Genomic DNA, 72,089 nt, shown 5'->3' with positions numbered 1-72,089 from the left:
AGATAACAAACTTCCTTTCAAAAATCAAGATGTCCCTGAGCTCTGTGAGAAATTTCATATCCAACACCACTTTTCCACCCCCTATTACCCACAAGGCAATGGTTAGGCTGAAGCATCAAGCAAAAACATATTAAGAATCCTTAAAAAGATAGTCAATGATGTTGTCTGTGATTGGCACGTTGATTAAATCCAGCACTATGAGCGTATTGAACTAGCATTTGAACCCCTACAAGTGCAACTCACTACTCACTAGTCTATGGAGCATAAGCCATCATGCCTATTGAGGTTGAGATACCATCTCTATGGGTTTCCTTGCATAATCTGATAGATGATGAAGCATATTGGGTCCCACCTTTAGGACTTGGAACTACTTGATGAAAGGTGACAAGCTGCATACAACCACCTCAAGGCCTATCAACAACGCATGAGCATGAGCTACAATCATTGGGTTAAACCACATACATTTGAGGAAGGTGGTCTTGTTCTCAGAGATAATCCTCATAACCAACCAAATAGAGAACATCAGGGCAAGTTTGAATCCAACTAGCTGGGTCCATATGTTATTACTATTGTATTCGGGTCTGGGGCATATCAGTTGGCAACTTCAGAAGGTAAACCACTACCAGATCTTATTAACAACATGTACCTCAAACAGTTTCATACATGAGCTATACTGAGCATCAGGGTCCACCATATACCAGGAAAATACCAAAAACATTGAGAGAAATGTCTTGAGGAAAATGCAAAAAAAAAAAAAGAAAATAGTAAAGAAAAATCATGCATCCAAACAGTGAAAACCACTTTGGCGGTGCCTTGGGTAAGTGCGGTGGTGAAAACTTGGTAAATAGGTACCATTCATAAAATGCTATGGATCCATTGTCTTTCAAACTCGTTGTGACCAAATCCATTGCATCCATTCACCTATCATTCAAACCATGGCTTGTTATTGATCTCCAATTATGGTTATCACTTCATCTATCATGCATCTCGGTTTCATAGCAATATCTAACTAGGGGCAATACTCTTAACCTATTGATGGAAGTGGATTCTACATTGTGTGTGATTCATTAAGTTCCTTATTTCAAAAATATCTTGAAAATAATACCAAAAAACATTCACAAAAACCATAAAAGCATCACAAAAACACATAAAAACCAAAAACATGATAAAACATCAAAAATCAATAAAAAAAATTACAACATATAAATATTATTTGTACATACACATCACAACAGACACCATACTAACATTTTGATCTATTCAAAAGATGATCACTTATCAAATAAACAAACCAATCCAAACATTTACACACAACTATCTTCACAAGGATGCATCCTTCCTTATGAAACAACGACATGGTAACATTTTCTTTGACAAGAAAATTATGTTTAAGTTGCTAAGTACTTGGGTGATTTGTTATGTCTTTATTTTTTATTCATATTAGGTTCCTACGCTATTCTAGGATATCCAAAAATGATTAGAATAGCCGGGATGGTGCCTGATATCTTTTTCTTTGTTTATTGTCTACGGATTGTTCCAATGAAGTTCTGGGGCATGTACTAATGGTGTCTACATGGGAAGTTCACTAAGTTATGTGTTCCTATCCAAAATATAGTCATAGGTCACTATGGCTTACTGACTACAACGTATACCTTCACCATTTGCACACGAACCAGAATGGAGGGTAATTTTATGTCTATGATGCTTTCTTAGAGGTGAAATTCTCAAACTTGGTTCCTGCTACCTTGACCAAGAAGGATACTACCATGCTCGATGATGAAAATAAAGCACTGTGAATAATCTATGGATTATCATTTCATCTCATCTGTATATATTGAATTCTATTGCATTTCATCCATCCATAAATTCATATAGTTGCATATCATTCATACATAGTAATGAAAATGCATACTCTCTTTTGTTGATCCTCTTCCATAGGAATGAGTCCTAGGTCCTCCATACCTTCTATCTAACATTGAATCACCCCCCTCCCCCTCCTCATCTTGATAATCAACATCACATACCTTGCATTGTCTCCCATGAACCCAATCAAGCCTCATTCATCACTGTCCATCTCTAACATGAGGGGCTATGTTTCCCATCCTAAGTCATAGTATAACCCAAGCAAGTTACCCTATCTACATAGGTACATCGACTCACGCACAACCTAGACTATCCATAGATGCTTTGATCAAGTATCTTCAGGTCTCAACAGGTAATCGATCATGGTAATCCTAGACTACAACAAGCATTTATCACAATGACCTTAGTCTCAACAGGGATGCTATGATTCAACACAACCAACCTACAATGTAAACACTATCAATTGATCAACCAATCAAACACAATTAAAATAGATAATTACATCAATTGTCTAAGTCTCATCAAGTCATTTTGATTCACTTACTCAGACTTTATCCTGTCGAAGCGAACAACTGACATCAACTGTCATGCTTTGACTCAATTGAGGCAATTAAATTGATTGCACTGGATTGTCTAACCAATTTTGATCAATTGTATAGCATCAATCCAAAGCACACACTACGTTTGCACGATATTTCTTGCATGACCTAAGGGTACTCATTGGCTTGCCCTTTCTTCGTATTCACTCCGTTTTCTCCCATTCTTTTTCTATTATTATTAAAATTATTCATTTCTACCTCCCTTCCACTTCTTTCTCTTTTTCGAGAGATCACCCAATTTTTCAAAAAAAATTGGCCCATCTATCGAGGGGGCATACCACCCACTAAATTAACATTTATGGGGCATATTTCTTTACACTTATTTTTCTTTCTCTGAAATGACACGATAAACCACACCGTCTCAAAGAGCGGCAAATGTAGTCACATAAATCTGTCCACTTAATTAAATGAATATTTACTATTTATTTGATTATTTAACCATCAGTCATCAGTTAATTAAATTAATATTTAATTAATCCATTCTAAAACTATTCTCCTATTAATTAAATAAATTATTCAATTTATTTAAATTAATTCATTAAAGCCACAGTTCAATCAATTAAATGAATAAAACATATTTATTTAATTTAACCCCCTTTCCTCCTTTAAATAAATAAATAAATATTTATTTAAATCCCTAAACTACCCCCCCACTTCCATTCTCCTACAAATGAAAGTTGCACCTATTTGATTGAAATGAATGAATTTTATTTTAATTAAAATCCTATTTTCTCTCACCCACAAAACCCACTTGCTCTTCTAACCACCTTCTAGACACTTCTAACCACCTTCTAGACTCATCTAACTACTTCTAATTAGCCTAATCCATCTCCTAAATATTGTCACATTCATAAGAAACTTGAAGTCACTTCTCAAAGCCTCCAAATTCTTTGAAAAGCATTCAATGCTTTGTGTCTTCAACAATTTAACCTTCAAAGTCTTCCAAACCACTTATGGCTCTTACATAACCATTAAGGGTTAACTCAAGTCATCCACATGGTTAGAGACTTTCCCTCTAACTTAACCCCCATCTACCTCATGTGCCTCTTCAAGTATTGATTTATTTGACCATGGTTATCCCCACTAACTCTTGCACAAGAGTTTATCCATTGGATAAAAGCATTACCCTTGGATAAAAGCTTTATCCATTAACACAAGCTTAACCAGACCCTCCCAGGGTAACCCTCAAGTCATCTCAAGCATTTAATGCTTCTTCCCTCTCCTCTCAAGCCATCTCATGATGAAATTTGTAATCCTAGGATTGGGTTGAAAACCCTCACATGGATCATAAACCCATCAATCCTGACCCTTGTTGAGATTACTCAATCTCAACCATCCATTTCTCTATTTTTCCTATAAATAGAGCCCATTTCCTTTATATACAGATCTAGAAATATTGTATGCATCTAATTTATAGTGAAATTTGAGAGAGAATTTTAGGAGCATCTAATCTAAATTGTTATTTTGGTTAAAATCAATATAGATTAATTAGGTATTTTCTCATATCTAGCTTGCTTGCATTTGCATAGTCTTTTAAATCATTTTCATAAATCTTGAATCTCCATAAGACTTCCATATTAGTGCAAACAGTTGAGGGATACACTCATGTGGAAGTTGGAGAGGAGATGAACAAGGGAGGAATGGCTATGAGCATGTGGGCAAGCATTTGGGAGTGTTTTGTTTCTTTTCTCCATTTTTGCATGCTTTCCATTATATGTTTGATATCTCTCTTGATATGATTGCTTAGGATAGTAGTTTCTTTGGTATTTCAATTATGATTGATACTAACACTAACAGTTGATTCTTGTGTTTCCTAACATCCTTTTTATAGAGCATTAGTTTAATTAGGTCGTGAAGAATTCTCCAAGACCTCCTATGCGCATATTTTTGGACATTCAACCCAACATGCCTTTGATGATTCCATCATTTGCACCTTTGCCAATGGTGTCAACATTACCAACAATTGCTCAAACTATTGCAACTCAAGAAGTTACTATTTCAAATTCATCTTAAGAGCTACAAGACATCAAAATCCTATTCTTGACTTTTAGTAACAAGTTGGTGAACCTAAACTATAGTCTCAAAATAGACCTCCCCATGAGCAACAAAATCAGGCTTCAAATAATCCTTTTCAAGGTTAGCAACAATAATACTGAGGCAATAGGACGTTCTACCAAGGAAACTATTAAGGTCCAAGGCAAAATTTGAATCAAATTAATTTTCAAACATATAATCCAGTGCCTGTTAGTGCGGTAAAAGATCTTGTACCTATTCAAAACAATCTTGTTGTTGATTATGAATGGTGTTTTCCTTCTGGTCAGGCTCATGACCAAGCCACATGTTCAAATGGTGTCATCAATCAAGATTTAATGGTACAAAATACTACAAATAATTCAAGTGCTTCAAGTCCAAATCATAACTTGCCTAATGATGAATTTTCACATCAACAAGAGCAACAAACACATGACACTACTTTGCTAAATTGGCACGGAGAGGAGTTTTGCAGAATGAATGTAGCTGATACTCCAATTGTTGCTAATACTAGATAAGAGAAAAGATATTTTGAGCTTGAGAAATCATTTGATAAAGCAAAAGAAGCAGCTATAGGGCCATCTACATCATAAATACCTCGCATCCTATAGAGAGGCACTTAGCCAACTACCAAGGAGTATCCCCATTTGCAAGATGGCCATGCTGGTGTGAAAACCCATCAAAAGGTGACTTCAACTTTACCTTTCATCATTGTCAAAAATATGAAGAAAATGAACATAAATATGTCTATGTGGGACTCCCTAGCTATTCCCAGTTCGCAAGATATGCTATAGTTAGCATTAAAATATTTGAAAGAATCAAAAGAATCTCCAGTAGGTCAAGATAGGGTTGTGTTGACCAATAACCTTCAATAATACTGTTAAGCCACCTCCTTTTTATTTGTCTTTAATCATTGGGGATAAGTTAGTCCATAATTGGATGGTAGATAGTGGAGCAAGTGGTTCTATCATGCCAAGACATTTTACATATACTTTAGGATTAACTTACCAACCTTTAGAGAAAGGAGTTCTATAGTTAGAATGGACAACAATAAAGACCATAGGGATAATTAAGGATTTGGGTTTAATATTGCATGATTGCCCAAATTTATCCATTCCCCAAAAGGTGTTTGTCATTGATCTTTCCCCTTACTTTGCCTTGTGTTTATCAAGAGATTTTATTGCCAAAATTGAAGGTTATCTATCATCGGATTAGTCACACATTATTTTTAGGACTAGATATGGTACTAAAGTTACTATTAGATCTGAATCCCTTGCCAAAGACCATATTAAGCCATATACACCATCCATAGTTAATGTCAACATAATCATTCCCTAGGGGGTGAGATTGTTGTAGCTCAAGAGTTGGAGTCATAAAGTTTTCCTGAACTGCTCCTAAATGAGTGGGTAGTAGAGAATTTGATTGATAACTGAGATAAGTAAATTCAGAATACAAGTTTTGGCAATTATGTTTTGTATTAGATTGAAACAAAAATGCCTAACATTGAGAAGAAGACAAAAAATATATGAGAACAACAGGATGAATTATGGCACATGTACTTTGATGGCTCTCAGAGCAGGCATGGAGCTAGTGGGGTGCAATGTTTGTATCCCCACAGAGCAAGCACTATTTTTCAGCTTTTTGTTTTGCCTTTTCTTGCACTAATAACACTCCTGAATATGAAGGCCGAATTTAGGGATTGGAATGGGCAAGAAAAAAGAAAGTCATATGTTTGAAGGTACATGGTGATAGTGAGGTCATTGTTAATCAAGTAAGGAATGTCAGTGTTACAAAAAATTACACTCTTAAGTCTTATAAAAACTGAGTTTGGGATGCCATAGAAGAATTTGAAGCATTTAACATAGTGTTTATTCCAAGAAGTGAAAATAAACATGCTGATAGATTAGCTACAATTGGTTCTCAGTTTGACATTCTTGGTATTGCTTGTAAAGAGAAGGTTTCACAGTATGTAAAGATAGTTTTTAGGCCTTATATTCCTAATAATAATGTTAACTGACAAGTTTTTGATAATGGTGATCAAATTCTTAGTTTTATGCTTCAAGAGGATCAATTTTTTTTCACTAACCAAGAAAAGTTGAAGCATAATTATGAGGAGAAGATGAGAAGGTTATTCAGTTAAGAAGCAACAAGCTTCCCAAAAGTCTTATGACTTTAGAATCCCTTTTTAGCATTAATGACCAGCTAAAAGAGAGTAAAGTTGGTATGCAAATCAAACATGAGCATTATAAAGAGCTGGAGATATTTAAAGGGCAAGTTGTTGAATCTTGGTAAGATTTGTTCCCCTAAATACAAGAAAGCTTTTATTGCTTTGTGTCAAGGGTTTCATGATGTGTTTTCTTGGGAGTATTCAAATTTAAAGGGTTTTGACCCTTATATAGACCAACATACTATAGAGTTAGAACTAGGGGCTAAGCCTATCAGATAGAAACAAAGGCCCTTAAACCTAAAACTTGAGCCTTTGATGATTAAAGAGTTAACCATGTTGATTGAAGGTAGCATCATTTACCTTAATCAGCACACATCTTGGGTCTCCAACCTTGCCTCTGTGAGGAAGAAAAATGGAGATATAAGGTTGTGTGTTGATTTTAGAGACTTGAACAGAGTATCCCTAAAAGATCATTACCTGCTACCTTCTATGGAGCAAATGTTGCAAGTGGTTGCAAGGTCTAAAATATTTTATCTCCTTGATGGTTATTTTGGTAATAACCAAGTTTAGGTCAAGGATAAGGATCAACATAGAACTGCTTTTAGAAGAAAATGGGGTACCATGGTTGACAAGAGAATTCTTTTTGTTCTTTCTAATGTTGGATCAACCTTCCAAAAGGCTATGGATATGGCCTTTAAAGGTCTGATGTATAAGTTGGTAGTGTTCTATCTAGATGACATAACTATGTTTTCAAAGAACTATGATGAAAATTTATCTCATTTGAAGCAGGTTTTTGAAAGGTGTAGGGAGTATATAATTTCCCTCAATCCAAAGAAGTGTATTTTTGTTGTGCAAGAGGGTAAGTTATTGGGGCAAGTTGTGTCCAAAGAGGGTATTTTTATTGACCCTAAAAGAGTAAAAGATATTTTAGATCTACCTCTACCCAATCACATGAAGGGACTGCAAAATTTAATAGGCAAAATTAATTTTGTTAGAAGGTTTATACCAGATATTGCTAATTTAGTGAAACCTCTAACTACAATGTTAAGGAAAAATGCATCTTTTAGCTGGGATAGAGAGGAAAAAGATGGTTTTGAAGTCATCAACGAAGCATTGTCCATGGAACCCACCTTGATAAATCCATTTTTTTTCAAGGATTTCATCCTTTATGCTATGTTGGTGCAATAGAATGTTGGAGGTTTTGAGCAGCCTATTGCTTTCTTTAGCCAAGGTTTAGAGGAGTATGAATAGAGGTATATCTTTGTTGAACAGAATGTTCTTTCAGTTATTAGAAGTTTAAAGAAATTCAAATACATGATCTCGAATAATAGGATCCACTTAATGGTTTCTCACCCAAGTGTAAAAGAGTTATTGTTAACCAAAGATTTTAGTGAGAAAAGAGAAGGGTGGGTTATTAATGTCATGGAATATGATGTGAATATCAAGATAAAAAAATTGGTTAGGGGAAAAGGATTGTGTAAGCATCTTTCTGCAACAGCTCTGAATGACTCAGAACATGAAGAAAATAAGTTTTTGCTTCTAAATGATGAGACTCAAAACATTGGGCCAAGTTGGGTCAAAGATATGACTCATTTTATACAAACTGGTGAGTGCCCAACTACTCTAGATAGAGCTAAAAGAAGGTACTTAAGGTTGCAATCTATTCCTTATATCCTTATTGATAATTTTTTGTTTAAAAAGGACCCGAATGGTGTCCTAGTAAGATGTATTGATAATGAAAAGAATATAAATTATTGCATGAGTTCCATGATGGAACTTCAGGAGGTCATTTTTCCCCTAAAAAAAATTCTTAGAAAATAATGAGGGTCGTTTATTACTGGCCAAATTTATTCAAAGATACCCATGCTTGGAAAATAAATTGCACAAAGTGTTTCATGTTTGTAGGTAAGGAAAGGTTGCCAGATTTCCCATTGCAGCCTATCCAAGTAGATCAACCTTTTATTAAATGGGGTATTGATTTCATTGTCCCCATAAACCCACCTTGAAGTGTTGGGCATAGGTGGGTTATTACTCATATTGACTATTTTACAAGATGGACTGAAGTAGTGGCTCTAAAACAGTCTAATGAGTCAGCTGCTTTGAATTTTTATGATGAATTGATAACTAGATTTGGGGTTCCCAAGTCTATCAAATATGATAATGCCTTGGAATTTGTTGGTTTGAGGGTGAGTGATTAGGAAGTTAAGAATGGCATCTATTTGAACACATCCTCTAATTACTACCCATAGGGTAATGGTTTGGCAGAGTCAACTAATAAGAACCTAATAAGGATTATCAAAAGGACTCTATAGGATAATTAGAGGGATTCACACACTAAGTTGAAATCTTCTTTGTGGGTAGATAGAATCAGACCTAAGAGGTCCATTGGTAACTCACCCTATAAGCTGGTGTATGGTAAAGAGGCAAGGTTGCCCATTTCTACTAAGCTTCCTGCACTCACTCTTGCAAATTCTCTTTCCAATTTTGAAACAAATGATCCTATGGAGGTGAGGTATTTTGAGTTAATAGAGTTTGAGGATTCCAAAGATAAAGCCATGAAGACAATGGAGTATCAAAAACTCCAAATGAAAAGGGTCTTTGATAAGAAAGAAACTCCTTAAATCTTCAAAGAAGGAGATATTGTATTAAAATGGGATGAGTTGAAAAGTAGGCTAGGAAAGTACACCAAGTTTGATAACTTCTTGATTGGACCCTTCATCATCTCTAAATGCAAGGAGAACAATGCATTTCAACTCTCAACCATGGAAGGATAATTACTACCTATCTATATGAATGGGATACACCTCAAGCTTTCTTTGAGGTATGAGATATTTTTTATACATATTAGGATAGGTTTCCAACTTTCAATAAAGTGTTGTTGCACTATAGATTAGATTTTTTGGTTTCCCTAAGTGTTGTCTCGACATAATTTGAGTAGTTTAGGTGGCTTGGTTTTGTTTTATTAGGTCTCCAAGGTTTTTCTATATGGCAAGAAGTAGGGTTTTATTCAAAGTAAAAGTATTGTCATTCATCGCTAACTGGTTGAACATACATATACCATTTATGATAGTAAGACTTATGTCTTGCTATCACAAATCATACATCCATATCCAATCAATTAGTGAACATGGAATTATTCCATTAAAGGAGTTGTTTTGAGTCGACCAAGTGCTGTAGATAACTCTCATTGGCCTATCAAGTGCATATCTACAACCCATGATAGTAAAGTCTCATACTTCACTATCACAGATCCTAAACTTGTATTTAAACAACCTAGCAAGGTTTATTGTCTACACTAGGTTATGTTTTAGTAATGATTACTAAGTGACTATGTACCCAAGACTTGTCTAGGGTATTTGTTTTGATGTTTAGCATGCAAACATTTAGCATAAATTGCCAAAAATGTTACCCGATTTTCACCTATAGGCTCAATCAGGTAGAGCCATCTAAGTTTCAAAGTTTTAATGGTGCATTTTTTATTCAAACTCCTAGGTTGTTAGATTACAAAAGGTATTCAAAGCATTGCAATAATACAAGGAAATGAAACATAAAGATTTTTCAAATATTTTACAAGATATAATCTTTATTGAATGTAATAAATACACATCACATGGAAAAAAGCCGTGAGATTGACTTTGCTCACATGATACAAATTTAAAGCTAAACTATGCACAAATGAGTAAATGTAAAGAAATGAAGCATGTATAAGAGGTAACCAGTGATTGCTTGAATGATTGATACTGGTGGTCTTTCTTCTCCTAGTTGTTATGCTTTGTTTCCTGATCAACTCCGTGCTTCTAGGTGTCTTTCAGTTTCCTGCATAAATGAATACAATAGATTAGAAAGGATTTTTTAAGCAATGAATAATTATACCCTGCACATGTACATTCACACATGCATACATATGTTAGCTTATATGTGCATCAGGATTAAAGCCAAAGAAGTGGCATCATACACACTCAAAGTAAGAACTTTATTTCTACCTATTTGCTTCATGTGTAGATGCATGCGTAATTTCATGATATCATGCATATGGGGTAAAATGTGGCTCCCACTATGGTTAAGGCCAACATGCAAGTAAAATAGTTGCTACATCTTCCCCTTAGGCTATTTAAGTCCATATTCATATCAAGGAACAATCTGATTTAAAAAGAAATATTCTTTTTGATCATTGTATTTGATATCAAAAGATTCATTTCATAGAAACTCTAGACATAAATAGTCTCAGAGTACTCATGCTAATCAGAGGGAAAATATTAAGCTATTAAAGGGACATACTATTATTTGTCATGAAACCTTTTAGTTTAAAGCTCAGTCACATCATTTTAGAGGAAGAGGGACTAGTTAGTGATATGTACAATGATACGTTTAGGCATGACAGTAATGATGAATTTGGTGACCTCAAGACATAGTGAAAACAAAGGGTACAAATACCTTACAGTCATAATTGTTTGATAGTACAAATAACTGTAAGACAACTGAGAGGTGGGGGGTGAATCAGTTGTCATAGATTACCAATACCATTAAAAATTTAAACTTTAATACTAGAACCCAAAACATTAATGCTGAAATAGAAGATAAACTAATTAGTCATAAATAGTAATCATAGAATAAATACCATCCACATGACACCAAGGTTTGTATGTGAAAACCCGGTAAAGGGAAAAACCATAGTGGAAAGCCTACCCACAGTTAGATAATACTTTTGCAATAAGTATGTGAATTACAATTGAGGGGCTTGCACTTGTAGGAAGGACAACAACCTAGAGCATACTGCTCATCCCAATAGGAGTCTCATTGATTACATAGAAATCCAGGCTACAATCTAGAGAAGTGTTGAACTATAAAAGATAGCATCTCCTATGCCTGAATACAGTTATGGTTAAGCTCAACATTGGAGGCCTAAATCCTCTTACATAAACCCAGTTTGATCTCCAATGATTGACCAACTCCTTTACTTGAATGATATTACATTATTTGCACATTACATTCCTTGACCAGGACCTCTAATAATAACTATGATGATCTACAATGAGATCTTACATTTCTATATATAAATCCTCGACCATAAACTATTAGGTTGGCCACCAGATAATAAACCGATTACATAATTACAAACCATGTCGTCCTAAGGCCAAAAGATTAATATCCAACACATAAGACATCCTGAAAATAAATCAATAAGTCCTATCCACATGTTACATTAATGTTGGTCCATAACCTAGATCAACTGAGACCTTGTATAGGTCCACATGCTACAACAATGATCTCTATCTGCCAAGTCTCAAACATGATCACCAACAACATCCTAAAACTCCACTAGAAGTTGTACTAACACCACTCATGAAATTCATCAAAGATCTCCACCAAAAGCTCTGTCAGTCAAACCCTTTCTAGAACCAAAAACCAAGCTTCTAATTAAGCAGGATAGTATCATATCACCAAACCAAAACCAACTAACCAAATATGAGCATGAGTATCATGAACAAGCCAATTCCATCACCAAAATATATCAGAGCCTATTAGATCATGTCAAATCCAAGTTAACCAGAAACCACTCAGCCTACTAGGGCCAGAAGGGTGCTGGTAAAGTATCCAAACAACTAGTGTTGGCATCAATGACAAAACATCAATGCCACACATAATCAATTGTACCAAATGACCAACAATCTCCCCATTTGGCATTGATGGAAACACTAGAAGTGAAAAACATCTAAGTACCAAGGAATGCCAAACAAGTCTCCCCCAATGGAAGACAATCAACAATCTCCCACATACAGCTCTGAATATCAATATCTCCCCTTGTAAATAATATCTATGTAAATCTCTGAATTTCTCAAAAATTTCACTCCCCCTTACTTTTCTTTTTCACTTTCATTTTCTTTTTCTCATCAGTATCTCTCCCCGTTTGACATCAATGCAATAAATGTGATAGAAATATCAAAGCAAAAACATAAACCATAGAATCACAAAGCTAGCTACTCCTCCTAAGCAGTAAAATCCCACATCAGTGCCAGAATGAATGGTATCTCTGATAATGCATGTCAGACTAATGCCAAACCACATCAATCTAGTCTCTATTGAAGGGGCAGAAACTCCCAATTTGTCTCTTAGGTACTAAAATAATTCATTGGGAAAAGGTTTAGTGAAAATATCTGCAATCTATTCTTTAGTGTTCACATAAACTAGTCTAACTTCATTTGCTTCCAACTTCTCTTTTAAAAAGTTATACTTGAAAGATATGTGCTTAATTTTAGAATGAAATACTGGATTCTTTGATATATCAATAGAAACAGAGTTATCACAATTTATAACTACCAGTGCATCACAATCCACCTTTATATCCTTCAACATTTTCTTCATCCATAAAACTTGTGTACAATTAGTAGCAACAGTAACATACTCAGCTTTAGTAGTAGATATAGAAGTATATGACTGTTTCTTGCTGATCCATGAAACCAACTTATTTCCAAGAAAGAAATCTCCACTGAAGTTCTTTTCCAATCATCAACATCTCTAGCCCCATCAACATCTATATATTTACATAAAGTAAACTTATCATCATTAGGGTACCATAGGCCATATTCTGATGTACCTTGCAAGTATCTAAAAATACTTTTCACTATAGTCTGATGATTTTCTCTAGGATCACTGTGAAATCTTGAAACAATACAAACAACATTCATAATGTTAGGCCTAGTCTAAGTCAAATAAAGTAGACCTCCAATCATATTGTAGCTAGGAAATGTGGAAATCATCAAAGAAAATAGTATTAGCAATCTAGCTCAATCACGAAAGCATAAATGCAATGATCAATCCTAAACACCCTCAATAAAGACATGAAAACAAGACATCAATTCAAGATTGAAAACTAAGCAAACCAAATGCAGACTTGGATGTCTCCTTCATGTGGCTCCATTGTCCTTCTTTCTCCTTCAAATAGCTTTGTTGTGGATCTCACCTACTAGTGCATGAGCATGATGTGAAAGCAAGTAGTCAAGATGATAGCGCAAGAATACTCGAAGCGTGATTGATTCGACTAGGTAGTGATTTGAAAAAGTGATTAGTTGGGATTGAAGAAAATCATCCAATTTATAGACAAATTGGAGAAAAGATCAAATTAGCATGAAGAGATTCAAATGGAAATTGCAAATCAAGAATGTCAATTATGACAAATTATGACAAATTTTCACTTTCTATGCAAGATTAATTGATTGATAATTCATGACAAGATTATGACAAATTTCTATGTCAAAATTGATTGATTGTCAATTATGACAAATTATGACAAATTGAAACGTCATTCCCATGAAATTAGGAGAAAAATAGGAGTAAATTGAATTAGAAATTAGGAAAATTAGAAAAATCGAAAATAGGAATTAGGAAATTAGAAAATGAGGAAATTAGGAACTTAGTGAAATAATTAATAATTTTTCATTTATTAATTAATTCACAAAGAGGGAATTTAGAAATTGATGAAAAATTAGGAAATTAGGAACTAGCAGAAATTAGGTAAATCAATTAATAATTTTTCATTTATTAATTAATTCACAAAAAGAGGAATAATTAGTTAGCCAATTAAATTAAACATTTAATTGTGACACGAAGACCTAGGATAGATAAATAAATTATTTAAAACAATGTTAAATGAATAAAATCATGGAACCCTAAAAGATGAATTAGAAATGCAAGGATGACAATTAGGTCTTGACAAAGGATAATTGATATCGATTCGATTTGATCATGATTCTGACTTGATAAAAGACCGATGCTGATAAATGATGTGATTGATAAATGCGCCAATTGATGAGGGACAATGACTAATTGATCCAAATTGAGAAAGACGACGATCGATGACAAATCGATCACCAAATGACAAAATTGACAAGAAGACAAGGATCGATGACAAAATAGATCACAAGATGACAAGATTGATGACAAATTGATCAAAAGACAAGAATCGATGACAAATCGATCGCATGATGACAAGATTGATAAGAGGACAAAACCCTAATTAGGATTGACGATGTCCAAAATGATGACAAATGAATATGCACATAGATGCGACAGGATAAGATTGACCAAAATCATGATTGAAGATTGTTATCGACAAGACCAAATTCGAAAGTGAGACAACTGAAGAATGCAGATGAAGGACTCGATACTTGCAAATGATAAAGACCAAGTGTGTGACATAGGAGAAATGTTAATGTGATGCAAAAACCCTAAAATAGGGTAATGCGCAAATGTTAAAGTACGATTCCGTAAGCGTTGACCATTTTTAGGTGTCTACATTTTGCCCCTCTTTGAGACAATGTGATTTTAAGTGTTGTTTCAAAGAACAATAATGAAAATGCCCCAGACACTAACAATAACATATGCATGCCACCTCGAGGAATTGGCCGGAAACATGCAAAAAAGAGGCCAATTGATCGATAATAATGATAGAACATGATAGGAGCAAACGGACTGACAATCGGAGAGCAGATGCATGAAGGACAAGCAATTGAAGGTGCAAAAGACCGTGACCAACATGAGATGGAGAGAGTGCATGTCCATCTATGCACTGACAAACATCTATAAATGAGACAAAGAGAGTGAAAATTGCTCATTTGCACTAGCCAAAGAGGAGGATTTGTTTCTCTGGAAAAGGACACTTGCAGAAGGATGGCGAACATTCCAATGGCATCAGAGTATGATCAGTGATATGTGGTGATAGCTATGGTGATAGCATGCCTACTAGAAGGAGATAAATGAGGACATGGATTCCCTATTGGATGGGGAAGAGTGCTAGAGCGAATGATGACAGAGGGGATGGTGTACGCATGGAGACCATGTGTACTAGCTATGCTATATTTTTAGCTGCATCAAATAGCATATCAGGGAGTTTAGACTTTGAGCTGTGGGGTTACACTGCTACAGGTATGGGCATTTAAGCACATAGCCATATGTCGACTGATTGTAGAGAGATAGGTATTACCACATCGACCATATGTGTACTGCTATGGTGGAGCACTGAGACAGGGCCCGTTTGGATACATATTGTATTGGCGACAGGAGCTAGATAGACTGAGAGAGTTCACATGGAGGCCATATCATGATTGCCCTCGATGGTCAGATGATAGTGATGAGCTACCATATTGTAGATAGGAGAGGTACCTGATTGGGCGACCAGTGAATCACCAGAGAGTGATTGAGATGTACCTGCTAGAGAGAGTCAGACGACAGTTTGGAGAGAGACAGGATGTACCCAGGAGGACTGCACACTTTGCCTGATCTCACAGAGAGACGAGTCAGTGGGGGAGTATGATTCAGCCACACATAGCATATGTTGACTTCACACAGCTACAACAGACATAGTGGGATTGGACATCAGATGTGGAGGACACTGAGATGACAGAGGAGTATGAGAGATGGTTTGCACGATGGCGGCCAGTGCCATTGATAGATCCTAATATTCCGATATCAAGGAGACAGGAGGACTTCCCACTCGTAGGAGAGGAGGAGGGAGATGATGAGGATGAGGAGGATGAGGGTAGTGATGAGGATGAGGGGGATGACAAGGATGGAGATGAGGATGGGGATGACAAGGATGAGCAAGATTCAGGCGAGTAGGAGGCATTGCAGGATATACCCATAGAGCTAGAGATAGCTAGCATAAAGGAGATAGAGATGTGCAGGGCTACCATAGCAAGTCAGCATGATCAAATTGTGACATTAGAGAGACAGAATGCCATCTTGAGGATAGAGCAGGATCAATTCAGAGTGGAGATAGCCAGACTCACAGTGGCTCAAGATACAACAGTAGCTCAGGCATAGTGAGAAGAACAGAGAGTTACTGAGTATATTAGGTCGATTAGGGATGCCAGTGCACGTGAGATGGCACAAATGCTGGTAGAGACTGGAGAGGAGATATGCCATTGGAGGACACTATATGAGAGTGCAGTCCCACTAGAGCAGAGAGTAGCTTCATATTGGGCACGATCGAGGACAGAGAGCGGGGCACGCTCTTGGAGGTCATTGAGCAGCATGGGGGTGAGTGGACCTATGAGACCACCACAGCCAGGACCAGGAGGGACATCATCCTTGAGACATGATAGGGATGAGGAGGATAGAGGGAGCACCCAGTGACAGAGGCACATGCTCCTTATGATAGACAGATGACATTATGTTGTTTGACATTTTATAGTTAGCCTGTGGGCCATACTTAGGACAGACAGTCCAATTTTGTACTTTGATATTATTTGGATATATGATATGATATGCATCGATATGATGGGATGCAATGTGTTATGACGTATGTTATTTTCCATGTATGGATGACTTATGCACTATTTATGTACCATTGTGGAACATGTATGGATGTATTTTTTTATGTGTTTTTTATGTATTTATAATATGAAATGGATAAAATGCTTGATGTGATGCTCGATGTGATGCAAATGTACTAACCAATGAATGCAGGATGCAGCATATGTGTTTGGGGAAATCAGAGCACTAGACCGAACTGACTATCCAAACCGATGGAAGAAATGTTAGTAAGAAGCAAATGAGACAGAGGACAGTTAGAGATGAAGAAAAAATTGCTTTCAGTAATGCACTTTGTAGGTGAGAACCTTTATTTTAATGTAGCAAAATGGATGCGTAGCATCATGGCATTGAAGGCCAGAGCTGAAATGCAACCCTTTTTGCAAAAGACAGACACATCGCAGACAAATAGCAATCACAACAAAAAAAGAAGGGACCATGAACCATCCCAGTCACTCTAAATCATTCAGTGACATCATCGAGCAACATAGGAACATGATCGAAGAGAAATCAGTAAATGATAAGACTTGCTAATTCCAATAAGTCAAACAAACATCTTGATCTTCATTGTCAAAAGTTGAAAATGTTGATAGGATGATCATGCTATCTGGTTTCAGGGAATGCAGTACCCCATCTAAGACAGGACACAATCTGGTTTTGAGCATACCACACCCTGTATAAGACATATAATAGTGTGCCAAGGACGAATGATATTGATGTTGATTGATAGGACAATTGTGATCAGTTTGAATGTCTGGTTTGAGTGAAAAAGTTCATCTGTTTATGCATGATTTCATTAAAGCATAGTGTATGATTGTGTGTCATTGGAGGGATGCTTAGTGATTTGTCTATGCACAAAGGGGATATTGTTTTGTTTTTATTTTTCGAGTTTTTACAATTTTTTTCATTTTCATTTTTTCAGGACTTTATTTGACTTTTTAGGGATTTTTTCTGGACATTTTTCAATTTTTTTTGAATTATTTCAGGACATTTTTCAATTTTTTTGAATTATTTCAGGACATTTTTCAATTTTTTTGAATTATTTCAGGACATTTTTCAATTGTTTTGAATTATTTCAGAACATTTTTCAATTTTTTGAAAGTTCCAGTGATTGATCATGACAAGGGGAATGCACCCAATGCACATTTGAAAGACATATGTACAAGAAACTGGAGTATGCAAGACAATGATGTTGACCAATCATAGGCTTGGAACAGAACATTGGGTCAAGACAAAGATAGACATGATAAACCAGCCGAGAAAAAGCATAGCTAGAGGTCATGACAGATGACAGAGCAATGATCTCATTACACATGGCACTTGATTGCTAGGTTTTCACCATGGTACTTGCCCAAAGCGCCTATTTGCCAGGTTTTCACCAGTGGACAAATTATTTTTCTTTACTTTTTTGCTCTTTTTCTCTTTTTTTTTTTTTTTTTTGTATTTTTTTTTGCTTTTTGATTTTTTTGTATTTTTTTTCTTTTTTTCTTTTTTTGTATTTTTTTAGGATCATACTTGAAGAAGTGTTGATAGAAAATTATGCCCAGTATTTGCGAAGGTGCATGCTGTTTAAAGGATCAGACAAAGGTTCACCTTCTGGAGTGGCAAGCTGATATGCTCCCAAGCCATAGGCAGCAGTCACTATGAAAGGCCCAACCCAATTAGGTTCAAACTTACCTTTGATGATGTCAGTAGACTATGCATTCTTAGGGTTTTCCTTTAAAACCAGATCTCCCACTTCGAAGTGTCACCCTTTGACTTTCTTATTATAAGAGCGACAGAGATAGTTTTGATATGCTTGCAAATGTGTCAGGGTCGTCTAACATTTCTCATCTAATATCTCAAGCTGATGCAACTGAGAGACTCTATGCATCTCATCATTAATCAGATGTTGCAAGGAAACATGCAAGGAAGGAATCTCCACTTCCAAGGGTAAAATGGCTTCCGCACCATACACCAAGGAATAAGGTGTTGCGCCAGTAGGTGTGTGGATAGAAGTGCGATAGGCCCATAGTGCTGGATTCAACTGTACATGCCAATCTCGACCAGCGTCATTGACAACCTTTTTCAGGATGTTGATAATGGTTTTATTTGATGCTTTAGCTTGACCATTACCCTGTGGATAGTATGGACTGGAGAAACAGTGTTGGATATGAAACTTTTCACAAAGTTCCTTGACATCTTTATTCTTGAAGGGACAACCATTATCTGTGACTATGGCAAGGGGAACCCCATACCAACATATTATATAATTCAATAGGAATTTTGAAATTTGCACACCAGTGATATAGGTCATGGGGATAGCCTCGATCCATTTTGTAAAATACTCTGTGGCTGTAATGATGAACTTGTGTCCATTTGTAGATGTCGGGTGAATCTTGCCAATAAGATCTAATCCCCATTGAGAAAAGGGCCACGGAGATATGACATAATGAAGCTCTTGGGCTAGTGCATGAATCTAATTTCCATGGATCTAGAATTTGTAGCACTTCTTAACAAAATCGTGAACATCATTTTCCAAAGTGGGCCAATAATACCCAGTACAAATCAACTTTTTGGCTAAGCTCAGACAATTGAAATGGCCCCCACATATACCATCGTGAACCTCATGTAAAGTCGTTTGTGCTTTGTCAAAATCCAAACACCTGAGGAGTGTATGGTCAAAGGAACGACGATAAAGGGTGTCGGCAATGATGACATATTTGGCCGTCTGTCGGATGAAGGCTCGGTGTTGGTTAGCGGAAAGGTTAGGTGGTAAGGTTTGGGATTTCAAATATTGATATACATCATTGTACCACGGGGAGTTAGGACCAACAAGAATGCACATCACATCTGCTGTCGGAATGTCAAAAGAAGGAACAAGCAACTATTCGACAAAAAATTCACATTTGTCCATATTGTGGGGCATATTTAACATGGAAGCGATCATAGCCATCGCATCTGCCAACTTGTTTTGCATTCTTGGAACTTGACTGAAATGGATAGCTGTGAATTTTGTCTTGAAGAAATATACCATATGCTTATAGGGAATAAGCTTTTCATCTTTTGTTTCGTAGTCATCATTCACTTGTCGGATGACTAATTGAGAATCTCCATAGACTTGTAAATACGTGATGTTCTAGTGGACTGCTACTCGGAGTCCTGTGACCAGTGCTTCATACTCGGCAATGTTATTGGTACAATGAAAAGTTATCCTATAGGACTTGGGAATAGCATCACCTTGAGGGGTGACAAACAAGATGCCTGCTCCGGACCCGAACTTGGTATAGGATCCATCAAAGTATAACTTCCATTCATTAGAAGATGTGAGAGAAAATACTGATTCATCTGGAAAATTGGTCAACATGGGATGATCATCATAAATAGGAGCCTTTGCAAGTTGATCTACTATGACTTGTCCTTTTATCGCCTTTCGCTCCATATACTCAATATCAAATTCACTAAGGATCATAACCCACTTTGCTAGGTGACCCATCAAAGCTGCTCTACTAAGCAAGTATTTTAGGGGATCAATTTTTGCAACCAGCAATGTTTGGTGATTTAACATATAGTGTCAGAGCTTCTGTGTTGCAAATACCACTACTAAGCATGCCCGTTCAATAGTTGAATAATTCAGCTCATAGCCTACTAGTGTCTGGTTGATATAATAAATAGCTCGCTCTTTGCCATTCTCATCCTATTGGGCCAAGAGAACTCCTAGTGTCGTTTCAGTTGCAGAAATATACAATATAAATGGCTTTCCTTCTATAGGAGGCATTAGAATAGGCGGCGACAACAAATAGTCCTTGAGAGCTTGAAAGGCTGATTGACATTGCTCAGTCCATTTAAAAGCAACACCTTTATGCAATAGATGCTAGAATGGATGACATTTGTCTACCAACTGAGTTATGAAGCGGTGGATTGACTGTAGCTTTCCTTGCAGACTTCTTAGTTGATGGAGATTAGAAGGAGGAGGCATATCCATTATTGCTTTAACCTTAGCAGGGTCGACTTCAATGCCTCTGTGAGAAACAATGTACCCTAGTAATTTGCCAGCTATGACATCAAAGACACACTTCTTTGGATTGAGTCTGAGCTTGTAGGTCTCCATTCGGTCAAAGATTGGGCCCAGGATGGCTAAATGACTATCTCTTGTGACAGATTTGCATAATAAGTCATCAACATAGTCCTCCATCAAAGTATGCATGAAATCATGGAAAATTGTCATCATCGCTCTTTGATATGTTGCACCTACATTTTTAAGACCAAAAGCCATCACATTCCAATAGTAGGTACCCCAAGCACATGTGAATGCAGTCTTATGTTGGTCTTTAGGAGCAATGTGAATTTGGTTATATCTAGAGAAACCATCCATCAATGAGAGCATCTCATATCTAGCAGTCATGTCAACTATGATGTCGATATTTGGCAGTGGAAAATCGTCTTTAGGGCATGCTTTAGTGAGATCCCTAAAATCTGTACAGATTCTGATGCCCCCAATTACTTTGCTAACTGGTACTAAATTTGAAATCCAGTCTGCATAATCGATGGGTCTGATAAAGCCCACGTCCAGTAATTATTTTAGTTCTACCTTGACCAAAAGAGCCACCTGGGGATGCATCTTTCTAAGTTTTTGTTTGACAGGCTTGGCATCTGTTTTAATGGCAAGTGATGAAGGACTAATTCTAGATCAAGGCCAAGCATATCTGCATAGGACCATGCAAAGTTGATCTTCTTCTCAAGAAAGAAATTGACAAAATCTATCTTTTCCTGTTTTGATAGAGAAGCAGCAAAATGAATGACCTTAGGGTTGTCAGGTGTGCCCAAATTGATTTCTTTGGTCATTTCCACAAGCAATGTTGATTTAACCTGACTTGATAGGGGTATGTCCACTCTTCCACCTTTGGGCACCTCAGAGAGGTTTTCACCTGCAAGTACATCTTTAATTTTTACTTTTGCATGATCAGAGAGTGCCTTACGGTTTTCACTCAAAGATCTATTCTTTTGATTTTTTACTTTTTCTTTTCTTTTTTCATTTTGATGACTGGAAGATGGAGTTGACTCCCCAAAATATGTTGTGGAATATAGGTCAATAGAAAATCATGCCTTATGATCACCTTGTGGTATGCCTTCCCGTAGTCCAAGGAATTATGTAATTGCTTCGTCATTTTGAAAATAGTCCAATGTGAGTGGTTCTTGTTGGTCATGTTGGATAAGCTGAGGATAGACGAGGGGCATGTCATCATCAGTTTTAAGGAGAGAGAGGACTGAGATGGTAAAGATGTAAACATCTATGGTATCACTGTCTGAACTGCTTGTATCTGATTCGGAGCTTGGATTCCAGAATGACTCTATCCAAGCATTAGGACATGTTTTAGGAAGAGGAGTTATTTCATGTTTGTCTTCCATAGGCAAATTATCAGGGTCAAGGAAAATATTGTCAAGGGCATAGGAGCTAGAAGAAAAAGAACTCCACTCCCATTCATTGGAATCAGTTTCGGGTCGGGTATCCTCAGGTGTTATTTCATCATCAGAGTCACACCCTTTTCCACATGGGTTCACTTTGGTAGAGGAGGATCCAATTCACAATGGTGCAAAACCTAACCCTAAAGTTTGAGGTCGCATCTTGGGTATAACAGGTTCTAGCCTTCCATTCTTGTTCAGGCCTAAGCCACTGCAGCCATCATATCCTTTCTTTTGCAGCATAGTAAATCCTTTGCCGTATTGTTCCACTAGCAACCGGATAGATGGGGTCTCAGTTGGATCTTTATAAAGCCAATCTATGACATCATCATCTAAAGTTTATTTGTCAAGTTCACCCCATCTTGTAAATGTAGTGGGAGGCTGATATTGAATAACTACCTTAGGTTCCTTTTGCAACAAATGTGGTTTGCCATATGATTTTGGAGATATTGGTAAATTCTCGATGAGGAATGTTTGATCCATTGAATATTATCCGCATCCTTGGTCCTGTATCTTCAATTTTCCTTTGACAGCATCTAACAATTCATTAGGATCCACATAACTATGTGATTTGGCCTCTCTATTGATGGGGACTTGCTGCTGCGGGGAATCCTTTAGGGCAGCACAAAATTGAAATGGATTAGGATCTCCTAGAATTGTTATCTCAGTTCCATTGTAAGGATATTTTAAACATTGATGATAAGTGGATGGAACTGCTTTCATTGCGTGGAACCATGGACGGCCAAAAATCATATTGTAAGGGAGATCAAGGTCTAAGACCTGCAAGAAAGTGTTTTCTATCACTGGACCGACCCTGATAGGTAATGTAATTATCCCTTTAGATGGGTGCTCAACATCATCATATGCTTTGATTGTTATTCTTCTGGAAGCATCAATGTCATTTTCTGTATAACCAAGGCCAATGACAACTCTCAAGGTACAAATATTAAGACCTGCTCCACCATCTTTCAAGACTCATTGGATTTTGGAATTATGGACAAAGAATTCAAGATGTAAAGGATCATTATGAGGGAGCTTATCAGGTGAGATATCATTATCAGAAAATGCAACATTTTGGGAAATAGCTAGATGTCCAATTCGGGCTTGAAACTGGTCAACATCAATGTCTGTCGAGACAGTGGACTCAATTAAAGCTTTATCTAAGACTACATGATGCATGGGGGACATTTTCAACAACTCAAGGATTGATATTTGTGCAAGTGTCTTTCCTAGATGATCCAAGAGATTATACTGACTTGCAGGAGTTGGTTTGGGAGGAGCTGCAGGAGCTCCTTTTAGGACTATTTTGGATCGACGAGTGGTGACCGCGCAAGAAGGATCTTGTTCCTTTATTCTTAGGGTGGAAACATACTCTTTTGATGCTCGAAAACAATTGATGACATTGTTATAACCAGTATTTGCATAATTTGCTGTTTGGGTAGAGTTTGAAGAAGATGCTTTACCCTTGTCATGACCAAGCAAAGGATTTTTGAAAATGGTATGATCAGTGTTAGAGGTCGCGTTGGGCGGATCTACCTCAATTACTCCTTGCTCTAACAATTCTTGAATCATATGTTTCAATTGAAAACATGACGCAGTTTTATGTCCTTTTGACCGATGGTATTCACAATAGGCATTATCATTCCACCAATGCAGTTTTACCACTGGTTCTGCCTTGATATCTGGTAGTTTGATAAATTTTGCTTGTATTAATTGTTTCATTACTGATTCAATAGGCTCTCCCAATGGCGTAAACTATCAAGGAGGCCCATCCCTCGATCGGAAAGGTTTGCATTGCTGGTTTTGTTGCTAGCCTTGTTCTTGATTATATTTTTGAAGATGTTGTTGGTATTGCGACTGTTGAGTAACATTGCTCGTTGGTGTTTGATTTTGTTCCATAGTTGACATATCAGGAACACTCAATTTCTTGATTGTGAATGGGGGTTGATTTGCATTCACCTCTCTTGCATCAACAACTCCATCATTAGTGACATTCTTGTTCTTATATCAAAATCTATTTCTATCCCCTGAATTGTTCGTGTTGTCACTGTCTTTGTTAAGCTTAATGATTCCCTTGGCTACAAGAGCAGTTTCAATGTTCATCCCTTTCTTAATGAGTTTCTCTATAGTAATGGGACAATTCAATTTTAGTTCATACATCATTTCTAGGACCAAATTTTGGATAAACAGATTCACTTGTTGTTCTTCAGGTATATCTAGGGAAGAACAACTATACAAGCTTCGCCATCGTTGCAAGAAAGTCACTAATGGTTCACCTTGCTTTTTCTTGGTGTTGAATAAATCTGACATGGTCATGTCACTGTCGATGTTGAATGCAAAGTGAGATATTCAGACCAAGTCTTTATATTTCCTGGCAGATGCGAATACCAATCCATGGCTTGTCCCATGAGACTTCATGCAAATAAGTGCATTAAATATGTTTCCTCATTACTCACTTCAGTACATGCCGCGAAAAATGCTCGAATGTGATCTTTTGGATTGCCATTCCCTTTATATTTCTCAAAATTAGGTGCTTCAAAATGCTTAGGGAATGGAGGCATGTATAAGCTCTTGTCAAATGGATTAGGACATAAATCTTGATCTGTATACAACTTCTTTGTTCCTTTAGTTTCTAATGCGTCAACTTGTCATTGCAACTTCTCAAGCTATTGCGCAATTGTATTAGATTTTGGAGGTCCATCATTAATCCTAGTGGGTACTCTTTGTCGATACATCATGTTTTTGATTGGTTGTTGATGCTCTGAAATGGCCATTTTTAGTGTCTCCGGCATATAATGTTCTTGGTACATCTCTTGTTGTTGTGGTTGTGCTATGCCTTGATATTGACTTTGTTGCTATGCTTCTTGTAGCCTAGGTTGATATTGCAATTGAGGGTGTTGTTGATATTGCACAGGCCCCAATTGTGGTTGTGAAGTACGATAGCTTGTTTGTCTTGGCACATATTGAGGCACATGTTGTTGTTGATGTTGACGAATCAAAATTTGCTAACTTTGTGCCAATTGTTGTTGTGGTGTAAATCCCATCATTTGCAAAAAACTTTGTTTGGGTGGTTTTTGTTGTTTCTCCTTAAGATGGGGTATGGCACTTGCACTAACTTGTTGTGTTGTTTGTCCAATCCATTGTGATGGTTGCAAGTTTGCATTAACTTGTAATGGGGCAAAAGGCGCTGCAATTTGTTGTCGAATGCAATATTGTTGTTGTTGTACATTGCTTGTCTGCACATTCGATTGTACCTTTTGTGTATTACTCAATTGTTGCAACAATTTTTGTTGGTGCAAACCACTATCCATAGCTCTTTGTGTCGCCATTATCGAAGGATCTGTCGCAATAGTGTTTGGAAAATATATTGAGCTTAACAGGACATAAGAACTTTGTTGCATCGTGGAATTGTTTTGGACATTGGTGATATCAGGCATTCCAGTCGTGAAGCTTTCTTGCATCTTAGATTTTGATCCAATTTTATGCATGTAAGGAACCACTTCTTGTTGAGGGACAGTTGTTAATATTTGCGTGGTCTTCATTTGATCTTGTGTTATAGGTGTTGTGTTGAATAATGGATTATTTATTGCCTCAAATGGTGACTTTTGCGGAATAGTCACTGTCAATGCCTTTGAAGCACATTTACTCATCAAGGTAGGTTGAGTTTCTTGTTGCATATTTTCTTCATTTGGATGTGGAGAGAAACTTAACAACTCACCGCCTTGTTGTTTTTGCACATTGATTTGCTCACTTGAGGAGGTCACATTACTCATCATGTTAAGATATTTTTGTGGGAACATCTTAAAGACCTTATTCAAGAATTTATCCATCTTTTTTGTCAACTTTAGATCTTGAAGGAACATATCAACATCATTAGAAGCATCAGAATCTGATGAAGAATCTGGTTGGACATTTGGATTCATTTCTTGTTGAATGCCTTGATCTGAACCAAATTCTTGTGAAAGAGTTTGTTCCTCATGTAATGTTTGAATTTCATGTTGTAGGTTTGGTTGATTCCAATCTAAAGGTGCATTTCCTCTTGGTGTTGGTGGAACACTCCCATGTCTTGGTTTCATAGGTACAAACACTAGTTCATATAATGGAGGTGGTCCAAGTTGAACCATTCCATATGGTGGTAGTGGTGTGTTTGATAAACCTTCAATTTGTACTATTTGACTAGTTTGAAATTGTGAATTTGATATGTTGTTAATGGGTTGATATGTTGGTTCGCCCACCTTCTTAGATTTTGACCTTGTTTCAACAGGCATGTCACTTATGCAAATGCAATATTTTTGGAAATTTTCAAGGACAATGTATGATATGCAACTAAATGCAAACTAAATAAATGAGAATGCAATCTATGGCAAGAATTCAACCTATGTTTTTGGTTGTTTTTCAAGATTTTGACAAACTTTTGAAATGCAAATCTAAAAAGAAACCCTTAGGAAATTGAAATGATGACTAGACCTCAAAGGACAAAAGGACCAAGTGACAAAAGGACAAATGACAATGTCTCCCCTATATGCTTGGATACTAAGCTAGGTTTGACCAAATGACAATAATGACATAAAGAGAAAAGGTTTGATAAGGTCTAGACTTCCTAACAATGACTTAGGGTTTATCAAAGATTTGGATTACTCAAGTATGACAAAACCTAGTTTTGACACTATATGCAAAGGAACAATTACTATGCAAATGACCCTAATATGATATGATAATGACCTAAGCCTAGGTTGAATTATGAAATGATATTACTCTAATGCAAGAGGACAGATGCAAATGGATGACCCTTATTGATATGCAAAGGAGTATGACCGAGATGAAACCTAACCTTGGGACTTGACAATGACTTTGCAAAATGCAAACCTAGGATGAACCTAAACCTAAGTAACATGAATGTTGAGACAAGATTTTGAAAAATGTTTGACAACCATGTTTGAAGGTGTTTTGAACTTTGTTGAATGAAATGTTCTTGGGTTTAACCTTGTTTTGAATCAATTTGTCTTGGTTTTGAAATGAGATGCAATTCAACTTTTGACAAGCAAAGAAGACAAGATATTTCAACTTAGACTCAAGACAATCATGCTCATTCACACATTTCTTATGGTAGGCAAGGAAATTAGGTACTTGAGAGGTAGACTCATTATGGGATTCAAGGAGAATACATAGATGCTTGACCCCATGGGCTCCCCTCCACGACACTCACTTCTCAGGGCAGCCAAGCATCAGTCCCCATGGAAATCTCCCCATGGTGAACTTAGTATCTCTTCCAAGTATTCAAACTTGTCCTTCTCAAGCAACTAGAAGGATTTTTGGCCTCTAAATACAAGGTGTTTAGTAAGGATTTCTGTTAAGCGTTACTCCTTGGTGTCACGCAAGCATGATTGAGACATTAAGCCCACCAAGATACCAAACAAATGTAGTCATGCAAGAATGATTTAGACCATGAGGTCCTACTTAGATGTTGATATGAGAGAGTTCAAGGGTCATCAATTCCCAAGTAACTGCAATTCCCATGTAACCCTTCCTTCAAATTTTTCACCCATCAGGTATTTGTTTATAGTGAGTTAGAATGCCAAGCTATTCTAGCCATACTCACTTTGGGTCATTCCCTTCTCATGATTGTCACTTGCTTGCAAAAGCAAATGGTCGGGAAGGTGGGCCCTCTAAAGGTGATACACAATCAAAAACATGAGCATGGTATCAAAGATCTGGATTTCTAATCACCCTAAGAAGGATGAGAGCATACTCTCCTACTCCAATGTCAAACTCATCAATCAAAGAAAACATATATTCATTCCATCCTATTTAGAAATCATACTAGGTGCCTAAATATTAATTACAAACACAAAGTTTAGTTGTAGTCCAAGGCAACCTGCAAAACCCAAGTCAGAAGTTTGATATGTTTAGTCTTTGACTATCAAACCTGCATAAAACATGTTAGTAGTTTCATTTATTGTCTTTGTCATGCGTATGCCAAGGTTCTGCACAGAGAATCAGTACCAAAAAACCAAAAAAAGCAGAAACAACATGCAAAACAAAACAATTTGCAAGTAAAAAACACTACTTTTTACCTCTATTTCTGTCCCTACACAGGTGCAGAATGTCTCACACAGGCACAAAATGCTTGACATAGGCCCAGATTGTCCTTGACACAAGCGCAAAATTCTTGACACAGGTGCAGAAGTTCCCAGAAAATCATACACTACCTTGTTCTTGGGTTTTTAACCTGCAAATCAACTCAAAAGCACTCAAAAGCATGGTTAAGTGGTTAGTTCACGTCGGGTTCACCAATTAATGTAGCTAGGAAATGTGGAAATCATCAAAGCAAATAGTATTAGTAATCTAGCACAATCATGAAAGCATAAATGCAATGATCAATCCTAAACACACTCAATAAAGACATGAAAACAAGACATCAATTCAAGATTGAAAACTAAGCAAACCAAATGTAGACTTGGATGTCTCCTTCATGTGGCTCCATTGTCCTTCTTTCTCCTTCAAATAGCTTTGTTGTGGATCTCACCTACTAGTGCATGAGCATGATGTGAAAGCAAGTAGTCAAGATGATAGCGCAAGAATACTCAAAGCGTGATTGATTCGACCAGGTAGTGATTCAAAAAAGTGATTAGTTGGGATTGAAGAAAATCATCCAATTTATAGAGAAATTGGAGAAAAAGATCAAATTAGCATGAAGCGATTCAAATGGAAATTGCAAATCAAGAATGTCAATTATGACAAATTATGACAAATTTGCACTTTCTATACAAGATTAATTGATTGATAATTCATGACAAGATTATGACAAATTTCTATGTCAAAATTGATTGATTGTCAATTATGACAAATTATGACAAATTGAAACATCATTCCCATGAAATTAGGAGAAAAATAGGAGGAAATTGAATTAGAAATTAGGAAAATTAGAAAATTGGAAAATAGGAATTAGGAAATTAGAAAATGAGGAAATTAGGAACTTAGTAAATTAATTAATAATTTTTCATTTATTAATTAATTCACAAAGGGGGAATTTAGAAATTGATGAAAAATTAGGAAATTAGGAATTAGCAGAAATTAGGTAAATCAGTTAATAATTTGTCATTTATTAATTAATTCACAAAAAGAGGAATAATTAGTTAGCCAATTAAATTAAACATTTAATTGTGACACGATGACCTAGGATAAATAAATAAATTATTTAACCTAGAGGGAGAAATGACAAACAGGGTTAAATGAATAAAATCATGAAACCCTAAAAGATGAATTAGAAATGCAAGGATGACAATTAGGTCTTGACATAGGATAATTGATATCGATTTGATTTGATCATGATTCTGACTTGATAAAAGACCAATGCTAATAAATGATGTGATTGATAAATGCACCAATTGACAAGGGACAATAACTAATTGATCCAAATTGAGAAAGATGACGATCGATGACAAATCGATCGCAAAATGACAAAATTGACAAGAAGACAAGGATCGATGACAAAATAGATCACAAGATGACAAGATTGATGGCAAATTGATCAAAAGACAAGAATCGATGACAAATCGATCGCATGATGACAAGATTGATAAGAGGACAAAACCCTAATTAGGATTGACGATGTCCAAAATGATGACAAACGAATACGCACATAGATGCGACAGGATAAGATTGACCAAAATCATGACTGAAGATTGTTATCGACAAGACCAAATTCAAAAGCAAGACAACTGAAGAATGCAGAAGGACTCGATGCTCGCAAATGATAAAGACCAAGTGCGTGACATAGGAGAAATGTTAATGCAATGCAAAAACCCTAAAATAAGGTAATGTGCAAATGTTAAAGTACGATTCCGCAAGCGTTGACCATTTTTAGGTGTCTACACATATATTTGTATCTTGTAGGATTTACTGGTGCAGAAACATCTTTTCTTGTAAACTTCTCACTTCTAACCATAGGAGTACTTACACATTTAGAATCTCCCATACAAAATTTCTTCAATAATTCTTTAGCATATTTAGTTTGACATATGAAAATACCTTTGTCAGTCTAATTAATCTTCAAACCTAAGAAAACTTTCATCTCACCAATCATAGACATCTCAAATTCTCTCTCCATATTCTTAGAAAATTCCATGCATAACTTATCTTCACCTCCAAAAATAATTTCATCAACAAATACTTCAATAATCAGTATATCATCACCAATGATCTTATAATATAAATTACTTTTAGCAGTGTCGTTAGTAAAACCAAGCTTCAAAAGATATTTATCCAACCTAGCATACCAAGCTCTAAGTGCTTGTTTCAATCTATATAAATTTTTCCGTAGCCTGTAAACCATATTTGTGTCATCTGATAGTGAAAAACCATCAGATTTCTCAATATGAACTTCATATTTAACATCCATCTAATAAACCTTATGGGTTTAATAAGCAGCATAGGCAAGAAATAATCTTACAACTTCAATCCTAGCTAGAAGTGCACAAGTCTCTCCATAATCAGTTCCTTCCTTCTAAGAATATCCTATACAAACCAGTCTAGCTTTATTCCATATAACTTGACCATCCTTATTCAATTTATTCCTAAAGACCCATTTAGTTCCAATAACATTTTTTATTTTTAGGCAGGGGAACCAAGGTCCATGTGCTATTTTTCTCAATCTAATTTAATTCTTCTTCCATAGCTTTCAACCAATATTCATATTTACATGCCTCAATTATTGATACTGGTTCAACTTGTGAAATTAAACATACCTCATTAGTTTTGATTCTTCTTCTTTTCATCACTCCATTGCTCATATCCCTAATGATCCGATCTTCTGAATGATTCAATCTCACATACCTAGTGATCGTCTGACTTTCGGTTCCTCTTCCCTATTCTTTAGTTACTGTAGAGTTGTATGATACTATCAGAGTAACTGGTTCAACACTCTAATCCGGTAGAGGTTCTACTGGTTCACATATAATCATTTCCATTATCGGTTCCTTCTCATAAACTTTGATTTGACTTTTATTTAGCTCATCTACTTTGACATTAACACTTTCCCCAATTCTTTGCAATCTCTTGTTATAACATCTATATTCTTTTCTTTCATTAGAATAACCAATAAATATGCCTTCGTCACATCTAGTATCAAATTTCTTAATGATATCATCTCTCCTAATATAACATTTACCACCAAAAATTCTGAAATACATAACTATAGGTGTATTGCCAAACCTTAATTCATAAGGTGTCTTACCGGTTTCTCCTTTGATATGTACTTTGTTGAATGTATAAACCACTGTACTCACTTCTTTTCTATAGTATATATGAGGTAGACTAGCTTCCATCATCATTGTCCTAGCAACATCCAAGATAGTTTTGTTCTTTCATTCCACAATTCCATTCTGCAGAGGTGTTCGAGGAGCGAAAAATTGTCTTCTTATACCATCCTTGTCACAAAAGTTATTAAATGCATTGGATGTGAATTCTCCACCATGATCTGATCTCAAACATTTAATCCTCAATCCTATCTAAGTTTCTAGTTTATCCTTAAAGATTTTAAATTTTTCAAATGCTTTAGATTTTTCTTTTGGAAAAGTAACCCACATCATTCTAGAATAATCATCAATGATTAGCATGAAATATCTATCACCTTCAAAACTTTTAACTCTAGCAGGGCCACATAAATCAATATAAATAAGATCAAGAACATTTTATTTATCTTGTATACTCTTAAAAGAGGTTCTAACCTATTTACCCATCTGACATTCTTTACATAGCAGATTATAGGGCTTCATAATCTTAGGTATATCCCTAACTACCTTAGTTGAACTGATCTTCACAATGCAATCAAAATTCACATGACACAGTCTTTTATGCCATAGCCAACTCGCATCAATTTGTGTAATCAAACATGTCTTCTCACCAAAGTTCAAATGAAATATATTACCTTTTGTCTATTTATCGATTTCTATCTCCAAACCAGATCTATTAATGATTTTGCATTTTCCATCCTTGAACTGTAATTGAAATCCCTTATCTACAAATTGTCCTACACTCAAAAGATTATGCCTCAAACCTTCAACATAATAAATATTTTCAGCATTGTTCTTGCCATCCAATGATATAGTCCCTTTTCCTTTCATCATACATTCTTTATCATCTCCACATCTAAGTAGACCACCATCAAATTATTGCAAAGACAAAAAATTTCCTTTATCCCCAGTCATATAATGTGAACAACCATTGTCAATTACCCATTCATCCTTTTCTTCAATTTTGGTAGCAAGTACCTTCTCTTCCACTGTCGGATCATCTTCCTTGATATCCAAAAACAACCATTCCTTCCTATTGCCAAATCCACTAGTAGATTCTTCTACCAGTTCATCATTAGAATCACTAATGCCTTCCTCATCTTCTATGTAGCATGATTTGTCTCAGTTTTTCTTGAACTTATACTTGTTTTGATATCCAAGGGTAGGCTTAAGTTATCTTCTAAGCCTTTCTTCAAATCTTGAATTTCTTTGAGGACATCTAGATGTAAAATGACAAATCTTATTACACGTAAAACATTTAAAAGGTGTTTTTCCTTCATACTTACTTCTTACCAGTACTTTAGGTACTCTTCTAGCAAATAGTGCTTCAATTTTTTCAAATTCATCATCTTCTCTCTTCATATCTTCCAATTCCTTTGCATACAAATCTTTCCAGTCTTGCTTGCTGATTGTAGATGTAGATGCATGAAAAGAAGGTCTAGTCTTCATAGCTCTAGAAGGTCCAAATTCTTCAAGTTTAAAATTAGATAGTTTCCCAACCAAAGTATCTCTATTGACAGATGCATTAGCCAAGGTTCTCAACTCATTAATAGCAGTAGCCTTCATTTTATAAGCCAGTGGTAGGGCTCTCAGGACTTTAGAAACAATTTTATCTTCGCTCAGATTTCCACCACAACACTGTGTTGGCATTATAACAAACAATAAGAGATTGTTGGCATTTCAATTAGGATATTGAGTAGGTTGTTGATAATTATGGATATAACTAATTAAGGATGTTTACTGTCTTCACAATATTATTTTGTCATTAATGTCAAGAAATTGATATTCTGATTTAGTAGGATGTTGCCATATCTTAAGAAGTATGTTTTCAAGAGAATTAACATGTCGGTAAAAGACATAGAAAGAATGTGATGAATAAGGGGAGGAATAAGTTATTCAATGGGCAACTATTACCAAGTTAGACAATGATGAGATCATGTTATTTAGATTGTTTTGATATCCTAAATATGCTATTGTTTGTAAGGTTAATACTATACTATGTTATCGAGCAAGGAACCTAGTTGGTAAACCCTAAGGAACCTAATCGGTAAACCCTAAGGTTATTGCTATCAGTTAATGAAGGAGGAATGTCTATCGAGTGAAGTTTAGTATTTACCGAGTTGCAACCAAGTAATAATAGAATGCATTGGATGTATACATGCGTTATTTAATGATGGAAGCTGATGAGCTAGATATGATCAAATGATTGATACAACATGTATGAAGTTTGTTAAGGATCTATGGCAGTGCAAGATCGGAAGGAAGATCTACAACTCAGATTAAACCACAATACCCTAGCACAAGTTCCAAGAAATGTATGCAAGTTCCAAGGTGAGGTAAAATGTTTTCTGATCGAAGGATACATTGAACTTGGTCAAGATTGAAGATCTGATGGCTATGATTGATCATGGGAAATGTGATCAAAGAGATTAAGCAGTTAGCAAATTGTTTATAAGGAACTGTTGATAAACAATGTATGTGGGCAAGTGTAAGCATAGGGATGCTACATAGTGATTACCAAGCACAGAAGCTTGAAGACCTATTTGAATAACAGAGTAAGGATCCAAGCAGAGGGACAAGATAAGTCCTATGACTAGATTGTATTGAGAAAATAAGAATATACTTTAGGATTTTAGAAGCAAAGTTGCAGACATACTCATTACTGTTGTTTATTTGTAAGTGACAGAAAATCTCTTAACCAAATGGACTTAACAGTCTTATTTGTAAATCCTCTAGCAAGGTGACATTCTAATTGAGTGTTTGAAACCCTTTAACAAGGTCACCCCTAACAAGGTGAAGATCCTAACAGATCTGAGGGAAATCCCTTAACCGGGTCACATCTATCAATGTGTTTGTAATCTTTAACAAGATTTTCTTTTAACCAAGCATACTCTAGAAGAGTATATTTCTTAGTGGGTCCGATATCCCATAGTGATTTTTCCCTATTTGGGTTTCCACATTAAATCTGGTGTTATGAGTGTTGTTATGATTATGTGTTCTTAAGGTTGCATGTTTTATAGTTTTGATTACATATATTTGTTTAAGCTATCGAGGTTGAATCTATTGAATATATTGAAGATTAAGCTTGTATGATTCACCCCCCCTCTCATCTTATTAACCATTGGCTTCAGAGTTATCAATTGGTATCAGAGCTTTGGACTCTAGAAGAAAATTTTTAAGGTACTTGAGGAAAAGATCCAAAGATGTATAAGAGGGATGCACCAAAGCTGAATAAGTCAAGTTTCTCTACATGGTAGAAAAGGATGAAGTTGCACCTATCAGGAGCTGGAGAATATGTTGTATATTATCTGGAGAATGATTTCATTACACCTAGCACCTATCCATTGATAATGGAAGAGATAAAGGCAAAGCAAGAACATATTCAAGTAATGATTGAAATAACATTTGCATTGACTGACTCAAAGTTTAATGATCTAGAAGGCTACAATGATGCCAAGGCAATGTGGGACAAGCTCATATCTGTGTATGGTGGTGATGAACATGTTCAAAGAGAAAAAGTGGACAGTCTAAGAGGACAACTTGAATCTATGAGAATGAATGAAGGTGAGAACATAACCTAGTACAGTACAAGGTTAAAGGAGATTGTCAATCAAATCAAAGGAGCAGGAGGAACCATTGAAGAGAAGGATGTCACAAGTAAGTTATTAAGAACCCTTCTACCTGCTTATGCAATCCGAGTCTCTGCAATCAATGAATTGAGGTCTGTACCCAATATGCAAGTTTCTTTGGATGCTACTATTGGTAAGCTACATGCATTTGAGTTAAGTAACTTTGATAACAGTAGGTCTTCGGTAAATAAAATTGAGTCTGCATTTAGTTCTTTTCATCTTGATGAATCTGATGATTACACTGATAGAAAGTATAAGTAATGTAAAGGGAATCACAGTGGAGCAAGTGAAAGATTTCACAAAAACATGGAGGAGGTACACAAACTTTATGGAGAAATCATAAAGCAAGAAGAGTTTGAAGCACTATTAGCCAGAAGGCTACCGAGAGGAAAAGGTAAGTACAAAGGAAAGTTGCCTTTGAAATGTTTTAACTGTGATAGAATAGGACATATGGCTTCTAATTGTCCTGACAAATAATCCAGTGAAAAGAGAGATTACCGAGATGACAGACAGAAAGGTAATCATAACAGAGGACACCAGGACTTCAGAAGAAGAGATAAAAAGACATGTCTAATAGTTGATGAGGAATCTAATGATGATAAATTAGATGAAACTGATACAGAGGAAGTTGTTTATGTGGCTATTAAAGATGGATTAGATGAAGAAAGGTACAAAGAAAAATCTTTAAATATCTCACATAAATACTGATGATTCTTGGATCATAGATAGTGGATGCTCACATCACATGGCAGGTGATAAACACAAGTTTGTTATGTTAGAAGATTATGATGGAGGTTATGTAAGATTTGGTAATGATGCACCATGTCTAGTGAGAGGTAAAGGATCTATAACACTTCTTGACAATGCTAATTGTAATGATGTTTATTGGGCTGAAGGTTTGAAATACAATTTGTTGAGTGTAGCACAGCTAAACAATACAGGATACCGAATAGAGTTTCAGAAAGGAATTGTCAAAGTTCATGACAAGCATGGGAAGTTAGTAGCTACCGGGACACAAACAAAAGGTAACACATTTCACCTTGACTCAACTCGGAATAAGTGTCTATATGCAAAGATAGATGATACCTGGTTATGGCATAAAAGGTTTTGTCATGTAAATTTTGATAATCTGATCAAAATAAGAAAGAAGCACCAAGTAAGAGGTCTACCAAGTCTTGAGAAACCTGAGAATGCTATATGTCGAGGATGCCAGATGGGCAAGATGACAAGATCAAGATTTACAAGTAAGTCCTACACTTCTAAGGGAATTTTAGATCTTGTGCACACTGATCTTTGTGGTCCTATGAAAGTTCAGAGTTATTATGGTGATAAGTACTTCATATTATTTGTGGATGATTACTCAATGATGATGTCAGTAATGTTTCTAAAATAAAAATCAGAAGCTTTTCAAATGTTTAAATGGTACAAGACAAGAGTTGAAAATGAAATAGGAAGACAATTGAAATGTCTTAGATCTGATAGAGGAGGTGAGTTCACTTCTAATGAATTTAACTTATACTGCAATGATCATGGTATAAAGAGGCAAGTATCTACACTGAGAACACCCCAGCAAAATGGGATAGCCGAGAGAAGAAACAGATCAATTGTGGATTGTGTAAGAACCTTGATGATAGAAAAGAAGGTACCTCAAACATTTTGGAGAGAAGCAATCAAAACTGTAGTTTACACCCTGAACTGAGTACAACTAAAGAAAGGAACCTTGAAGACACCATATGAAATTTGGTATGACAAGAAACCTAATGTAAGTTATTTTAAAATCTTTGGAAGTAGATGCTATGTTCACAAAGATGACAAAAATGGTAAGTTTGATCAGAAAAGTGAAGAAGGAATATTTCTTGGTTATTCTTCTAGAAGCAAAGCATTTAAATGTTTGATCAAATCCTCTAACAAAATAGTAGAAAGTGCAAATGTGAAAATTGATGAATTTGCAGAAAGAAATGATGAAGGAAACTCCAAAGAACCAAAAGATTATGAAGGATTTGTATATGTTCAACCGAGAAGTCCTACCGAAGGAAATGAAAAGAATATCTAGTTACCGAGTGATGAAGAAGATCATACAGAGCCTACCGAGCCTATATTAGCCAAGTATATTAGAAGGAATCATACATCAAGTCAGATTATAGGAGATAAGGATGATCTAGTGATGACAAGAAACAAACTAAGACAAAACACATGTCTGATATCTGAATTTGAACCAAGGATAGTCAAAGAGGCATTTAATAGTGAAGATTGGATAAATGCTATGATAGAAGAGATTGATCAAATCAAGAAGAATGACACATGGACACTGGTCCCTAGACCAAAAGACAAAAATGTAATCAGTACAAAGTGGATTTTCAGAAACAAGCTGAATGAAAAAGGTGAGGTCATTCAAAATAAAGCAAGACTAGTTTGCAAAGGTTATGCTCAAGAAGAGGGAATTGATTATGGTTAGACTTTTGCACCTGTGGCAAGACTTGAAGGAGTAAGAACATTGTTAGCATACGTTGCTTACAAGAATTTCAAAGTATATCAAAATGGATGTCAAATCTGCATTTCTGAATGGTATATTAGAAGAATAAGTTTTTATTGAACAACCTTAAGGATTTGTTGAAGGAGAGAATAAAGATCAGGTATGTAAATTGAACAAAGATTTATATGGTCTGAAACAAGCACCTAGAGCATGGTATGAAAGATTGCACTCTTATTTAATCAAGATTGGTTTTATAAGGACAAGTGAAAACAACAATATGGACATGAAGAATGATGAAAATGGAATACTAATCTCAGCCATATTTGTTGATGATATTATCTTTTGTATAAATGACTCTTTATGAAAGAAATTTGGAAATGAAATGAGTAAAGAATTTGAGATGTCATTAATTAGTGAGATAAAGTATTTTATAGGTCTACAGATACTGCAAATGAAAGATGAGATTTTCATTACTCAATCCAAGTACATAAAGGAAATCTTGAAGAAATTTGGAATGGAGGATTCAAAGCCAGTAAGTACTCCTATGACTACCAACTGTAAACTATCAAAGAATGATGAATCTACATCTATTGATGAGACACTTTACCGATCTATGATTGGAATGTTGCAATATGTTGTTCACAACAGGCTAGACATAGCACATGTAGTAGGTATAGTTGCAAGATTTTTTGCAGATCCCAAGGAAACACACATAACAACAATCAAGATAATTTTCAGATACTTGAAAGGTACTGAGGATTATGGCTTAGTATATCATAAAGGAAATGACTTTGATTTAAAAGTTTATACTGATGCTGATTGGGCAGGCAACATAGATGACAGGAAAAGCACAAGTGGTGGAGCTTTCTTTTTAGGAGAAAGACTAGTGAGTTGGCTTAGCAAGAAACAAGGATATATTTCATAGTCTACAACAGAAGCTGAATATGTTGCTACAACATTAAATTGTACCAATATAGCATGGATCAAACAACTGTTGGAAGGCATAAATGAGAAAGCAACTGAGCCAGTAACTATATTCTATGATAATACTAGTGCCATTAACATTTCAAAGAATCCTGTTATGCACTCTAAGACAAAGCACATATCTATCAAAAATCATTATCTTAGAGAATAAGCTCAAGAGAAGAAAGTGGTATTGGAGTATGTTAGTTCAAAGGAACAAATAGTAGATATTTTTACCAAGCCACTGCCAAGGGACACTTTTGAGTATCTCAGAAGTAAGTTAGGGGTCCTACCCCTATCTTCTACTCACCAACCGAGTTCGGTGAAAGCATCAATTTGATGACTCTGAGGACTATCTTTTAGGAGTTGATGCTGATTTACACACTTTAGGATGTTTTCTAAAGGTGTATAGGAAATAAAAATAGGGAATAGGAATTGAAGATAAAATGCTCTAACTGAGACTGAGTTGATACCGAACAGCAAAGGAATTACTTCACACAAGAAGAAATTATGTATTATTTTTCTTTTGGCATTGTTGTCAAAGGGGGAGAAGACTAATGTATGGGGGAGAAGACTAATGATAGGGGGAAAGCATTTCAGTAATCTGAGCAATCACAATCACAACAATCTGAATTCAAATCTTTTAGGTCAAATCAATTGGGTTTGCTATCAATGCCAAAGGGGGAGATTGTTGGCATTATAACAGACAATAAGAGATTGTTGGCATTTCAATTAGGCTATTGAGAAGGTTGTTGATAATTATGGATATAATTGATTAAGGATGTTTACTGTATTCACAATATTATTTAGTCATTGATGTCAAGAAATTGATTTTCTGATTTAGTAGGATGTTGCTATATCTTAAGAAGTATGTTTTGAAGAGAATTAAGATGTCAAGAAAATACACAGAAAGAATGTGATGAATAAGGGGAGGAATAAGTTATTCAATGGGCAACTATTATCGAGTTAGATAATGATGAGATCATGTTGTTTAGATTGTTTTGATATCCTACATATGCTATTGTTTGTAAGGTTAATACTATACTATGTTATCGAGAAATGAACCTAGTCAGTTATCGCTCTCGGTTAATGAAGGCAGAATGTCTACTGAGTGAAGTTTTGTATTTACCGAGTTGTAACTGAGTAATAACAAAATGCATTGGATGTATACATACATTATTTAATGATGGAAGCTAATGAGCTCGATATGATTAAATGATTGATACAACATGTATGAAGCTTGTTAAGGATCTATGGCAATGGAAGATTGGCAGGAAGATCTACAGCTCAGATTAAACCATAGTACCCTAGCACAAGTTCCAAGAAATGTATGCAAGTTCCAAGGTGAGGTAAAACATTTTCTGATTGAAGGATACATTGAACCTGGTCAAGATTGAAGATCTGATGGCTATGATTGATCATGGGAAATGTGATCAAAGAGATTAAATGGTTAGCAAATTGTTTATAAGTAAGGAACTGTTGATAAATAATGTATGCAGGCAAGTGTAAGCACAAGGATGCTACATAGTGATTACTGAGCATAAAAGCTTGAAGACCTATTTGAATAACAAAGTAAGGAGCCCAACAGAGGGACAAGATAAGTCCTATGACTAGATTGTCTTGAGCAAATAGGAATATGCTTTAGCATTTTAGATGCAACGTTGCAGACATACTCATTACCTATTGTTTATTTGTAAGTAATAGAAAATCTCTTAACCGAGTGGACTTAATAGTCTTATTTGTAAATCCTCTAGCAAGGTGACATTCTGATTGAGTCTTTGAAACTCTTTAACAAGGTAAAGATCCTAACAGATCTGAGGGAAATCCCTTAGCTGGGTCTCATCTAGCAATGTGTTTGTAATCTTTAACAGGATTTTCTTTTAACCGAGCATACTCTAGAAGAGTATATTTCTTCGTGGGTCTAAAATCCCACAGTGGTTTTTCCCTATTTGGGTTTCCATGTTAAATATGGTGTTATGAGTGTTGTTATGATTATGTGTTCTTAAGGTTGCATGTTTTACAATTTTGCTTACATATATCTGTTTAAGCTACCGAGGTTGAATCTGTTGAATATATTGAAGATTAAGTTTGTATGATTCACCCCCCCTCTCATCTTATTAACTATTGGCTTCAGAGTTATCACATTGAACTTCCATAACAATCTCGTTTACCATTTCCACGAATGTAGTAATCCTTTCATCTTATTCCATCTTCAAGTTTTCATATCTCACCTGGTAACCATCAAGTTTAGCAACTTCACTATAGGGTCACCTTGATTAAGAGTCTCCAACTTATCCCATATAGCCTTTCTAGAGGATTTGTTGGTTAATCTTATTATTTGTTGATCATAAAGTGCACACAAGAGTGCTTCTCTTGCTCTATAATCATTCTCAAGCTCCTTGTCCAGGTTTTCCAAAGGAGGATTGCTAGATCCTGGATATAGGGTGTGACACCATTCTATGTTATCTCCCAAATATCCTTGCCAAGACATCTCAAATGAGTCTCGATATGAATGTTCTATATTGTGTAGTTTGTTCCATCAAGCCTCATAATATCCCTTCAAAAAGTATCTCTAGAAAAACTAGATGAACTTGAATTGTTAGTTGCCATAGGTCCTCCTTAAGAAGTTAAGATTTTTGCAGAGAGGACCAATTCTCTAATACCAATTGTTAGATAGTTCAATTAATTGGAAGACAATAGAGAGGGGGGGGGGGGGTGAATTAGTTGTCATAGATTACCAGAACCATTAACAATTTAAACTTTAATACGCAAACCAAAAATATTAATACTGGAATAAAAGATTAAAAAATTAAACATAAACAATAAACACAAAATAAATACCATCCTTATGACACCAAGATTTGTAGGTGGAAAACCCAGTAAAGGGAAAAACCACGGTGGGAAGCCTACCCACAATTAGATAATACTTCTGTAGTAAGTATGTGAATTACAATTGAGGGGCCTTCACTTGCAGGAAGGCTAATAGCCTAGAGAACATTTATCATCACAAAGGACCCTCACTGACAACATAGAAATCCGGACTACAATCTAGAGAAGTGTTGAACTGCAAAAGATAGCATCTCCCATGCCTGAGTATAGTTGTGGTTAAGCTCAATACCAGAGGACTAATTCCTCTTACATAAACCCAATTCAATCTCCAATGATTGACCAACTCCTCTACTTGAATGATATTACATTATATACATATTGCATTCCTTGACCATGACCTGTAATAATAACCATGATGATCTACAATGAGATCTTGCATCTATATATACAAACCCTCGACCATAAATAATTAGGTCGGCCACCAAATAATAAAAAGATTACATAATTACAAAACATATCAGTCTAAGGCCCAAAAAATAATATCCAGCACATAAAAAATCCCAAAAATACAATAATAGGTCCTATCCACAAGTTACATTAATGTCAATGCATAACCTAGATCAACCGAGACCTAGTATAGGTCCACACACTACAACAGTGATATCCATCCACCAAGTCTTGAACATGATCACAAACAACATCCTAAATCTTCACTAGAAGCTTTACTAACACCACTTATGCAATTCATCAAAGATCTCCACCAAAATCTCTATCGGTGTAACCCTCGCCAGAACTATAAACTAAGCTTCTAAGAAAAAAACATATTATCTGATCACCAGACCAAAACCAACTGACCAAATCTGAGCATGAGTATCATGAAGAATCCATGTCCATTAGTGAACTATACTGGAGCCTGCCAGATCATGTTGGATCCAAGTTAACTATAAACCACTCAGCCTACCAGGACCAGAAGGGTGTCGATAAAGCATCCAAACAACTAGTGTTGGCATCAATGACAAAACAACAATGCAACACATAATCAATTCCACCAAATGGCCAACAAGAATATCCAATGGATAGCGCATGATAAGGATTTTAGTAAATGGTCTTCAGACATGTAGTGTTGTGGTTAAAACACTTTGTTAGTGAAGCAACCACAATGGTTCAAATCCCTGCTAGGCCTTTGTGCTCGCAAGGCCTTATGCCTTTGTTGGGTCATTGTGCTTGCATATTTGAATAGGTGAAGTGTGGGGATGAGGTCCCCCATTTGTGGCATCACTGGTTCATAGCTCCAGGTCAAAAACGTTTACCCACCCCCCCCCCCCCCCAAAAAAAAAAAAGGGTTTCAGTAAATGGGCCTATTTTTGACAGCTTTGTTCAGTGATTTGATCAGTTAATAACAATCATAGTGTGGATGGATTCTATCATATCCATAAATGACAAATAGTAGCAATGAGCTAGGTGACATTGGAAGTCACAAAAATCTTTCCATGTGGTAAAAAGGCAGAGCAACATAGCACTAAAAAGATACTAAGCTTCCAAGATTATAAGTAGAGTACTTGTAGTAGCTCATCATTCCAAATGCAATAGAAACATAATCATTAGTTTGAGGGCATCCATACTTTTAAAAGAAATGGTAGGGATTGACATACACAGTTCTTTCTTAAGACCTCTTAAGACAGTCATGGTGACCAATGCAGTAGTCTTGAAAAGGAATGCCATAGAGATATCATATTCACAGTGAAGACCAAACAAGGAGTATCTAAGACATTCAAAAAAAGTTATGAGCAGTCTACTTCTATTGCAATATCAAAGATAACACACAAAGATAATAACAGCAATGGTTTTAGTCTTTGTCAAAACACACAAAAGTCATCAAAAGTGTTTTAGATCCCTAACAAAGATGATAGTAGAAGGTTGAAATAGTGAACATAGTTTGCATGCACAGAGAGAAAGACCTCCTATGAGTTGAATCAAGAAATACACAGTTACAACAAATCTGATAGATATTAAATGAGGAAATAAGTCTTTTATAATTAGTAAAAAAAGGAAGAGATGTGATTGGATTCATGAAGTATAAGAGCAATAAAACTCAATCCAAAGCCCATAGAGAAGTCACGATTTCTTTATTGTAGAACCAGTGATAGAGCGGTTGACTTCGAGTAAAGTTGAAAATATAGAGTCTATTATCTATGACAAGATATCACAATAAAAATTACAGTAAAAGTATGGTGAGGATGTTTTGACATAATGCAATGAGACAAGCAACAATGGGATAAAAGTATTGTGTAACATTCAGAATACATTTATAATAGAACATATAATGTGTATCATAGTGCCAAAGATATTTAAGTAAAGACACTTTATTGCATGACTAATGAAGGTAGCATACATAGTCAAATTCATAATGCAGTCACACATGGAGTGATGCATTTGATGGTCAATCCATCAAGGAGGCCTCTATCTTTAAGCAAATATCATAGTCAATAAAGAAACTTAAGTTGTCTTAATGACTACATTGTTAGACATAGATATTAATGTAATAACTAGATAAACAATCCCTTAATAGAGAGAGCAGTCATAAATCATAGTAGAAAAGATTCAAAATAACAAAGGCCTTAAGAAATAATTGAAAATACATTCCAGATCAGGCTTCACTGAAGTGCAGTGATCAAAATTGCAATGAAGGAAAAGACAACTCATGGCGCACAACTCACTACCCATAATAATGATATGAGTTGCAAAGATATAAAACCCTTGAAAATAAGAACAATGCCCTAGAAATGACTGTGAATACTGAGTGTACACCAAATAATATACTCATAAATGAAAATAAAGGGTGTTGATAAAAATCTTGAATGCTATGTGCAAAGATTCAAGACAACAATAGTAGTTGTCCTAATGAAACAAGTAGAAGAAACCCATAGGTTGTCGAATGCCATCAAGTTCATCTGTTATTCAAGCAAGTGGCTAGTCACAATCAATTCAAGGCCAAAAAGATCAAAATCCCTATCATTGAGGATTGAAGGGCATCACAATGATACAAAGTTATTCATTGCCAGAATGTAGTCTTTTGATAGGGAACCCTTTTCCAACAAAAAATCATTTCACATTAAAAGTGAAAGCCACCAAAATGAAGGTATTTTTGACCGATGAGAAATAAAATACTTGGTTCTCTATCATTGAGCCTTAGAAAGACAACTACAATATTTACAAAAAGAGCAAATAGAAACAAAAGGATCTTACCCCATATACTCTTTTGAAGAGACCTTCAAAATTGTCAGTAACAACAATAGGGAAGCATATGCAGAGATTCATGGCTTCCATAAAACCCTAGCCTTAGCGTTCTCCACAAGATCACGAGAGACAAATGAAATAAAAAAATAAAATAATTTGTCTTCGTTTAGGGTTCATATACCCTAAAAATATCTCAGCCAAGTGATGGCATTTTTTGCATAAGTTTAAAACAATAAAATTTGTAACTAATGCCACAGTGGGCTAAGACTTATGTTTTATTCCTTTAAACTTAGAATTTTATACCTTAGCATAAAAAAATTCCACATCCTTTGCATTAATTTATAATATGAACAACAAGCTAAGTGTTGTTTTATAAAACACTTCAACTTGATATTATTTTTAATGTAAATTTGCCACATGAAGAGATCATTGAATGCAAGTTGTTGATGTGGCTTTGAAGTGATTATGTGCTTTAAATCCTAGTTAAAGATAGTTCAGAGCTTTCATAATTTTTTTCCAAAGATATAGGGAGTTTGTTTTCTTTTGGAGCAAAAGTGAGCTTTTGGGGGTAGTTTGATGTATCATCATATTGGACCAAGTCATGTATGACTTTTTCACTCATTATGAGCTCTTTTCATAAAGTTTCAAGTGCTAGATTTTGGGGTTATTTGTTGTATTAGACCCAAGATGCTTTTAGGTCCATTTTTAGTGGAGCTGTGGGATGGAAGGATATATATTCACTTTGCATCTCATTTAACAGATAGTTCTTGATTATGCAGATTTGGGCCTTAGTGACTTTTTAGATTCCTTTGTCCACTTTTTGCCATCTTTTGTAACTCATTTTCATGATATATGTAGAAACTACTTTGTAGGTTTTTGACAGTAATTTTTACCCTCTTATTATTTACAGAGTTGTGTATTCTTTGTGATTGATCATGTTAGTAGTGAAAGCCTTCTTGTTTTCCTTCAGATTTTGTCTCATTGCCCTCATACCTTCTTTGTAATAGTGTGTTGTGTAGGTTATAGATTATGTTTAAGTGAATGTATGAACTCCTTATTGTGAAGTTTTACTTCTTCCATTATGGAGTAAATGAAACCAGTCCTTTCTATGAAACATTTATGCATGTGCATGCTTGAAATAATGTGTGTAGGCTAATTATTGCCAGCATGGTTTTCAAATGTCTATTCTTCTGAGTATCATAAGCTATCAGTTGGTGTTTCACCTATTTAATTACCATTTTTAAGTTCAATTATTAAGTTTACTGATTTTATTTTCATCTCTTTACCTTTTCATCATAAGTCAGTAGTTTTAGAGTAATAGAATCAACTAGGAGTCGGCCCTATCCAGAGGTTCAGTTTAGTTATAAGTGACCTACAACCTTGGATTGATCCCATGTTTCTCTGGAAAGTTTAGTTTTCAACTTTGCATAGGGTGTATTTCTTGGAGATAACAATTACAATAGTGAAAATCTCAAAAACATTATAAGGAAACCAAAGGCAAAAGTCACAAGATATGAAATAGAACATAAGGTATCCAATATTTGGAGTTAGTATGTGTGTTTGATAAAAAAAAGTGATATTTTTGAATTGACCTCATCTTCCAAAGGGAGTGAAAATACAAGCATTATAAATGAAGAGAACATAGATGAAAAAAAGTATTTTTGGATCAACATGGAGACCAAAAAGATCTCAACTCTTTGAAATGTCCCTAGGTAGACAACACAAAAACACATTTATGATAAAGGTATATTTACAATATAACATGGTGTGGAGGGGAAAAAGTAAGACCGAGTGGGTAGGACCTAATACCACTTTAGCCAACACATTGGGAATATGAAAGAGCTTAGGGAGATAGATCACTTTGGATAATTCTTGTGAGAAAGGGAGAGCCAAGTATTATCTCTTAGGATTTCTATTTCTCTTGTTGTATGTGATGAGAAAAATTAGGGTTTGATTGATCAACTAGACTAGGAGATAAACAATGAAGCACATATGAACCAAAATTGAACAAACTTGCAGATCTAAAATTGAGATATTGAAAGAAGACAAGAGGGAGGAATTTGAATGTGTACCTGATGCTGAAAATTAAGCCAAATTGACTAGGAATATGGTGTCGTGCCACTGTCCCTAATGATCTGACAGAGAGCTACAAGTAAAACAATGAAATCTTAAGATCCTAAACTTGCAACCTACCATAAATCACCTAAAAGTGGTGGGACTAGGGTACCACTCCCCTATCCTAGGTAGGAATAGGGCACCAGGCTCCTGCCCTTGACAAATTTGAGCAATTATGAGACTTTTGGGTTGTCCTTGTACCTTTTCTTGATCTGAAACTCCTTCTACCTATTTTTGCACCTACAACTAAAAAGAGAGGGTTTGGGTGCCTGTATAGGGTTTTGCCTTAGTAAAACCCCTTTGTTGGTGAGTTCCACCTTCACAAATAGCCGATAATGTACTAAAAAATGTGTGTGCTAGAACCTTGTGTGTATGCAAGATCCTAAAATAAAAGAAATAATCTAGAGCAACCCTAAAGAGTAAACCCTAAATTCTTGTAATTGACCAAGTAAATGCTCTAAATCAATGATGCAAAGTGATCTAAAGTATGAATGTAAATATGCAAGTTGATGTAATGAAGATTATGCAAAGACATGAAAATAACATGAAGCCATACCCAACCCCTAAGAGAGGGGTACAAGACAATCTCTAGTCAATGATCTCCTATTATTCTACAATGTCTTCAAGGATCCTACTTGATGATGAATGATGTTGAATGTTGTTGAAGACTGCAAAAATCTTGCTCTTTCACTACATAGACGGCTCCTTCTGATTGCTTGGTCTTAGATCTTAGTTCTTTGATTCGGTTTATTATATTCATTCAAATGAAGAATGATAAATCTTATGTATGAAACACTAGATATTAATCTCCTGCCAATTTATCAGGGTTAAGCATTATAATAACATGGAATTGTGCTCCCAAAATTTTAGGAAAAAAGTCGGGGACTATGTGCACTTTCAACATGGTCTGACCAACTTTTCACCAAATTTTGAAGGCCATTAGATATGATGATACTAGAGAGAATCGCAAGGTTACAGATGATTTCAAGGTGTTTTGATATGCGAAATCAAGCCTTAAAGGTCAAAATAGGACATAATTAGGGTTTATGAACAAATGATTTTTTGGAAGAATAAAATGAAAAGGGGCACACTTAGGGTAAAGGGCCAAATTTTATGATGTGGGGATTGATGAAATAGGACTTTAGATTTATTTGAATTAATTAGATAAATGCTTAAAGGGAAATTACAATGCAAGATGCAAACACACTAAGGCAAGTGCTAAACCAAGTGTGAAATTGTACAACCCTAGTAAGGGTGTATAATTACAACACTATATTTAGCCCCCACTTGAGTAGTCATATGACACTACGTGCATATGAAAGCTAAAGTAAATAAAAGTAAACATCATGAAAAAGGATATATCTACAAATTGCCAAAAGAAGCCCCCATTGGCATCTGCAATACACAGTTAGGAACCACACCCTACAAAACCACATGTTAGATAAAATCACAAAATCACCTAAATTCATACTAAGGAAGGTGATGAAAATTTGATGGTAGTTATATGCCCCCCTATTTCAGCTTGCTAATTTAGTGAGTTGAAATAGGGTATCATGTTTACCACATCAAATTATGAAAGAAGATTGATGACACATGCTTACAAGAATATTTGATACAAGATAAGAGACTAATGGAGAATAGTTTGGTAAGAAACAAGACTAAACCTCAATTCCAACACAACAAAGAGTGTGAGGATTCGAGAGATCTCTAACCAGAGATGAAAGAATTAAATGGAAACAAATGAAAGAGATATAATTTAAAAATGCAACTCCAGAAAAGAAATTGGAAAATAATGGAGGATTCAAATGATATTAAAGAGAGATTATTTATAGAAACACTCTTCTAAAGAAGGCAAGATATCCTCATCAAGGACATGCACGTTCACAAAATAGATGGGTTTATTATAAAATATACCACTCAATGAAGAAAATAAATTGATGAATGATCAAAGACTTCCAATCACCAAGGAGGAGGTCCCAATTAAGGTTATGTACTTTAGATCCCCATTAGGGATGCTTGTTCCAATATGAGATAAGGAGTTCAAATGTGAATACACATCTACAATCAATAAGAAATCCTTATAGAAGACAATACTTCACAAAAGGGAAATTTTAATCTTGAGAAGGAGAGATGTTTGAAATCACTCTTTCCCCCCATATATATGGAGAATAGATGAGATATAAATAGGCTATTATTTTTCTTCCAAAAGTATGATTGCACGTGTAATTGTAACATCATGAATGACAATGAGCCCCCAGTAAGTGAGCTACCAATGTCACATAATGATGACAAACATAATAGCCATTAATCTTATTTAAAGACATGATAGATTGAATTAGGTATTTGATTATGACATGTTAAATTCTCTACTATAAGTGAGATTAAAAACAAGTATAAAATGATGAATGTTAAAAAGTCTTTAGAAAGAGGGAAGTTTGTAGGAGAATAATAGACCATTAAGTCATACTTTTCTTGCACAAAAGAAATCTTAGGAGAGGGATAAGTGTAATTCATTAGACCCTTATTCCTAGAAGAAGGGATTTTACAATCAGTAGAAGATACAGTCTCATAAGTGGAATTAGAAATCTCTTGAGGAGATTCATAAAGAGATTTGTTCATCACCAAGATTTCCTTATGAGTGGAATGAGTGTTGAAAGAAGTAGAAGATGATTTAATTTATGAGAGGTCATCATCACTACTAAATATAGAATTCACATTGAGAGATGGTCTTTTAACTGCTTTGGTGGGCTTAGAGGGATTATATCCAAGTCCAAATGAAGCTTTGTGTGTGTTATATTCTAAAGGAACTTTAGTTCCTAGTTCATTTGCACCACAACAATTTCCATCATAGCCACTCTTAGCTAAAATGTGAAAAAAAGGACCATAAAGGGATGCCAAAGTAGAAAGAGATGGTTATCCCTCATAGGTCTTAGTGCTATGTTAATTAGAGGAAGGATTTGAAGAAATATCTAAATTAGAAGCAACCATAAAATGGTTACTTAGTTGTTTAGACAAAGTGGGTTTCTCTTTAAGTTCCTCCTTAAATTTATCCTTCTCAGTCTTATATTATCTACGATATACTCTATACTCTCCTACAAAAGTAGGGTTAAAGTATAAAAATCCCCAAACATCATCTGAGAGCACACTTTTGGGAGAAAAGATATCCTCAAGAGGAGATTCTAATTGAGTAAAACAATCAGGAGTACTAGAAGGAAGAAGATAATCAAAGGAAATAGATGTGTTTTAAGAAGTAGAAGGATTGGGAGAAGAATAGGAAGTAGTTGAACAAGAAGATCCAGATTGTTATGGTTCTTGAAGATGGAAAAATTGAAGAAAGGGAAGCTAACACATTATCACATTTATGAAATGAATGCATCATGACAACAATTTTACTCTATCAAATGATAACATATGAAAATAGAAGGATATGTTCAATTTTAACCAATGCAAGTATTCTAAATGTTGATTTAGAAAATGAAATTTATGAGTGAAATTTGTTCCTAAATGAGATATGAAATTAATGATCCAAATTAAGCTATCTACAAGTTCAATTTTGAATTAAAAAATTAGAGTTAAAAAAATTGACCTCTAAATTTTTTAAATTTGCAAGGAATTGAAACTTTAAAATGTAGATTTAAATTTGAAATAGAAAAAAAATGTAGATCTGAGAACATAAATCAGAATTAAAGAAGATTGGATGCACGCCAAGTTCACCAAAATGTGGAGGGGAAAAAGCAAGATAGGGTGAATAGGACCTAATCCCACTTTTGCCAACACATTTGGAATATGAAAGACCCTAGGGAGATAGCTCACCTTGGCTAATTGTTGTGAGAAAGAGAGAGCCAAGGATTATCTCTTAAGGCTTCTATTCCTCTTGTTTTATGTGATGAGAAAAAATAGGGTTTTATTGATCAATTAGATTAGGAGATAAACAATGAAGCACATATGAACCAAAATTCAACAAACATGCAAATCTGAAACTAAGATATTGAAAGTAGACAAGAGGGAGGAATTTTCAACTAAGATACTGTCCCTTATGATCTGATAGAGAGGTCCAACTAAAAGGCTGAAATCTGAAGGTCCTGAATCTATAAACTGCCAAAAATCACCTGAAAGTTGGGTTACAAGGGAACCACACCCCTCTCCCTGATAGATTTGAGTAATTATGAGACTTTTGGGCGGTCCTTATGCCTTTTTCTGATATGAAACTTCTTCTAGGTACCTATTTCTACACCTGCAACTAAAAAGAGAGGGTTTGGGTGGATATAGAGGGGTTTTCCTCAGTCAAACCCATGTGTTTGTAATTTACTCCTTCAAAAATAGCTGACAATGTACTGAGAATGTGTGCCCTACAACCTTGTATGTATCCAAGATCCTAAAATGAAAGAAAACAATCTAGAGAAACCCTAAAGAGTAAACCCCAAATGCTTGTAATTGACAAAGTAAATGCTCTAAATTAATGATGCAAAGTGATATAAAGAATGAATATAAATATGTAAGTTCATGTAATGAAGCTTACGTAAAGACATGAAAATAACATGAAACCATACCCAACCCCTAAGAAAGGGGTACAACCAATTGTCAGTCGGTGATCTCCTATTATTCTTCAATGTCTTCAAGGATCCTAATTGATGATGATTTCTTGATGAACGATGTTGAATGTTTTTGAAGTCTCCAAAAGGATTTCTCTTTCACTACATAAAAGGCTCCTTGTGATCACTTGTTCTTAGATATTAGTTCTTTGATTCAATTTATTAGATCCCTTAAAATGAAGAAAGAGAACTCTTATGTATGAAACCCTAGATATTAATTTCATTTTTAGGATGACTTAGGATTTCAATTTCCCACCAATTTCTTGGGGTTAAGTATTATAATATCATAGAATTGTGCTCCTGAAATTTTGGGAAAAAACTTGAGGACCATGTGCACTTTCCACATGGTCTAACCAATTTTTCACCAAATTTTTGGGGTCACTAGATATGCTAATATTAGAGTGCATCCCAAAGTTACAATGGTTTTTGATGGGTTTTGATATGCAAAATTGGGCCTTAAAGGTCAAAATAGGACATAGTTACGGTTTATGATTAAATGATTTATTGGAGGAATAAAATAAAAAGGGCCACACTTAGGGTAAAGGGCCCAATTTTATGATGTGGCGAGTGATGAAATAGGAGATTAGATTTAATTGAATTAATGGATTAAATGGTTAAAGGAAAATTACAATGCAATATGCAAACACACTAACGTAGGTACTAAACCAAGTGTGAAATTGGACCACCCTAGCAAGTGTGTACAATTTAGGACACTAAATTTATTCCTGACTTTAGTGGTCATATGACACTACAGGCATATGCAAGCTAAAGTAAATCAAATTAAATATCATGAAATATGATATATCCATAAGTTGTCAGATGAAGCCCCCATTGGCATCTGTAGTACATAGTTAGGAACCACACCCTACAAAACCATATGTTAGAGAAAATAAAAAAATCACCTAAATGCTTACTAAGGAAGGTGATGAAAATTAAAGGGTAGCTCTATGCCCCCCATGTTTTGTCTTACTTATTTTAGTGAGTTTAAATAGGGTATCATGTTTAACACATCGAATTGTGAAAGAAGATTGATGACAAATGCTCACAGGAAGATTTGATACAAGATAAAAGACTAATGTAGAATCATTTGGTAAGAAAGAGGACTAAACTTCAATTCCAACACAATAAAGAGTGTGAGGATTTGAGAGTTTTATAACACAAGATGAAAGGTTTGAATGGAAACAAATGCAAATGCAAGAGATATAATCCAAAACTGCAACTCCATAAAAGAAACTAGAAAAGAATGGATGATTGAAATGACATAAAAGAGTGATTACTTATAGCAACACTCTTCTAATAAGGCAAGATATCCTCATCAGGGACATGCACATTTATAAAATAGAAGGGTTTATTATAAAAGATACTACTCAACGAAGAAAAGAAATTGATGAATGATCAGAGACATCCAATCACCAAGGAGGAGGTCCTGATTAAGGATATGTACTTAAGATCCAGATTAGGGATGCTTGTTCCTATATGAGAGAAGGATTTAAAATATGGCTACACCTCTAAAATCAATAAGAAATCCTTATAGAATACAGTGTTTCAGAAAGGGGAATTTTAATCTTGAGAAGGAGAGATGTTTGAAATCACTCTTTCCTCCATATATAGGGAGAAGAGATGAGATAGAAATAGGCTATTATGTTTCTTCCAAGGGTATGGTTGCATGCAAAATTGTACCATCATGAATGACAATGAGCCCCCAGTAAGTGAGCTACCAATGCAACATAATGATGAGCAATATAATAACCATTAATTTTATTTAAAGACATGAAAGATTGAATGAGGTATTTGAATATGACATATTAAATGATCTACTATAACTGAGATCAAAAACATGTATAAAATGATGAATGTTAAAAGGTCTTTAGAAAGAGAGAAGTTTATAGGAGAATAATAGGCCACTAAGTCATAATTTTCTTGCATAAAAAAAATCTTAGGAGAGGGATAAGTGTAATTCATTACATCCTTATTCCCAGAAGAAGGAATTTTAGAATGACTGGAAGATATAGTCTCATAAGTGGAATTAGAAATCTCTTGAGGAGTTTCATAAAGAGATTTGTTCATCACCAAGATTTCCTTATGAGGGGAATGATTGTTGAAATATGTAGAAGATGATTTAATTAAGATGAGGTGATCAACACTACTAAATATAGAATTAACATTGAGAGATGGTCTTTTAGATGCTTTGATGGGCTTAGAGGGATTATATCCAAGTAAAAACAAAGCTTCATGTGTGTTATGTTTGAAAGAAACTTTAATTCGTTATTGATTTGCGCCACAACCATTGCAATCAATAGCCACTCTTAGCTAAAATGCGAAAACCAGGATCATGAAGAGTTGCTCTTTAGGTTCCTCCTTAAATTTATCCTTCTCAGTCTTAGATTATTTCTGAGATACTTTGTACTCTCCTACAAAAGTAGAGTTAAAGTCTAGAGATCCCCAATCATCATCTTAGAGCACTCTTTTGGGAGAAAAGATATCCTCGGGAGGAGATTTTGATTGAGTAGAAGAATCAGGAGTATTAGAAGTAACAGGATCATCAAAGGAAATAGATGTATTTGAAGAAATAAAAGGATTGGGAGAAGAATGGGAAGTAATTGAACAAGAAGATCTAGATTGTAATGGTTCTTTAAGATTGCTATCACCTAATAAGGTGAATGTCTTATCGTTATAAATGAACTTGATTTTCATATGCAAATTTGAGGGGACAACTTGCATGCTATGAATCCAGGGTCTCCCTAATAGAAGGTTATATGTCAATTTACCAGGCATGACATGAATAGGTGTAGATATAGTGACAAGACCTACCTTAACATGCAAGGCTATGAAACCTTGCCATTTTTTAGAAACATTTTCAAAGCCTCGAATAGAAAGAGAAGCAGGTTTGATGAGAGAACGATCCACATTAATCTTATACAATAAGTCCACACTACAAACATTAAGGCCAGAGCCATTGTCAACAGGGGTTCATCTTATAGCACTATCTTTGATAATAACCACAATCATAAGAGGATAATATTAATGTTTAATTTCACTATAACGTAATTCATCTTGTTTGAATACAATTTGAGATTTGGGTTTGTTTGTAGGGTCAATCAAAGAAGCCATGTTATTAGGTCTTGCTATAGGTGGGGCATCTAAGTTTTTTAAAGCATCTTGTAACATCCCATGTTAGGCAAGTGAAGTTTGAACCAAATCCCAAATATAAATCTTGGTAGGAGCAGCTTTAAGTTATTCAATAAGATCATACTACTTACTAAGATTTTGTGATATATGAGGTGCTTGGGGAAGAATAGGCTGAGATGGAGGAAGTGAAGCTCGGATAACTGGAGGAGGGCTAGGTTTCCTATTGTTTCTTGTGTTGTAGGTATGAGAAACTGTATGGTAACTCTCTTAAGTGATTTTCTAAGCATACATATAAGGGTTCTTAGTAGGATAACCTCCTCGTATAGTAATAATAGGTTTTTTATGAGTGAAAAAAGAATCATTAGCATAACCACCTTGAACCATTAAGATAGGCTTACATTGAGAAATTTGAGAAGGACAAGAACCTTGAACTGTGAAGAGGAGTTTACTAGGTGTTTCCTTCAAATATATCAAATTGATTGAGGATGGTTTAGGAATGTCAAAGGTGTCCTTATGAATTTTAGAAGAAGATTGGGAAAGATCATTGAAATAATTATTGATTGTCTCTTCTATCACTAAAACGTCATCATGGTTAAAATCAATTTTAGGAGGTATGCTAGGAGTAGGTATTGATGTTTTATAAGAAATAATATTAGTAGGAAAGTTCATATCAATCTCTATCGTCGAAGGATCTACATGGGGAATAAACTCTCTAGGAGAAGGATCAACATTACTTTCTAAAGTTTCACCTTTGAGAAGGAGATCTTTGAAAGACATGTCAACAATGTTACCTTGAACTAAGGTATCCTTATGAGTATAACCAAGTTGGGGATAAGGAGATGCCTTAGCTTTTGATGAAAATTGATTGAGATTCATGGAAGTTTAGATGCTATAAAGGGGGTTACTCTGATATAGTATAGAATATTTAGAAATTTCTCCTAATATTTCATCCCAAATACAAAGGTCTTTGAAAAAATTATTAGAAATATCTTTCACAAAGATGTCCTCATTGTTATAGCCAATTTTGGGAGAAGGGATAACATTGTTCATTCATTCTTCATAGTTAGGAAGGAGAGCATCACTTCATGTGTCTAAATCATCCTCTTGCCTCAAAATGTGTTCAATAGGACCTTGAGGGGAGAGAGGATTAAGAAAATTGATTATGATTTCATCTTCTTTTTCTAAGGCCTCTTTATGGGTAAGAGAAGATTTTGGGTAACGAGAAGCATTTCTTGTTAATACATCATCTCTAATGGGAATTTTGTTAAAGTCAAAAGGGGAAATACCATCACTAGGAAAAATAGGAACAATACCATCTTATTGCACAAAATTATCCTCCTGACAGGATTATTCTTTAAGAGGGAGATGAAAATCTATCTCCAAATATTCATGCTTAGGAAGGAGATCTTCTAAAGAAGGGCTCATCGCCTCTTGTTGCACTAACATGCCCCCATTGGTAAGACCAAATTTTAGAGAAGATAAGTCAATGTCCATGAGTACCTTTTCAATTAGAGAGGAATCATGTAAAGAAGGTAAATTAATATTAAGAAAGGTGTTTATGATATCATCCTCTTCCTTTAAGATAGCTAGATGGGAAAGGCACAATTTAGGAGAATTGTCAAGATCACTCTTCAAATCTTCATCCTTAGAGCATGGGAGAGTTTTGAAGGGGTTGGTAACAACTCTTTTAGGCACTAAAATTTTGGCATAGATAAGAGGAGGTTGTTTAAGAGATGGAAAATTTGAAGCAATGGAAGCTAAAACATTATCACATTTATGAAATGAAAGCATCATGACAACAATTTTCCTCTATCAAATGATAACATATGCAAAATAGAAAGCAATGTTCAATTTTATCCAATGCAAGCATTTTAAATGTTGATTGAGAAAATGAAATTTATGAGTGAAATGTGTTCCTAAATCAGATCTGAAATTAATGATCCAAATTAAGCTATCAACAAGTTCAACTTGGAATTCCAAAATTAGTGTTTTCACAAAATTGACCCCTAAATTTTTGAAATTCGCAAGGAATTGAACCGTATAAATTTTAATTTTAATTTGAAATAGAAAAACCACTTAGATTAGAGAACATAAATCAGAATTAAAGAAGAATGGATTCATGTCAGGTTCACCAAAATGTGGAGGGAAAAAAGTGAGACTTTGTGACTAGCACCTAAACCCACTTTAGCAAACACATTGGGAATATGAAAGAGCCTAGGGAGATAGCTAACTTTGGCTAATTATTGTGAGAAAGGGAGAGCCAAGGATTATCTCTTATGTTTTATATTCCTCTTTTTGTATGTGATGAGAAAAATTAGTGTTTGATTTATCAACTAGACTAGGAGATAAATAATGAAGCACATAGGAACTGAAATTGAACAAACTTGCAGATCTGAAACTAAGATACTAAAAGAAGACAAGAGGGAGGAGTTTTAATGTTCACCTAATGCTGAAAATTGAGAAAAAATAAGAAGGACTAGGGTTCCATGCTACTATCGTTGATGATCTGACAGAGAGTTGCAACTAAAAAGTTGAAATATGAAGGTCCTAAACTTGCAACCTACCAAAAATCACCTGAATTTGGGGAGAACATGGTATCACGCCCTTGTCCTGGGTAGGAAAAGTGGTCCACACCCATGTCCTTTATATATTTGAGCAATTTTGAGACTTTTGGGTTGTCCTTGTTCCTTTTCCTGATCTGAAACTCATTTCGGGTACCTATTTCTACACTTGCAACTAAAATGAGAGGGTTTGGGTGACTATATAAGGTTTTACCTTAGTCAAACCACTATTTTGGTGATTTCCACCTTCACAAATAGCTGATAATGTACTAAAAATGTGTGTGCTAGAACCTTGTGTGTATGCAAGATCCTAAAATGAAAGCAAACAATATAGAGCAACCCTAAAGAGTAAACCCTAACTGATTGTAATTGACAAATTAAATGCTCTAAATAAATGATGAAAATTGATCTAAAACATGAATTTAAATATGCAAGTTGATGTAATGAAGCTTATGCAAAGACATGAAAATAACATGAAACCATACCCAACCCCTAAGGGAGGGGTACAAGCCAATCGTCAGTCAATGATCTCCTATTATTCTTTAATGTATTCTTGGCTCCTAATTGATGATGAATGCATGACAAATACTTGATGAATACTTGATAAAAAATTTTTAAGGCTCCAAAAGCCTTGCTCTTTCACTACATAGAAGGCTCCTTGTGATCACTTGTTCTTAGATCTTAGTTCTTCGATTCGATTACTAAGATCCCTTGAAATGAAGAAAGAGAACTCTTATGTATGAAACCATAGATCTTAATTTCATCTTTAGGCCAACTTAGGATTTTAATTTATTGCTAATTTCTTTGTGTTAAGGATTATAATATCATATAGTTGTGCTCCCTAAATTTTGGGAAAAAAGTCGGGGACCATGGGCACTTTCAATATGGTCCAACCAACTTTTCACTAAATTTTTAGGGCCTTTAGATATGATGATATTAGAGAAAATCCCAAAGTTACAGCTTATTTTGAGGTGTTTTGATATGCGAAATCAGACCTTAAATGTCGAAATAGGACATAATTAGGGTTTATGCTTAAATGATTTATTGGAGGAATAAAATGAAAAGGGGCACGCTTAGGGTAAAGGGCCCAATTTTATGATGTGGGGAGTGTTGAAATAGGAATTTATATTTAATAAAATTAATTAATTAAATTCTTAAAGGGAAATTATAAGGCAAGATGCAAACACACTAAGGCAGGTGCTAAAGCAGGTGTGAGATTGTACCACCCTAGCAACGATGTACAATTTACGACACTACATTTAGGCCCCACTTTAGCCATCATATGACACTACATGCATATGGAAGCTAAAGTAAATAAAAGTAAACATCATGAAAAAGCATTTATCCACAAGTTTTGGATGAAACCCCCAGTAACATCTATAATACATAGTTAGGAACCACACCCTACAAAACCACATTTTAGATAAAATGACAAAATCACCTAAATGCTTACTAATGTAGGTGATGAAAATTAGAGGGTAGCTATATGCTCCCTTGTTTCGGCTTGCTGATTTAGTGAGTTGAAATAGGGTATCATGTTTACCACATCGAATTGTGAAAGAAGATGAATGGAAAATGCTCACAAGAAGATTTGATAGAAGATAAAAGACTAATCAAGAATCATTTGGTAAATAAGAGGACTAAAACTCAATTCCAACACAAAAAAGAGTGTGAGGATTTGAGAGCTCTCTAACACAAGATAAAATATTTAAATGGAAAAAAATGCAAGACATATAATCCAAACATGCAACTCCATATAAGAAATTGGAAAAGAAAGGAGGATTGAAATGACATAAAAGATAGATTATTTATAGCAATACTCTTCTAAACAAGGCAAGATATCCTCATCAAGGGCATGCACATTCACAAAATAGAAGGATTTATTATAAAAGATACTACTCAATGAAGAAAAGAAATTGATGAATGAACAAAGACTTCCAATCACCAAGGAGGAGGTCCCAATTAATGATATGTACTTAAGATTACCATTAGGGATGTTGTTCCAATATCAAAGAAGGAATTCAAATATGAATACACCTATAAAATCAATAAGAAATCCTTATAGAAGACACTTCTTCACAAAGGGAAAATTTTAATCTTGAGAAGGAGAGATGTTTGAAATCACTCTTTCCCCCCATATATAGGGGGGAGAGATGAGATAGAAATAGGCTATTATTTTGCTTCCAAAAGTATGATTGGACATGTAATTGTACCATCATGAATGACAATGAGACCCCAGTAAGTGAGCTACCAATGTAACATAACAATGAGCAACATAATAGCCATTAATCTTATTTAAAGACATGATAGATTGAATGAGGTATTTGAATATGACAAGTTAAATGCTCTACTATAGGTGAGATTAAAAACATGTATAAAATGATGAATGTTAAAAAGTCTTTAGAAAGAGAGAAGTTTATAGGAGAAGAATAGGCCACTAAGTCATACTTTTCTTGCACAAAACAAATCTTAGGAAATGGATAAGTGTAATTAATTACAACCTTATTCCTAGAAGAAGGGATTTAAGAGTGATTGGAAGATATAGTCTCATAAGTGGAATGAGAAATCTCTTGAGTATATTAAGAAAGAGATTTGTTCATCATTAATATTTCCTTATGAGGGGAATGAGTGTTGAAAAATTATATACAAATAGAGGAATTTATTACAATAGGTGTAGTTCCTTTGTAGGCTTGTGTCAATGAAGCAATAAGGGTAATCCAAAGAGAGATTGTCTTAAAAAACACAAAGATATACCATTCATCACATTATGAGAGATCATATTACATTCAAGAAAATGCACTAAAGAATCTACTACACAAACAAGCTAGCCTAGCAAATCACCCACCTTCCAATCTTGTTGAAAACCATTTATAGATAGTGGAGAAAATACCAAAGAGTTACACCTAATATGGTATATTGAGCTATCTATAGTGCCACACAAGGACAATACCTAATTATTGATCACTATGTCTATTGTTATGATCTAGAGTAAAAGTTTTAAAAAATAAAAACCATAAATCATCTTAGTATTCTCAATAGTTTCATCATCATCACCAAAATGATTATCTAAATTAATCATAGCAGAAGATTCAATGGAAGGAGAAGAAGAAGAATCATTTGGATTCAACAACTTCAACTTGTGATGAGGTTGGTCATGTTGCAAGTTGTGCACCCTTGGTCTCCTTGTGTTTTGTGGGTAGCACTTACATTTGCGACATGGCTTAACCACCTACCATTGGTTAATTAAATATCGCGGTTGTATTAGGCATTAGTAGGTTGATATTTTTTTGCAATGACAATCGTGTTTCTAACAAGTGGAATCAGAGCCTAGGTCTAAGGTTCAAACCCCTCACTTGTGTTAGGTAGGGATTATTGCAAGGCATGGACCATTGGTCTCCTTGTGTTGTGTAACACAATTCTCAAGTTTGCGAGATGGCTTAACTGCCTCCTTTGGATTATCTAAATCTTGTGGTTGTATCATGTTGGCATTATACACTCAGATGAGAAAGGTAGATATTGTCATTGATGGCAGCAAGGTTCAACATGGCAACAAGGTTCAACAAGGTTTCACAAGTTCAACCGACAACAAACTTCACCTACCGGCACCGACAGATACTACAAGGTTTATTCACACTGGCATCCAGTTTACACCCACAATAGATTATACTCACAAAAGATTATACCAACCTAGAAAGCCGACTTGGAAATAGTATTATTTTATATCAATTGTAATGTAAATTGTAATTGTATGGACAATGTGATGTATTGTAAAGACTCATATATCTATGAGATCTTGTAGGTCATTTGAAATGTAAGAATGAATGTATGAAATGTGTGTATGTAAGTAGTATATGAGATGGGATAGGTTATGATACCAGCTAGTTTTTTATACATTTTGATGTGTTTATTTTGGAGCAAATAAGAGAAGAGCAGAGCGAAGACTATCCTATGTAAGCAGAATCATTTATCGACAAGGGTTTTTGGCAAAGGTATCAGAGAGAGCTTAAACCGGTACTAAATCCAGCATTGTAGATACTATATTGAAGCAATACATTGATTATTGGATTTAACCATCCAAATGTGTAGTCAATGAGACTCCATTTTTGTTGAGTAGTGAGCTCTAGGTAGTTGGCCTTCTTGCATGTGCAGGCCCCTATTGTACTGAGTAATATTTATTCATATTGGCTAGTGAGTAAATATTGTGGGTGACAAATCCCACCGAGGTTTTTCCCTTACTGGGTTTCCTCGCCAAAATATTTGTGTTATGGTGTGCATTTATGTTGATTCTTTTGTTTCTCTTTACTACATTATTATTTGCTTACCAGTATATTAATTTGAGTTACAAAGTTGCAAATAAGTTTAAATATTTCATCTACTGGTTAGACATTGATTCACCCGCCCCTTCTCAGTGTCTTTGGGATAAATGAAGTATCTAACAACTGGTATCAGAGCCTGATCCTCTATTCACAAAAGCCTAATAGCTTGAGGAATATTCTGAAACCAGTACCGATGGAAAGTTTGAGATAACAATTGGAAGCAGCTCTAGAAGATTTTGATGTAGAAAAAATGAGGAGTATCAAACTAGAAGAAGAACTCAGATCTGCTTAGGAATTCATCAAATCACTTCAAGAAAACTTGGTCATGGCAAAGAATAAGAGAAAATAATTGCATGAGAAACTAAAAAAATAAGATAATGAAGAAAAAGAAACTCTCAAAGATATTGCAGAGAAACAGAGACAAGAGAATAGTAACATAAAGAATGAGATGCAAGATTTAACCATGAGACTATGTAAGGATATTGAAGACAAAAAGAAGAATCAGGAAGATTTGGTCAGAAGACTTAATGAAATATTAGATGAATCTCTACGGCTTAGTTATGATAATTATATGCTTAAAATAGAGTTGATTCAAATGCAATATGACAAAGAAGAACTTATGAGAAAATTTAGCACTCTAGAAAGTGAGTTGGTTGCTGAAAATGAATACAAAGACAAATTCAAAAAGAGATCAGACAAGCTTGATGATATGCTGAAGAGTCAAAGACCCGATGGAGAAATAGTTGGACTTGGATTTGAACATGGAGAAAGTTCTGGAACTACAAACAATCATGATCATAGCAAACCGGTAAGGCAATCCAATGCTTATAAATTCAATGGAAAATGTTTTCATTGCAACAAATTTGGTCATAGAGAAAATCAATGTAGATATAGGAATAATAAGAATACAAACTCATCCATCGGTTAATGTTCCAAATGCAATAAATATGGTCATAACTTAGACAATTACAGAATGAATGTAATATTCTATGCTTGTGGTAGATTTGGACATCTAGCTAATCAATGGATAACTCAAACTGAGCAAGGTTATGGAAAAGATATTCAAAGAAACAATGTAGCTTGTTATGCATGTAACAAGATTGGGCATATTGCAAGATTTTCCAGAAGTAAGAATGTACCGACAAACAACAAAGGATATAATGACAAAGGCAAGGAAAAGGTGAATGAAATCAAGCAAGAATTCTCTAAACAATGGGTCAAGAAGAGAGATCAGAGAAATGAAGAACCTGGATCTGCACTGACAGAACAGAGCAATCCTACACCAGCAGGAGATTTTTCATCTAACTAAGGAATAATCCTTAGGGTTAAGGCAACTAATTAAAGATCATGCATTTTACACTCAGATGGTGGTAAGAAGTTGTAATTCTTCTTTATCGGCACATATGTTGACTTACATGAAAATTCACTTAACCAACGAAGCATTTAATGCGGCTATAAGTTAACTTTTTGGTTACAAAGCATTGAAATTTCCCATTTCGACTTACCAAGAATTAAAGTATTTGAATAGCACAGAAGTAGAGAATCAACATTGAAGAAGAAAAGAAGCAAACTTTTTCAGGCCATCCAAGGTTTTCACTTAAAAGGTATTTATTTTGCGGCATGGCTTCTTCATCTTCCATTCTTGACTATTGTGGAAAATATCAAACATCCTAAATCAGTCCTTAAAATAATCCCTAAGATAGCTAATATGGATGACTACATTGGTGCATTTTTAAAAATTCTGAAGGGAGTTGCATTTGCAGAAGATCCTAGGGGATACATTCATTGGAACATTGAAGAGTTAGGATCTGAGGATATAAAGAACATGTTCATGAATGTCATCACAAACAAACAAGGTGTAGTCAAACCAAAACATAAGATTGTGGAATATTTCAGGTTTGTAGACATCCTCCACATGCCTAAAGTTGAAGATGAGATTTTTTGTTATGTTCTTAGCAGAGTTCACAGTAAATTTGTATGGCTAGATTCAGTTTTCAAAATCACTAAGGAAGAAATTAGAGCTATTACTGATTTACCTTCTACCGGCACTAGGCTTGAGAAGAAAAAGAAAATTCCAAACAAAGAGGTTATGAACTTAATCGATGCAACATCTGATAATAGATCACATAGGGTTAGCGATATAACTGATAACAATGTCAAATATGCCAGTATGGTTATTGGATATAAGGTTGCACATACAAATAGGATGAATTTTGTTTCTAGTCTATGCATTCACAGTGCTTATGAGAGGATAATGAACAATGCTAAAATTGATATTTGTGAGTGGTTAAAAGATGAACTGATAGAAAATTTGGATAAGATCAAAGGTGACAAAAAGGGAACTTTCAAGTTTGGGAACTTACTTGTATGTTTAACGCTATACTTCTGAAAGAAGATTCCCAGTATAGGCCACAAAATTTTTGCCTATGATATTTATGTTGGAAAACATATTAAGGAGGCAATTACTGGCATGGGTTCAAAGGGTGACAAGCAGGTAAAAGAATATTTCAAAGACTTTCAAGAAAAAATGAGGCAAAGGGACATAATCCCTCAGAGCATTGTTGATAAATATGACAAACATATATGCTTTGTTATTAAGAGAGATGAAGTATGGATGGAGGTAGTCAGACCTAGAGCTGTCTGGGTAACTGATATGGGTTAAGAAGTGGACTCCAACATTTTGGAATCTTATGCAAAGATACTTCTAGATGCTCCACTGGAACCTACAAAGAAGATCTTTGGCACTAATGAAACAATAGAAAAAGATGTTGATATTCTAAAGCAAAGGAAGAAAAAAGATAAAATATTGAAAATGTTTTGAAGTTTGTTGAAGATGTTACTAAGGGGTTACTAAAAATTGATCAGAGGAGTGGTGTTGCTGCAAGCTCAAAAGAAAGAAAATCAGACCAACAACCGGTAGCACATATTTCCCCTATTGCTACCTCATCTGACTTTGATATTGACAAGGTTGCAAAATTAAAAAGGGTGGATAGGAAGAAAAGAAAATCCTCACCAGCACCTGCTCCATCACCTAAGAAAACCAGGATACTTAGAAAGAAATAACATGCTATGATAGAGCCTAGCAGTCAAAAGAAGAAGGTTACACAAAAGAAACTGGAACAAAAGGTATCTGATATTGTTTCACCGAAAGAGTTGGTTAATGAAATAACTCAGGATGAAAATCTTAGTAATGTTAGTAAGTTCTATCACTCTTTCAAATATTCTGATAAGGATACTATTGAAGAGGGTATAATTTTGTATCTAGATATATATAAGAAGGTTCTTATTGAAGTTATAGATGTTCTCCGAAATGATTTATATCTGAAACTTGAAGCCAAGAGAATGTCTATTATGAAATTGGATAAGAAACTAAAGGTTGAAGCTCTGTTAGATGTTCATCCTATTAAATCTAAATAAGAAATTGATGAATTGATATCTCAAGTTAATAAAACTAGTATTGTAAGTGGTCACCGACAAGTAAGCCTCATGGCTAGTAGAATAAAAGAAATAACAGATGAAATAGCAGATAAATGGGACATTTTATTTTTAGAGAAAGAGAAAAGAGAGGAGAAAGATAGACAGAAGGTTGATAAATATTTTACTAAGGTATACCACAAAGGAGATAAAGGGAAGAACAAGGTTGGAAATATACCTGATTTCACAATTAAGGATAACTTACCACCACCGACACAAGACACCCCACCGATAGTAGCAGAGGCACTAACAAAAAAGAAAATTCAACCTGAAGAAAAGATATCAGAGGAAATAAAAAAAGATGATGTTGATCCTGAGTAAAATGTATTCTATTTACAATGAATGTTGACACTCAGGACATCAATATTATAATGGATAAAGAAATTAGAATCCATCATAGTTGACACTCAACAAAATATTGAGATACTGGAAGAAAAAGAACAAGAATAGATAGCATCTGAACTAGAAGAGAATAAGGGTGAGAATAAGGAAGTGGTAGCTAGAGAAGAGAAGAAACTTGATATAGAACCTAGCACTTCTCCCAGTACTTCAGCTGTGGATTTCAGACCAACAACCGTCACTGAAGTACTTTTGGACTCAATAAAGAAAATAACTGAATGTAATGCCTTAGAGTTTAAGGCTATTGATGACTCTCTCCCAATTTTGTAGATGATTGCACCAGAGTGCAAGGTAGATCACATTGTTGGCTTGATAGGTAAATTGGACACATTGTCCAAATCCATTTCTTCTAACATTTAGTCTTTAGATAAAATAAATGAGGAAACTATTCAAGAAAGAGTTAATAAGGAAACAGAAGAATTATTTGATAAAACAGTAAAGGATTGTAATCAGTAGATTGATTCATTGCTACTAGCATTGAATTCCACTATTTTGGAATATAAGGAATTGTACCGGGAAGCTTGCAAACCTTATCATTTAACTAAAGATATTGATGATTAAATAAGAAAAACTCAGAAGGAGATTAATGATATTGAAGATAACATTATTGGTTCTTCAGAACTAAAATTAATTTTGGATCAGGAAATGGCTATTCATGAGGAGAAAATTGAAAATATAGAAAGAAAGAAGGCAATGTTGAAGATGAAAACCTGGGAGTTGAAGACCAAGCTTGGTCCAAGATTGGACAATCTACTAACACACTAGAATGAATTATCCAAGGAAACAATTCAAGGAGATAGATCACTAGAGCAACAAATGCAGTATCTTATAGGGATGATCAGGAAGACTGAGGCAATAATTTCCAACAGTACAAAATTCCTGCAGGGTCTGAACTTAGTTTTGGCAGATATTTTCCAGATTGTACATAACTGACTTTAGGTATCTAGGTAAGTTTTGAATTTTTGGTTAGTTTTAACATCCTTTATCATTGATGTCAAAGGGGGAGTGGTATAATGTGAGAAAAATGTATAGAGGCATTAAAAAGTGAACAAAAGGAGATCATTTTCTCAAGGGGAGCACTCATAGTTTTGGATTTTAGTTTTTGGTTTTTCTTATGAGTGTTGCCATCAATGGCAAAGGGGGAGATTGTTGGAATTATACACTTAGATGAGAAAGGTAGATGTTGTCATTGATGGCAACAAGGTTCAACAAGGTTTCATGGGTTCAACTGGCAACAAACTTCACCTACTAGCACCGACAGCTACTACAAGGTTTATTCACACCGACATCTAGTTTACACCGGCAATAGATTATACCAAAAAAAGATTATACCAGCTTGGAAATCTGACTTGGCAATAGTATTGTTTATATGAATTGTAATTTAAATTGTAATTGTATGGCCGGAATGATATATTGTAAGGACTCATATATCTACGAGATCTTGTAGGTCATTTGAAATGTAAGAAAGAATGCATAAAATGTGTGTATGTAAGTGGTATATGAGATGCGATAGGTTAAGATATCAGATAGTTGTTTATGCATTTTGATGTGTTTATTTTGGAGCGAATAAGAGAAGAGCAGAGAGAAGACTATTCTGTGTAAGCAAAATCATTTACCGACAAGGTTTTTTGGCAGAGGTATCAGACAAATCTTAAACTGATATTGATTACAACATTGTAGATGCTATATTGAAGCAATACATTGATTATTGGATTTAACCATCCAATTGTGTAGTCAGTGAGACTCCATTTTTGTTGAGCAGTGAGCTCTAGGCAGTTGGCCTTCTTGCATGTGCAGGCCCCTATTGTACTAAGTAATATTTATTCATATTGGTCAGTGAGTAAATATTGTGGGTGACAAATCCCACTGAGGTTTTTCCCTTACTGGGTTTCCTCACCAAAATATCTGTGTTATGGTGTGCATTGATGCTGATTCTTTTGTTTCTCTTTACTGCATTATTATTTGCTTACTGGTATATTAATTTGAGTTACAAAGTTGTAAATAAGTTTAAATCTTTCATCTACTGGTCAGACACTGATTCACTTCCACCTCTCAATGTCTTTGGGATTAACAAAGTATCTAAAATATCAGGCATTAATAGGTTGATCTTTTTGTGTAATGATAAACATGTTTCTAATAGGTCAATAAATAAAAAATCTCTAGGATTACATGAATGCTGAGAAGAATCAATCAAATGAGCATTTGTGGTGCAATCACAGTAGGGGTGAGTCCTCAAAGAGAATAGTATGGACCGTGCAACAAGAGTAACACAGTAGAGGAAAAAGACATGATGGAGTCAATGCAAAAATAAATTTGTATTTTATCAAGGAATTCAAATACAAACTGGTCGAAAACATGCGGGCTTACAAATTTCTAAAATAGGCCTAGTTACAAACATGCTCAGATATAATATCTGAGCTCAAGCAAGACTGCAAGACAACTCTGGACCTTCTAAGATCTCTATATCATATCTAACGTACTTCTAGATGATTGATTACATTAATTTATAAGATTTTGATAGCTCAAGGATGATCTGGGTCGGCCCAAGGTGAAAACTATAAGAATTTGTTGAAAATAGCCAAGATAAGAGCACATTGAATAGCACAATAGAGAGACAAAATATTTGATAGAAATAAATTATATTCTATAAACATGCAAATACTGATCAATTGGATCATCAAGAGTTACATACAATGAAGATGAGCATGCTTATAAAGGCAAGGCTAAGAGACAAGAGAACACACAATGATGACATGTGTATCAATGAGATGCAAGGGTAGGTAATGGTAGGTAGGAGAAATAGTAAAATATTTCACATATAGTGGATAACCCACCGAAGGTGGAATTATCACTCCACGAAAAGTGGATATGATAAAGTAACAACAATATCACACCATAAAATGTTGAGATTTTCTTACATACACACTCCCAATTTATGCACATCTCCCTAAGTGTCTTATATGACTACTATGTGGTGCATGAACATAAGTAAGCTTAAGTAAAGTATAATTATATCCAACATGAATAAATAATTAGACCAACAAAAATAATTGTTGATGAAGAAGGTGTAATATGTTAAGCAAGGCCGACCTCCACCAAAGGAATTGCTCCAAAAAATACATAGAATGAGGTAAAAACCTAAGGGAAGGTTAGCCATAAGCCAAAGAACATTGGAAGTAGAAAAATGAATCTCTGTCAGATACAAAAATGATCTGCAAGATTATTCATTGGTAGATAGGTCCAAGCAGTTCTACTGCTCTGAGGTAGAAAAACTATCTCATATTTCAGAAGTGATAGCTTGCTGGAAAAATATTCAAATGTCCCATGGACTTAGGATAAGGTAGATGAACATGTCCACAAACAAAATCTAGCTCCACAAGTGATGCAACCCTAAGTGGTGAAACTCTGAAGAGAGTTGATCAACTTATGTAGCAAGAGTTACAAAATGAAAGCAACAAGAAAACATAGCAAGATACGAGTAATAGATCATATCATTGCCTTAGAACTTCTGACAACCAGCCGGTTATCATCATATAATTATTATAGAACATCATGTAGTTAATTGGATACATGCAGGCTTCAAGCCAAATACAATCTAACTTGGACTCTAAGAATTGATCAGATGATTAAATATGAATGTCAATCCTTATTCTCGATTCTACTTCCTCGGATGCTACAAATGATCACATAATCCCTCTATATATCCTACAGGACATATCTGGGTCGACCACAAAATATTACATCTACCAATGTAGGAAAATTAAGCATGTAATTAGGTCGGCCCCAAGAATGAAAGAAATCTTTCTACAAAATAACCACCAAGAAGTGTGGTTTAGCAAAAGAGTTGGCCACATGATAAAGAACGTTGGACAAGACACAAAATAGATCCATACACCAAGAATCGCTTCACGAATGAATGAAAGTTAATTGGTAAGCACAAGAAATGACCTGAAACCGATAAACAGTTAACCATAAGTGATAAATGACCATAAAAGAATGCAAATACACTAAAAATATGGAATTAAGCACATGAACCAACCTTGAAACCAAAAATATGACATGAAATGAAAAGAAAGCAACTACTAGTACCAACCGATAGGAACATATTTTTGGTTAATGCAAGATTTCTCATACAATGGGGATTTTCCTGCATCAGACACCCCAAGTGGAAAGATATGATCCATGAGAGGAAACTCATGAATATCTAAAAGGATTCGGGATAAATAGCCCATGCATATTGTTGATCCAAACATCTTCCTTATCTGCCATCCTCTTCTTTAGCTCCTCCAAAATCTCAACCAGCTTCTCTAACTCCTGACTCTCTAAGTTTCTCTTCCTTTGCTTCAAACCTACACATTGTCTTTGTTTACTGCTCCCTTTCTTCTACAAATTTGGTTTTTTCTGCCATAAGACTTCATCTAGTTTATCACCATAAGCTCTCTATCATTCGATTCCATCTATCCATTAGGTTTATCTATTAGATCCTTTTGCAAACTCCTATCACCCTCTGGCATAACCTCTGCTACCAGCTTTATTAGATCTTTGTGCAAACTTGAGTCACCTTGTGATATACCCTGTGCAACAGGTTTCTCAATACTGCAACTTTTCTCAAGGTTTAGTTTCTTCACCTTCTTCTCTTTCTCCTTCAAAGAAATCAATGTTAACTTCTACCCATACTTCTCAATAGTGACTAGGTTTCTTCTACAGTCATAAATAGCTCCTCTATCAAACTACTAAGGTCTTACCAACAAGACATGACAAGCACTCATAGATACAAGATCACACAAAATCTCATCCTTGAAAGAACCAATATTAAAATTTACCAAACACTCTTCCTTGACTTCTGTCTTTTGATCATCTTGTAACCAACTCACCTCATAAGGAAAAGGATGCTCAAGCCTCTTTAATCAAAGATTCACTACCACTTCCTCAAATACCAAATTGTCAGTACTTCCACTATCCACAATAACCTTGCAACACTTAGCACCTGATTTGTAGACGGTCTAGAAAAGACTCTTGCTCCAAGTAGAGCCAATATCCTTTCTTCTGAATATAAGGGATTCTTCTTGCTCCATTGCATAGTCATATCCGGTACCTTCTCCTTCTAGTTCCTCATTTGACACACAACTTCTTTCCATTCCCTTCTTACATTTATAGAATCTATATCTAGATTCTCCATAGTTGAAACATTTGTCAAGAAATTCTATACCGGTACTCCCACTACCTTTCCTCTGTGTTTTTTCATCTAGTTCATTACTCCACTTAGGTTTTGACTTATCTTCCTCAACCATTATTTGTATGCTATCACTCATTTGTCATTTGAATTTCTCCTTACATCTAGGGTTATTTCTTCTTCTCACATTCTCCTCGACCTTCAAAGAATACTGGTTAGCTTCTTCAATTATGGAAATCCTCAACATTTTCATCTCATCCCAAATGTTAAATACATGCCCATTTATGTCATTTATGTACCTTGAAACATTTTCTCTTTCCATCTCTCTATGTACAGATCTAATCATCACCTTGTAAAATTTCTTAGTATACTCTTTCATAGTCATGATTATCTATTTCAGGTTTTATAACTTCTTGAACAATTCCAACTCATATTCTCTTGGTATAAACTTTTCCTTCAATCTTGCAACCTTCTATCTCCACCAGATGATCTTCAATTCACCATTATCCACTCTATCTTTTTGCAATTATTTCCACCATAAGGCAATGTGCCCTTTCAACTTATTCTATGCCAACCAGACTCTATATGGGTCCTTGACATCCTCAAACTCAAAGTAATCCTCCAACTCTCTGATCCAATCATTCAAATCCTCTAGGTTCAACACTCTATGCCACTGCTCTGAGGAATCTTTCCCTTCTTTCATCTTCCAGCCTTTTAGCCTCTTGAAGCTCTTCACTAGCTTCTTCATACTCATCCTGAGATTTAGGGTTCCTCCACAAACTAGCCAATGCATTCTTCATTTTGTTGCTCACTTAATTATTGAAGTCCTCCATCATCTGCTATACCCCCTAGGGTTTTTCCATCTAGGAGGCATTTCCTCTTCAACTCTAGTGAACTTCCTCAACTCGATGATCTGACTATCAGTTTCAATTTCCTCTCCTTAGGGATTTATGGAACACACGCACAACCTACCTCCAATCAGAGATCTGTCCAGCCAAAGGAATGCCTCAGGATTCACAAACAAGTCTTCCACCAGCCAGTTCATAACTAGCTCTGATACCACTTGATGCAGCCATAACTAGTGAAACCCCCAAAGAGAGTCGATTGTCTTATGCAGCAAGAGTTACACAATGAAAGCAACAAGAAAATAGAGAAATATAACAATAATAGATCATATCATTTCTTTAAAACTTATGGAAACCAACTAGTTATCATCATATAATCATCATAGAACATCTGGTAGTTAACCAGTTACATGCAGGCTTCAAGCCAGATATTCAATCAAGACTCTAAGAATCAACCAGATCATTAAATATGGATTCCAATTCTTATTCTCTATTCTACTTCCTCTGATTCTAAAAATGATCACATACTACACTATATATACCATCTGGAACATATCTGGGTTGGCCAAAAAAGAGTACATTTACTAATGCATGAAAATGAAACGTGTAACTAGGTCTGCCCCAAGAATGAAAGAAACATTTCTAGAAAAT

Source organism: Cryptomeria japonica, chromosome 11 (assembly GCF_030272615.1).
Source record: "Cryptomeria japonica chromosome 11, Sugi_1.0, whole genome shotgun sequence".
Classification (NCBI taxonomy): Eukaryota; Viridiplantae; Streptophyta; class Pinopsida; order Cupressales; family Cupressaceae; genus Cryptomeria; species Cryptomeria japonica.
Note: the sequence above shows the minus strand (reverse complement) of the source record.